Source organism: Rhinatrema bivittatum, chromosome 1 (genome assembly GCF_901001135.1).
Source record: "Rhinatrema bivittatum chromosome 1, aRhiBiv1.1, whole genome shotgun sequence".
Classification (NCBI taxonomy): domain Eukaryota; kingdom Metazoa; phylum Chordata; class Amphibia; order Gymnophiona; family Rhinatrematidae; genus Rhinatrema; species Rhinatrema bivittatum.
The window spans coordinates 131,626,412-131,698,500 of NC_042615.1; the positions used below are offsets into that span (position 1 = coordinate 131,626,412).

General features: G+C 42.6%; 1 protein-coding gene and 1 long non-coding RNA gene across 5 annotated transcripts; both read left to right on the forward strand.

The window, feature by feature from the left end:
• Positions 1–5,669: 5,669 nt before the first annotated feature.
• LOC115093288 (tigger transposable element-derived protein 1-like) lies at positions 5,670–7,484 on the forward strand. The gene has a single exon (XM_029604948.1). It carries the CDS (start codon positions 5,670–5,672, stop codon positions 7,482–7,484), a length of 1,815 nt encoding a protein of 604 aa, XP_029460808.1.
• Positions 7,485–16,063: 8,579 nt separating this feature from the next.
• Positions 16,064–38,983, forward strand: LOC115080084. 4 transcript variants are annotated; one of them, XR_003853514.1, is made up of 5 exons: positions 16,064–16,099; positions 16,268–16,394; positions 22,392–22,501; positions 35,704–35,820; positions 38,416–38,983. It is a non-coding gene; the product is annotated as an uncharacterized LOC115080084 (long non-coding RNA). The 4 variants fall into 4 exon arrangements; XR_003853513.1 differs by lacking the exon at positions 16,064–16,099 and adding an exon at positions 34,885–35,006 and having other exon boundaries at positions 16,108–16,394; XR_003853512.1 differs by lacking the exon at positions 16,064–16,099 and adding an exon at positions 34,889–35,006 and having other exon boundaries at positions 16,108–16,394.
• Positions 38,984–72,089: the final 33,106 nt, after the last annotated feature.

The following is a 72,089-nucleotide window of genomic DNA, read 5'->3' on the forward strand; positions in this document are numbered from 1 at the left end:
GATCCACAAAGTGCCAATACGTTCAACAGGCTCAGAAGTGTAGTTTCACCCAGATGTTCATGATAGGCAGGAGCTCGCAGTGCGGATAACGCCGTGGCTGGTGGGTGGAGTCGGAGTGCCGGACGTAGAAGTACTCACAGAGTGAAGGCATCTTCCTGATGGTAGAATGGTAGGACCGAAGGTCCATGGTGCAGGATATGAAGTAGATAGGCCCTTGAAGAGTGAGTACCCAATGGTCCAATATCCTGAAAATGAATATAGAGAAGAGACCCCCGAGGAGCAGTTGTCTTGGTTAGTGAGGACCCCGAAGGGAAGTTGGAAGCGAGAGACCCCCGAGGAGCAGGTGTCTAGAGCTTCTGCTGGAGCGAGGCCCTTAGCGTGAAAGTGGCGTCTAAGCGTGCAGCTTAGAGCAGTCAGAGTAGCGAAGCGAAGTCTTTGCTAACTCGAAGTGGTAGCAGAAGCGGAGGCTAGATATACCCGGAGGTACTGATGTCATGCGGTGGAGCCGCCCCCAAGGTTCCCGCCATGATGTGTATTTGAGCGTTGGAGATGTGCGCGCTCACGCCCTAGGAGGCCACGGGAGTGAGCATGTTGGATGGGGACGTCCATGCTGGTCTGGAAATGCCGAGGCCCTCGGCACCAGAGACAGCCATCTTGCCCAAAGAGAGAGAAAGGGGAGAAAAAGAGGTAAGGCAGAGCGGTCACAGCCGTCTGCGACCGACAGACGCAACGCAAGGCTTTCCACTGGCTAGCTTCAAAAATGGTATAGTTTTGACATGAAAGAACATTGTATTTAGCTGGATAACAAAGAGAAAAAGAATCCACCCATTGTTAAAACAGTGTCTCTAAATTGAAGAAAAGCTTTTCTCCTAGCCTGAGTTTGTTTACACACATCAGGAAAAAGTCCATACTTTATGACCCATGAAAGAATAATTACAATTACAGAAAAGTAACTTTAAAATTAGGTTCTTTTCCACTTCAGAGGAACATGTAATCAGTAAGTTGGCTCTTTCCTTGATCACTTCAGAAGACTGTCCCAGGAAATTGGTAATAAGGCTATTTGTAGGGGAGGAAGATTGTCTCCTCCCCCCTCCCCACCCCAAGCTCTTCCATACCCTTAAAGGGTAAATAATAAGCCTTAAGAAAAAGTGGGAGGGATTCTTCAGAAAGGCAGGACTTTTCATCAAATATTTCTTAATCAGCTCTGTAGGGGAGATAAGATGGGTCTTAGGAAAATTAAGAATGCACAAATTAAGTAAACAAGATCTATTCTGAACATTGATGGATCAAAGCATTGTCCTTTACAGCAACTATTTTAATGTCCTAAAAGAATGAATTCTGAGATTCCAAAGTCATATTTAATAGTATTAGATTTGACTACAGCTAATTGGCCTATGACCAAATCAACAGAAGTATTAACATCATCAAGTTTTCTACTTACAGTTTTCTCTAAAAATGTAATCTCTTTCTACACATCCTCAAGAGTAATGACAGCAGGATGTATCAAGCAAGGTCTCCAAGATCCAAGAATCTTCAGGATGCTGTTTGAGAGGGCACCAAATACTGACAACAATTTCCTACATCAGATATGGAACCAATACTGTTCCTCATTGTTGACAATAAAGGAGGAGGAAGACAATCATCAGGACTCAAGGTGGTTTCCATCTCTGGCTCACCCAGCACTGCTTCCATCCCAGGATCTGCAATGAGTGATATGCCCAATGGTAACTGCTCCATAGCCAAAACAAAACAAAACCCAAGAGGAATAGTTAACTGAGAAGGGCAAAGGGCTGGGCCTAAAGAACGAACCTGGTCTCTCCTTGACCATAATTCAAAATAAGAAAATGAAGCAGAGGCACTCTCTGAGAGTAAGATATAAAAACCCTTGAAAATTGAGAAGAAGAAAAAAAGTGGCATTTAGGGGTGCACCCCTTTGGCACATGGCTTTGGCTTGCTGGCAGCAGTATGCCACAGGGCAATGCTTCTAATGCCCAGTGTTGGCTCCTCCCATGGGCTTCGCTGACATTTGGGAGCCTTCGGTTTGACAGTGTTCCAGGAAGCGCTGGGGAAGAGAGTATGTTTCCCTCCTCCACACAAAGTGCAGGTGCCACTTCTTATGCCTGTAGTTGGCTCCTCCCACAAGCACTGCTCTCAGCTGGGGCCTCGGTTGGATGGTGTTTCAGAGAGTGCAGTGGAAATGGTAGGTTCCCCCTCCTCATCCGGCTATTCTTATAACACTGCAGCCTCACAAATGTTCTAAATATGCTCTCATCAGTCTGCTCGACAATTTTGTAAGAAACTCTTAGGAGAAAAGGTGAGTCTGAGCAGCTCCCTGTGTTTTAAATATGAGCAAAAAGGGAGGATAACATTTAAATAGCTCTGTGTGGCCCCATATACATACCAGTGTGACTATGCAGAGATCTAGTAAAGTATTTTAGAACATGTGCATATCAGGAATGCACAATTTATAAAATATTACTAGCAAATAAAGATGCCACAGAATATAAATTCAATATGTAAATCTAACAAAATAAAATGGTAAATTTAATGAAACAATCCAGTGGGAGCACTGAGAGGAGAGGATTTATTTATTTATTTAAACAGATTTATATACCGTTTTCCAGTAAAAAATACTGACCAAAGCGGTTTACAACAATAAATAACCTTACAATTAAAAGGTTAAAAAAATTTGTAATAAAATAAACTTAAAGAAGTAAATAGGTATGAATAAAAATACAGGATATTACATGATCAATAAAAATAATAATGACTAAAACAGAGATTGGCCAGTTTCCGTTAAAAATGAAAAGCAAGAATAAGTAAAAGTAATACTATATAAATCAAACATAATGGGCCAGATTTTCAAAAGCATTTACTCGAGCAAAACTGGTTTTTGCTCGAGTAAATACACTTTACTCAAGTAAGTGGGCTTTTCAAAATTGCTACAATATATGCCATTGAATTGTCCATAGGATTTACTCAAGTAAGTGCACTTTACTCGAGTAAATAGCTTTTGAAAATTGCTACGATAGTATGTCACATTTACATGCGTAACTCGAGTAAATACACTTTACTCAAGTAAGTGGGCTTTTCAAAATTGCTACAATATATGCCATTGAATTGTCCATAGGATTTACTCAAGTAAGTGCACTTTACTCGAGTAAATAGCTTTTGAAAATTGCTACGATAGTATGTCACATTTACATGCGTAACTCCTTTGAAAATGACCCAAATTAGTCTTATTTACTTCAACTAAGATATTTCTAAATCTTTAAAAGCTTCCTGAAAGAGGTAGGTTTTCAAAGCCTTCTTAAAGTCCTTTCGACTGCTTATTAACCTAAGCGGGTCTGGCAATGCATTCCACAGTATAGGGCCAGCAACCGAAAACGCTCTATTCCTAGTCATGCACAACGCCGCATTCTTTACTGAAGGGATTTCCAGCAAATTTTTCCCTGTAGATCTTAATTCTCGCTGTGGTTTGTATATGTGTAATGTGAAACACATCCAAGTAGAATCAGTATTATTCAGGAGAGAATGAATTAGCATAATGATTTTATAACGGATTCTTTGTTTGACAGGGAGCCAATGTAATTTATGTAAGACTGGTGAAATGTGTTGTTTTAGTGGGGTACCAGTAAGAAGTCTGGCTGCCGAGTTCAATATCAGTTGCAAAGGCTTAATAGTAGAGTCTGGCAGTCCCAGGTATAGACTGTTACAATAGTCTAGACCAGACAGAATCAGTGCTTGGAGCACAGAACGGTAATCATGAGAAAAAAGAAGGGAATGTAGTCGTTTGAGAACATGTAATTTAAAAAATGAGGTTTTTACCACTTTCGAAATGTGTTGTTTTAGAGATAAGTTAGCATCTACCCACACACCGAGGTTACGTGCAACCATGCTAGTGGCTGAAAAGAATCAGTAAGTACTACTTGGGGAAATTTTTAAAGCTTAAAAGTATTGGGGAGAAGTAAACATTTTGGGGTATATTATTTAGAGTGTGTCTATATTAAAAAGCTAATCAGAGGGCAGACAAAAAAACAGGAGTTTTGTATGTTTTGTATTAAATAGGTAGTCAGAAAGGCAGGCAAAAACCAACCAAGAGTTTTTTGTGTTTTGTCTTAAATAGGTACCGAGGATGTGTCTCCCAGGGCTACTGTCCAGGAGGGAAGGGTTAGGTCGGCCATCATAAATCGTGATTTGATTATTAGGAATGTGGACAGCAGGGTGGCTGGTAGGTGTGAGGATCGCCTGGTAACATGCCTTCCTAGTGTGAAGGTGGCAGACCTCTTGCATCACCTAGATAGGATTTTAGACAGTGCTGGGGTGGACCCGGGCTGTTGTGGTATATGTGGGCACCAACAACATAGGAAAATGTGGGAGGGATGTTCTGGAAGTCAAATTTAGGCTCTTAGGTAGAAAGCTGAAATCCAGAACCTCCAGGGTAGCATTCTCTGAAATGTTCCCTGTTCCACGTGCAGGTCCCCAGAGGCAGGAAGAACTCCGCAGTCTCAATGCATGGATGAGATGATGATGCAAGGAAGAGGGATTCAGTTTTATAAGGAGGTGGCAAACCTTTTGGAAAAGATGGAGTCTTTTCTGAAGGGATGGGCTCCAGCTTAACCAGGGTGGAACCAGGCTGCTTGCATTAACCTTTCAAAAGGAGATAGAGCAGCTTTTAAACTGGAACAAAGGGGAAAGCTGACAGACGCTTAGCAGCACAACATGGTTCCAAGGGAGGTATCTTCAGAGGATATTAATGAAGCATTAGATTTACAGCATCCCAACTGAAAGGTTCCAATATTAAGAAAAGTAGTTCAAGTGCCTATAATTAAAAACTCACCTGAGCTAAAAGATTCCAATTTATCCCTGTGAACTGAAAAGCAGAATGTAAATTCAAAGTAAAAACACATTTTGAAATGTTTGTATGCTAATGCCAGAGGTCTAAGAAGTAAGATGGGAGAATTAGAGTATATAGCAGTGAATGAAAACATAGACTTAATTGGCATCTCAGAGACATGGTGAAAAGAGGATAACCAATGTGTTATAATTTGTACCCCAGTATAGCACTATCGCAATGACAGAGAAGAACATCTTGGGGGTGGGGTGGCACTTTATGTCCAGGATGGCATAGAGTCCAACAGGACTCTATGCCATGCACAATTGAATCTTAATAGGTCGAAATCCCTTGCGTGTTGGGGAAAAGTATAGTGATAGCAGAATACTACTGTCCACCTGGCCAAAATAGTGAGATGGACATTTAAATGCTAAGAGAAATTAGGGAAGCTAAGAAAACTGGTAGTTCAGTAGTAATGGGAGATTTCAATTACCAAATGTAAGGAATATCTCTTAATCTATAAACCCACGATTAATATAACATCAAAATAGAGAACGTAGTTCTATATACAGTGATACCTCGGTTCTCGAACGCCTTGACTTTCGAACAAATCGGTATTCGACCAGGAGATTCGAGAAACTTTTGTCTTGGAATCCGAACAAATATTTGGAACTCGAACTTCCGAGATGAGCCGAGTTGAGCCGAATGGCGTTCATTCGGCCCAGCGCGCCTTGCTTGCGTCATCAGTGTGAGTGCAGAGAGAGAGTCACGCTTTGTGGAGAGAGTCACGCTTTGTGGAGAGAGTCACGCTTTACACTGAATTTAACCCTTAGACATGGGTCCAAAGAAAGCCAGAAGTGGTAATGCAGACAAAGGTAAGCGGAAAGCTGTGAGAACAACTATTGAGCTGAAGAAAGAAATCATTGCCAAATATGAACAGGGCACACGTGTTTCGGATCTGTCTGCTGAGTATGGCATGCCAAAATCAACCATCTCTACTTTCCTTAAGAATAAAGCTGTTATAAAGGCTGCCAATGTTGCCAAAGGTGTAACGCTGATAACTAAGCAAAGGCCTCAGATAATGGAGGAAATGGAGAAGCTGCTCCTTATTTTCATTAAAGAAAAAGAGTTAGCAGGTGACAGCATCAATGAGGTCGTTATTTGTGAGAAAGCACTACAAATATTCAGTGATCTGAACAAAGAAACACCTGGTACAAGTGGTGAAGGTGAAGGTGCTTTCACGTTTAAAGCCAGCAGAGGTTGGTTTGAGAATTTCAGACATAGAAGTGGCATACATCGCGTCACTAGGCATGGGGAAGCAGCTAGTGCAAACCAGGAGGCTGCTAATAACTTCATTAAAGAATTTAGTGACTATGTCAAGGCAGAAGGGTTTGTTCCTGAGCAGGTGTTCAACTGCGATGAGACCGGATTATTCTGGAAAAAAATGCCAGCCAACACCTACATAACCAAAGAGGAGAAAGCGCTACCAGGGCACAAGCCTATGAAAGATAGGCTTACTCTTTTGTTTTGTGCAAATGCAAGTGGTGATTGCAAGGTAAAACCCTTGCTTGTCTACCATTCAGACAATCCCAGGCCATTCAAAAGGCACAATGTAATGAAGAGTAAATTGGCTGTGATATGGCGGTCTAACACCAAAGCTTGGGTTACCAGACAATTCTTTACAGAGTGGGTGCGTGAAGTTTTTGCACCTCGAGTGAAGGAATACCTGGCAGAAAAAAAATTGCCTTTAAAATGTCTATTAGTGATGGACAATGCTCCTGCTCACCCCCCAGCTTTAGAGGAAGATCTAGTTGATGACTATAGCTTCATCAAAGTAAAATTCTTACCCCCCAATACAACCCCTATTCTGCAACCCATGGACCAACAGGTCATATCCAATTTCAAGAAATTGTACACAAAGGCCCTCTTCCGGAAGTGCTTTGAAGTGACAAATGACACACAGCTAACTCTGAGGGAATTTTGGAAAGAACACTTCAACATCCTAAATTGTGTAAACTTGATTGACACTGCTTGGAGTAATGTCACTCATCGCACATTGTATGCGGCATGGCGAAAACTATGGCCCGAAAGGGACAGTGAGGGTTTAGAAGCTGAGTCAGCTCCTGTCGTTGATGAAGATGTTGCTGTGGTTGATGATATTGTGGCCATAGGAAAGACCATGGGCCTTGACATTCAACAAGATGACATCAACGAACTTGTGGAAGGTCACGCTGCTGAGTTAACCACCGAGGAACTGATGCACCTACAACAACAGCAGCAGAAGGATATGGTGGAAGAAATTTCTTCTGAAGAAGAGGAGAGAGTGGAGGATATTTCTAGTGGCCTTATTCATGAAATGTGTGCAAAATGGACAGAAATCGCAAACTTTGTTGAACAACATCACCCTGATAAAGTGTTAGCAAATAGAGCAGTTAACATTTTTAATGACAATGTTATGTCCACTTTCCGCAAAATTTCTGAAAGGAGAAAAAAACAGCAAAAAATTGAAAAATTCTTCCGTAAAGAAATCAGACAAGCAACTGCAGAGAAAGATTCTGATTCTCCTCAGCAAAAGATACAGAGAACAGAAACACCCGAAGAGCAGTTACCCTCTGTTTTTATTGAAGAGGACTCCCCTTCAAGACAATAAAGGTTGGTATAGGTACAGTAAATGAAACACAATTTACTGTACTTTACAGTACATTTTATTTTATTTTTTTTAATACATACTGTACACTTTTATTTCTTGTTGAGACTCATGTTTTTCTACATACTGTATTATATACAAATTAGGCCTATTGGATTTCATTGCTTCGGTTCTCGAACAATTTGGTTCTCGACCGTCCTCCTGGAACGAATTATGTTCGAGAACCGAGGTATCACTGTATTTTAAACTCACAATGCTGTATGTTATTTCCAATAGGTTTAGAAAGATCACAATTAAATGAAGTTAGGGACCATCATACCACCCACTGTGCTTGCAAGTTAAAACTTGTGTTTTATGCACTTTGTTGGGTCACTTTTAATCATCAGTCCAAAAGTCCAGTGTTTAAATATTCAATTTTTAACTTTTTTTTCAAAAACTTATATACAAAAGAAGTACAGGAGAAATAACTTCCTTTAATGACTGTCGGGGTCAGTAGTCCGACACCCGCATTTCGCAATACCGCTGCTTCAGAGACGTGAATTTTACTGACTCTCCTGATCCAGCACTCCCCGTGCGTCTTACAGAATGGGATAACAGGCAAATCTTTCGTGCCGGTGCTTCTTTTAAGATCGCCAAATGTTACTGAGGGTGACTAGGTAGAAGTCCACTATAGTTTCGGACCCGACACCATTTCTCCGCTTGGCATTTTAGCGAAGCGATCTTAAAAGAAGCACCGGCGTGAAAGATTTGCCTGTAATCTCATTCTGTAAGACGCACGGGGAGTGCTGGATCAGGAGAGTCAGTAAAATTCACGTCTCTGAAGCAGCGGTATTGCAAAACGCGCGCGTCAGACCACTGACTCCGAAAGTCATTTAAGGGAAGTTATATCTCCTGTACTTATTTTGTATATAAGTTTTTGAAAAAAAAGTTAAAAATTGAATATTTAAACACTGGACTTTTGGACCGATGATTAAAAGTGACCCAACAAAGTGCATAAAACACAAGTTTTAACTTGCAAGCACAGTGGGTGTATGATGGTCCCTAACTTCATATAATTGTGATCTTTCTAAATCTATTGGAAATAACATACAGCATTCTGAGTTTAAAATATATAGAACCATGTTCTCTATTTTTGAGATTTCAATTACCCCAGTATTGACTGGGTAAGTGAAACATCAGGGCATGCTAGAGAGATAAAGTTCCTGGATGGAATAAATGACAGTTTTATTGAACAATTGTTTCCAGAACCAATGAGAGAGGAATTAATTTTAGATCAAATTCTCAGTGGAGCACAGGATTTGGTGACAGAGGTAACCATGGTGGGGCCACTTGGAAATAGGGATCATAATATGAAAAAATTTGAATTAATGACTGGAAGGCAGACAGTAAGTAATAGGGTTGTGCATTCGTTTGTGACGAAATAGGAAATAGAGAGGATATTTCCTATTTCGTCACATTTCGGCAGTGTGCCGAAACGATAGGAAAGCCCACGAAATTTAGTGGGTTATCTTATCGTATTTCGGGGGGGGGGGAGAAAGGGCACATTAAAAAAAACAAAACCCAAACCCTCCTCAACCTTTCAAATTTAATTAATTGCAACCACCCCCACCCTCCCAAGCCCCCAAGACTTGCCCAACCCCCCCCCCCCCCAGCCTTACTGAAAGTCCCTGGTGGTCCAGCGGGGTCCTGGGAATGATTCCCCCCACTCAGGTCATCAGCTGCCAGTAATCAAAATGGCGCCGAATCCCCTTTGCCCTTACCATGAGACAGGGGCTATCGGTGCCATTGCTCGGCCCCTGTCACATGGTAGGAGCAATGGATGGCCCGCGCTATTTTTTAAGATGGTGCCAGCCGTCCATTGCTCCGACCATGTGACAGAGGTCGGCCAATGGCACCAATAGCCCCTATCATATGGTAAGGGCAAAGGGCCATCGGCACCATTTTGATTACTGGCAGCCGACATCCCGAGAGTGGGAGATTGCTACCGGGACCACCGCTGGACCACCAGGACCTTTTGGTAAGTCTTGGGGAGTCGGTCGGGCAAGTCTTGGGGGGGGGGGGGGGGGGTTTGCAATTAATTACATTTGAAGGGTTGGGGTGAGTTTGGGTTGTTTTTTACAACCCCCTATCTTCCTCCTGGGTTTCGGGCTTTGTTTTGGGGGCAGACAAAATAGAATTGGTCTGAACCACGGGAAAATGAAATTTCCCGTGGCGGGCCAATAACAATGGCCGAACAAAAGGTTCGGCCGAATCACATGTCTAGTAAATAAATCCAAGGCTCTAACACTAAACTTTCAAAAGGGAGTCCTTGATAAAATGAGAATAGTTAGAAAATAACTGAATGGTGCAGCCACAAAGGTAAAAAGTGTGCAACAGGCATGGATATTGTTAAAAAAAATATCATCCTAAAAGCACAGTCCAGATGTATTCCATGCATTAAGAAAGGTGGAAGGAAGGAAAAAACGATTACTGGCATGGTTAACATGTGAGGTGAAAGAGGCTATTTTAGCCAAAAGATATTCATTCAAAAATTGGAAGAAGGATCCATCAGAAGAAAATGGGATAAAGCATAAGCATTGACAAGTTAAATGAAAGACATTGATAAGACAGGCTAAGAGAGAATTTGAAAAGAAGTTGGCCATAGAGGCAAAAACTCACAATATATCCTTTTTAAAATATATCCAAAGTAGAAAGCCTGCAAGGGAGTCTGTTGGACCACTGGATGATCAAGGGGTTAAAGAGGCACTTAGGGAAGATAAGGCCATCGTGGAAAGATTAAATGATTTCTTTGTTTCAGTGTTTACTGAAGAGGATGTTGGAGAGATATCCATTCCAGAGAAGGTTTTCATGGGTGATGATTCAGATCAACTGAACCAAATCATGGTTAACCTGGAAGATGTTGGAGGCATGATTAACAAATTGAAGAGTAGTAAATCACCTGGAGAGCATGGTTTACACCCCAGGGTTCTGAAAGGACTAAAAAATGAAATTTCAGACCTATTTCATTTCATTTGTAACCTATCATTAACATCATCCAATGTACCTGAAGATTGGAACACCTATATTTAAAAAGGGATCCAGGGTTGATCCAGGAAACTATAGCCTTGTAAGCCTGACTTCAGTGCTGGGAAACATTGTGAAAACTGTCATAAAGAATAAAATCACAAAACATTTAGGATGACATGGCTTTATGGGAAATAGACAACATGGATTTACCCCAGGTTAAGTCTTGTCTCACAAAACTCCTACATTTTTTTTGAAGGGGTAAATTAACTTGCAGACAAAGGTGAATTGGTAGATGTGGTTATTTGGATTTTCTGAAGGTGTTCGACAAAATCCCGCATAAGAGGTTTCTAAGAAAACTAAAAAGTCATGAAAGGACTTGAACAAGTTAAGGTAAATCAGTTATTTACTCTATCAGATAATAGAAGGACCAGGGGCCACTCCATGAAGTTAGCAAGTAGCTCATTTAAAACAAATCAAAGAAAATTATTTTTCACTGAGCACATAGTTAAGCTCTGAAATTGATTGCCAGAGGATGTGGTTACAACAATTAGTGTAACTGGGTTTTAAAAAGGTTTGGATAAGTTCATAGGGGAAAAATCTATAATCTGCTATTATGGTAATTAATAAGTAATAGTAGCTTGTGATCTATCTAATGTTTGGATACTTGCCAGGTTCTTGTTACCTTGGATACCATGGATACTGAGCTTGATGGACCCTTGGTCTGACCCATATCTTATGGTATTATGTAAGCTACTCCACACACAAGATGAGTGCTGAGATAGGGTTCCACAGTCCCAAAGATTCAAAACAATTTGTAAATCCAAATGTAATTTTATTAATTATAGCGGCAACTCCACTGTGTATATATAAACATGTTCTTAAGCAAGAGGGTCCCCCGACACGGACCCGTGTTTCGCCAGGGGCTGCATCGGGGGGGACGCACAAGAGGTTTAAACGTATTCTGTAAACAAAGAGTAAAAAACAGGACTGTGTGAAAAAATGCAACTGCCAATGCCGTATATAAAAACAAAAGTCGCATTCACTTACCAAGTTGAAGTGTGCAAAAACGCGTAACAGGGAGCGCGTTATATGTCATTAAACATGGAGCTTTAAACATGTCAAAGGGCGCCAAAAACATTCACACCGAACAGCGGTGGATTTACCGGTTGAACACCGTTGCCCCTGCAGGACTCAACAAAGAAATTGAATGGGTTTGTTTTATCTGACTGCTGATTGGATAAGAGTCCCGTGGTCCGATTGGTGGGTGTTTGGCCTCAGCTGATTGGTTTGTGAATGTTTTTGGCGCCCTTTGACATGTTTAAAGCTCCATGTTTAATGACATATAACGCGCTCCCTGTTACGCGTTTTTGCACACTTCAACTTGGTAAGTGAATGTGACTTTTGTTTTTATATACGGCATTGGCAGTTGCATTTTTTCACACAGTCCTGTTTTTTACTCTTTGTTTACAGAATACGTTTAAACCTCTTGTGCGTCCCCCCTGATGCAGCCCCTGGCGAAACATGGGTCCGTGTCGGGGGACCCTCTTGCTTAAGAACATGTTTATATATACACAGTGGAGTTGCCGCTATAATTAATAAAATTACATTTGGATTTACAAATTGTTTTGAATCTTTGGGACTGTGGAACCCTATCTCAGCACTCATCTTGTGTGTGGATTATAATTAGAGTGCTTGGCTGTGCTTGGTGGCTTGTAGACTTACATTCCTATTATGTAAGCTACTAACATGTATATTCTAATTTTATGTATGTAGCTCCTTTGAAACTTCACCCCAAATGGTCTAGTTTACTAAGAGGAGGAGGAATAGCCTAGTGGTTAGAGCAGTGGGCTACACACCCAGCCACCAGGGTTCAATCCCACTAGACAAGTTACTTTACCCTCCATTGCCTCAGATACAAAGCTTAGATTATACACCATCTGGGGATAGTGAAATACATGAATGTAAACTGATGTGATATGTCAGTATATAATAAGATTTTTACTCAGATCTCTTCTGGCTAATCAGATGAGGGCACTGCTTACTTTCCCTGCCCACTCTAGCATGAACTCCTTTACATTCTAATGATTCAGTGTAAATTTTGGGAGTTCAGTTCAACTATAGCCTTACAATAGAAACTCACATTTCAAAGATTGTGAAGTCCTGCTTTATGCATCTGCACTAGATTCACCAACTTTGGAACTATTTCAAGAAATACAACCTGGCTACCTTGATGCACATATTATTCACAGCTGCACTGACTATTTATTTAGATTTTTATATTCTGCTTTTTTTTTTTTTTGCACCTTTTCAGCACTTCAAAGTGGATTACATTCAGGTACTGTAGGTATTTCCCTATCCCCAGAGGGCTTACAATCTAAAGGCAGGATTCATCATTCCTCATCGATCCTGTGAAAAAGGGGGTGGGGATGAAGGGGGGGCAGCTCTGCAAAAGGCTGCAGCCATTCGCACAGCGACGGTGCGCTTTCGCCAGCCACAGTGGGGCCGGCTGCAGCTTTTCGCAGCGAATAGTGACAAGTAAAAGGTGTCGCTATTCGCCGTGCTACTGCCGGCGATAATGTTCCTCACATTATCATCGGCTGCGGTGCCACAGCCGACTCCTCCCCCTTCCCACCACAACTCCTCCCCTCCCCCTAATTTGCATTATATCGCATGCAAAAAGGCCCTAATGCACACGATAATGCTTTGAAAAATAACCCCCTTAGGGGGTCATTTTCGTAGCGTATCGCACGCGAAAAGTCCCTTTTCGTGCACGATAGCTAGCTCGGGGTGGAGTCGGCCCCAGAAGAGGAGGAGTCGGGACATCATTCGGGTGAACGCGGCGGAAAGATCATTGGCTGCGAAAAGATAAGAACCCTTTTTGCTGCACACCCAATATCACCACCTTTTACAATGGCACTATTGGGTGCAAAAGCCAGCAGCAATCACACCACAGAGGTGCAATCACTGCCAGCTTTCCCAGCCCCCCCCTTAGCACCAGGATTCATTATTCTCTGTGAGAATAGTGAATCCAGGCCTTAGTTTGTTCCTGAGGTAATGGAGGATAAAGCGACTTACCCAATGTCACAAGGAGTAACAGTGGGTCTTGAACGCTGGTTTATAGCACACTGCTCTAACCGCTAGGCTACTCCTCCACTGACTTCCATACGTCTCTAGTCAACATCATCTCACAATATAATCTCTAATGCCTCCAACTCATACAGCTGCTAGAATTTTTGTTGGGGCCAAAGCAACTGACCACATAAGGCCAATCTTTAGTCAGTTACACTGACTACCAATTGAAAATAGGATACAATTCAGAACTCTTTGCTTTGTCTTCATTTGTGTAAATGAATTGGTCACCGGCGAGTATTCTCCCTGCTTTTGTTCTTTCCAACTGGCCCTTTTATCCCCTACTCCTCTTGCTTCAGCCAGACTAACCTTTATTAGACTTTGTCATTCAGCTGTTTTGTCCCAAAATTCTGGAATAAAATACTGATATCCCTCTATCTTGAAACATCCTACCTCACATTCAGGAAAAGAGTCAAGGCCAGACCTTCCCCTATATTTCCCTAAAACTGTGACAAAATTGTGTTAAAAACATTGACAGAGACTCCCTATCTTTATGTGTTCTTCCTTAATATGATCTGCTTCATGTTCCCTATGTTGATTGCAATATGACCTCCTTCATGTTCCCTGTGTTGATTGCAAACTGTGACACTAATGTAAGAGAAATGTAATTATAAGTTTGATTGCACCCCACCTTGAGACTAGTTTGGAAAAAGAGAAATATCAATTGTGGGTCTATGGTATAAAAACCTAGTAAAACAAGGCCCAAAGTGAGCTATGGACAGCAGAAAATTTAGGGAAATAGAAGAGGCTAAAACTAACAATGAGAAAAGGCAATGAGAAGTTAATCTAGAAATTTACAAGAAAATCAGGAAAAAGAGTAAAGGGGTAGGATCTGGGAAACTGAAGAAGAAGGTATTCCACATGTGCAGTACTTAGCTGTACACTGCAGTGAAGCTCAGTCCAAATTGACTACTGAGAAGTGACCATAGTACTGAACTGCTTTCCAGTATTGTGTCTGTTTCTAAATATTTTGCATCCATTATTTTGTTATATTTTTTTGAAACAGACATGTATCTTTTCATATACTATGCTGCTCCACATTCAAAAGTCTCCTTTCCTAAGTCCATTCTTCAACTATATTTATAATTCTTATTCCAGTTTGATTACTGCATGGGAATCTGATGAAGATTAGTAAGCAACCTCTTCAAAATACTTACCATCATAATGCTGGAAATGACTAGAAAAAGGAGCTTGTGGAAACTTATTTTTTGAGCATTACCAAACTCCAGAATGAAAAACAAAAATGCAAATGATGTAACTACCAACTGAATTAGTTAAAAAAAATATTTACTTTGCTTCTTGTAAATTTAATATTTGTATACAGCATTTTCAAGTACATCATGTCATGGAGTTCAATGTTTTAATGAGATTTTAGATGATAATATTCTGTCAATGTGCCACATATATTTTCTAAATATCTCTGATTTAGTGTATACCTGCTTCATTAGATAGCTATGGAGAATATATAACAAGGACACAGAATGCACTGGGTGAATTAACTTGGAAAAGTTGAGGAAATGAAAACAATTTTAATCACTTACTCTGTGGGGTATTAAGTTCAGAGAGTAGTGTTAATTGGATTAGTTCTTTTTATGGTTAAACCATTGCAGAATTTCATTTTTCAATGAACCCTGTAGAGATTAGTTCATTACCAGGTGCTTGCTACAGGAGTAGTTATACTCTGTTTGTAGCACAGTTCCAGCTCCTTATTAAAGTCTGTTTTACCTTCTCTAAGAAAAATCAATTTAATATTAATTTCCATTGATTTACTCCTTAAAAACTGTGAATCCACTTGCTTAACTAATGCTTCATGCATGCCTTCCCTCAGAAAACTGATCAGAGACTATCATATTACTCATGTGCTGATGACATACAACTTCTGATCCCATTCAGCATAAATCAAAGCTCAAACATTAATAACTTCTACACATTGGCTACTGCACAACAAATTGAGCAAAAAAGAACGATATCCTATGAATCAGGAACAAAGAACTGAATAGCCTTCTCCCAAAATTAATCCTCAGCAGAATAATTTTCAGTTCCCAGCCAGATAGTAGAAAGATAGGGCAGCTTCCCAACATTGCTCAAGATCCTCAGGCAGGACTTGCCTGGTTCCTTCAAGTAGGCTACAAATCCAAACAGAGAAAATACTCCTGCACTGTCAGCTAACTCCCAACCCAAAAGTACTGCCACCACTCTCCCAGTAGAGAGCTGCTCTTATATCCTCACTAGAGGGACAGCCATCCCAGCACCCTCAAAAGGAGGGCTATACATGAATGGCGCCTCCCCTCAAGCTCCATCTCTCTATCCCTAGCTAAAGGAGTAAAACTAAGAACACTATTGGTGTCATTATATCTGGATGGGAAGCAGCTGAGGGAAATTACAGTTCTGATCCTGCTTCAGGTGATTGCCAAGTTCTGAAGGCTTGTTTTTTGTCAGGGTCCTTCCCAATTACAGGTGATGATGCTGGGTGAAGAGGCAAGGTAATGGAACCATCAAGGGCTCCCTGATAACTCACTGCTGTGAGCTTTAGTGGGGGTAGCATCACATACTTCTTTTGCCTACATGTCTTGTAGAAGGCAGGAGCCCAGGCAAAATCAGTCTTCTAGTAGGCAGATCTCCATTGGAATGTGGGTCTTTCATCATTTCAGTTGTGAGGATAGTCATGCAGGGAGCTTTGAGGAGGAAAACTGCACCATGCTGGGGAGAAAAATCAGTGTGAGCAGTGAGAAGGCTGGAGGTGTCGTGATGTAGCATCAGCCACCTGTAGTACTCCAGGTAAGTCTTCTTCAGTGTGAATTTTAACAGACTTTGCTCCCTATTACTTTCATAAACAGCACCATCTTTTGGGAGACAGAGACACATGATTGGAAGTTAATACAGAATGCTTCTGTAGCAAGGAGAGCCTACCAACACATCAATATGATAGTTTTTCTCTGCTGGAAGGTTTAATGTAATTATCAGCTCCTTGTCTCTCTATTGACTTATGTTTGTAGTTGGGAAGCTGACAGGATGTTTCCCTCTATAGAATATGCCAGTGTTTGTGTCTTGGCCACACTCACATCTCTGGTATTTAGAGGAACTAGGATGAAACTGCTGACTACTAATAGGGTTGGAAACTTGATTGAAATGAAATAGGCAATACCAATGATATTTCCTATTTGTTGCATTTTGTAGGTTAAAAAAAGTGAAAGAAAAAACACAAAATTTCATGTGTTTTTTTTTTTTTGTATTTTTTCAAAAGGTGCACTGTGTATTAATAATTTAAAAAAAAGTGTCCAGAACATGCCCCCAGACCTTCCTCTTTAGTAACCAATTCAACCCCAACCATACTAGCCCACCCTTGTGACCCTCTCTGGAATCCCCAAACCATCCATGGTGGTCTAGTGAGGGCCCATGACCAACTTCACAATCCCAGGCTGATGGCTGCCATTAGTCAAAATGGCACCAGCTGCCCTTTGCCCCTATCATGGCACCGGTAGTCCCTGTTACATGATAGGGCAAAGGGAGGCCAGCACAATTTTGACTAATGGCATCTCCCAGCCTGGTAATGGGAGGTTGCTCCTAGGACCCTGCTAGACCACCAGTTATGTTTTTGTGAGTCCAGGTGAGCTCGGGGGGTGGGGAGAGGCTGGCTAGGGTGGTTGGGGTTCAATTAGTTAATAAAAGGAACAGTTAGGCTGGATTCTGGACACTTTTTGTTTTCAGGAAAATGGAAAAAAAAAAGATCTGGGGGGGGACCCAAAATGGCTCACCCCCCTGAGAATGATATATAAAATACATCAGATTTTTTGGGGGGTACCACTCCTAATGATTAACAGCTTGGATGTGTTGTGCCAATTGAAGGAAAGACATTTCGGGAACTAAGTATTGAAGGCAGCCCCTAATTATCTGATGTTCAAAAGAGGAAGATGTAATGGTTAAGTACAGGAGAGAACTGCATGCCTAAGTACATGCCTGGAAGTGTGTGGGTATGAGAGTGAGCGCAGTAGGTGGTGATGAAATGGGCAAGAGTCAGGAATTAGAAGGTTTCTAGCATGAAAAAGAGAGAAAATTGTACAGTATTAAAATAAATATACAATTTATAATTTTCTAACAATATAAAAAATGTAAAACTTTTAAAACTATTTGCAATAAAATTAAATAGGTGGAAGGGGTGAGAAAAATATGTACAGAACTTAAAGGGTTCAGGAACCGCTGGAGGCAAGGCCCTAATTGGTTTAGGGGGCTAGGGGCTGGTGTGGTTGCATCATGCTCACCAGCTCAAGAGCCTGGGTGAGGTGATCTGCAACCTCCACCAGCCTCCCAATGTCAGCACACAGGCTGTAGACCTCCTCCCTCATCCTCAGTACAGCTTCTTCTCTAGCTGAGAGAGCTCAGAGCTCTGGGATAGGAGCAGATGCTCCAACCACAGAACCGGCCTCTGCAGCCATGGAATACTGCCTTGAAACTGGGGGAAGCTTCCCAGCAAGCTGCTCATCTCTGTCATCAAGAAGTGGCTGGGCAGCCATAGGATCTACACCTAGAGGTCATGGAGCCAAACAGGGAGAATGCCCTACAGAGAAGGAGAGATGAATGACCAGCTGCTCTGGTGGGGCTGCTGGACTGCTATAGGGTCCTCAGGTACTGCAGGTAGTGGCTGCTGCTCTCCTGCAGCAAGTGCATCTGCTGCTCCAGTAGAAGGAGATGGGTACTTTTCCTTCTCCATGATAGTGGTGTATGTGAAAAGAGCAAAACAATGTGCATCAAGTCATCAGCTGGTGTGCTCCAGGGTGTGATGTGCAGCATCATACAAACTGTTAGAAGGCATTCCATTTCTGGGAGAAATGGAGGCATTGGGAATTGCTTCTATCAGTAGGGTACCCATGTGTTATGGGGATGGCAAGGCCAAATACAGATTCCCAGAGATACAGTACATAGGCTTCTGTACAGCAGTACTTTACAGCATGGTACCTAGCTAGTGACAGCACCATTGGTAAAATGCTATGTGCTGAGTGTGTCTTAGATTCCAAGCTATCAATGATCATGATGCTGCCACAAGTCTATGGGTCCTTGTTTGATGGGAGTCTTTGACATCCTCTGGTAAGTATTTTAGGAGTAGGTTCTCATACCTTATTTAGTTCAATAGTTGACCTGTGAGTGTATGAAAAGTTGTGCTCTATGACAGTGCTGCCTATGACCCAAGGAATTTACAAAGAAAATGTTTGTGTGTTTCTTGCAGCTCTTGGCAGAGACAGGGTCTTATAGAGTGTCTGGGCAATAGTTGGGCCTGTGATGCAACCAGGAAATAGATATAAACCATGTTGACATCTCCCTGAGGAGCATTTAGATAACATACCTCTGGTCTCCTCCTGTCTGGCTACTCCTCTTCCCTTTGGCACAGCTCCCAGGTCCTCTTCTTAAGGTCATCATTCTAATCAGAAAAATAGAACTACAATGCCCTTAGTTCAATGTTGCTGGTTCTGTGACTTTCTAAATAGTTTGTTTTCATTATTTCTATTGAAGCCTTGATTCTTTTCCATGCCTTTTTATTCTCCCTTCATGCATCAATATACTGCCACCTGGCCAGAAATGATGCTTGACCAGGGACAATTCCATAGCTACCATGTTAACCAGTATCAAGAGGAAGATTGTAGGCCAGTCCTGGCTTTAGGACAACCTCATTTAGATGCATTATGAGCAGGGCTGGTGCAAGGGTATTAGGTACCCTAGGCGAACCTTCTGCCTTGCCACCCATCTCCCTCCAGGTCCAGGCCCCTGCCCTGACTTCCATGGCCCAAGCACAAAGTGAAAATTATGCAACAATAAAATGAAGAAATATAAAACATCAATAATAGTAAAACCATACTAGTAAAAGGAATATTTCAAAATAGCAGACAAATAGAGTGGCATCCAAAAATTAAAAACTCAAAAAAATAAAAAAAAATGTTCTAGATCCAAAACAAAAATTGAAAAACAGCACACACACAAAATATTAACACCCAATGATTAAAACTAACAAAGCTACCTGGGAACTTTTGATTTCCAGATGCCCTGAGATTGTCGTGGATTAGCTGATGGGGTGGGGAGTGAGGGTTGATGTGCATAAACTTTCTCCTTTCTCTTATATACACACACATAATTATACACATTTGACTTTTTGACACACAAACTCAACTCACAAGGATCTCCCAGACATGCACACTCTATTAGAACACATACACATGCTCTCTTACTCTCACACCCTCTCTCCCTGACATACATATGCCCTTATTCATATAGACAGGCCCCTTCTCTCACACCCACCCTTAGGTTCCTTTTCTTATTCACACACGTACCCTTACACAGGCTCCCTCCCTCTCACTAACACCATCTTTTCTCCTACACACAATCCGTCTCATCCACACACACATACACACATACACATAGACACACCCCCTAATACAAGCTCCCTCTCTCTCTTTTTTTCTCTCTCATACACCCCTTCATACAAACACGGCCTCTTGCACACAGGCTCCTTCTCTCTACCACATGCACACACAGAGGCACCGCTTGCGGCCTGCCGAGTCTGCTTCTCTTGGTTGCGAGTGGGATGGGCACCTTTTGTGGCCCGCCATGTCTCGTCTTTTGGCCGCTAGCAGGATGGGTGCAACTCACAGTTACTGAGAATTCTCTCAGCCACGAATGGTATGGGCTTTGCTCACGGGCTGCCGAGTCTCTACTCATCTCAGCTGCAAGCGAGGTGGGCTTCGCTTGCAGCCGTACATGGCTGCTCTTTGCTGCCCCCTACTGGTTGGCGCTCTAGGCAACTGCCTAGTTTCGCCTAGTGGATGCACTGGGCCTGATTGTGAGCCCTGCAGCACTGATTTCAATGAGTAGAATCAGGGACTACAGATAGCACACAGACAGCTTTGGGGTATAAGTTTAAAACCAGGACTGGACAAAAAGTCTCCTTCCTGGAACTGCATAACTTGCCAGCTCTGCAATAGAGACCAGTACTAAAACTAGAAACTTGTCTCTGCTGCTATACTTTCCTTTACTAGACTTATGACTATGTAATTATGTCCCTTCTTTTCCTACCCTTTTATTTTACTCTTTCAGTATAATTTGGCAACAAATGTACAGTTTTCAGGCCAGTAAAAGTTATATGAATAAGATTCTGAATCAATATATGCCAATTGACTTTTCTTCTACCAGAAGCCCACAAACCCCCAAAATGCCAATACCCCTAAACATCCCCAAACACCTCCCACTATCCCTTACCCCCAAACCTCTCACAAACCCCCAACATCCCCAACACTTCTCCTTACCCCTAAACCTGCTTTCCCTTCACCCACCTTCCCATTTCACACAATGTATTACCCCACAGGGGTAAGAGGCTCAATGATTAAATTCATTTTGGATGCCCTGATGCATATTGCCCAACCTCCCCAGATAGGAAACAGAAGGGTTTCCTGGCCACACCTGGTGGTAAAGTTGGATTGTCTTGCCAAGGGGCTATCTTAAATGAGCCATCCTCGGCAAACCCTTAAATGTGTACACTTCCCATATGCATGGATTTTGCTTGTACCTAAAACATGCACGTATATTGGGGGCCAGACATGCATATTTTATATTCTGTGTGGAATGATATGGGTGCTTTAAAAATACTATAGTAGATATCCATGCCCACATACTTGTGTATTTGGGGCCATGTAGAGATGTTTGAAAGTTATCCCTTATGATGAAAGCTGTGCCAGCCCATATCACAGGATCCTACAGTTAACCACATGGGAAGGACATTCAGTATAAAGGGTTAACATTCGTGCTCCTCTATAAATGAGGCTTCATGTTGATGAGGGTTGGTTCTTGATATGGGGTTGGAATTTGATGTTGGGGTTTTGTTTGATGAGGAACACCCAGATTGGAGGATTGGGGTATGGATTGGGGGATTAGTATCTGGTTTGGGGGGGGGAGGGAGGTGAGGGCCTTTATGAGAGGAGTTTAATCTTTTTGGGGTTTTGAAATCCCTTGAATTAAGTCCTTTTACTTTGGAAATTTAACATGCTGCTTGAAGGCTAAATATTTAACAATTATTCCAAGGCCATTGGTCTATTTTAGGCCTTAGAGAGCACATGCAAAATAGCACATGTCCATTAAAGTTAATTTGCATATGATGTTGCTTCATTTAAATGTGAATATGAACTATTTCAATGACTAAATCAAAGCAGAAAATAAATAAGAGAACAAATAAATAAATAAGATAGAATGCATGTTACGCTGTTAATACAATATACCCTAATTAGCCTGAGCACTGTTAATAGAGGGAGGGTAGTTTTCAAAATGATTTAAATGAATAAACAGGCATCTATCCAGGTAAGAATATGAACACTTTGAACTACATGCAAACTTCTACCTGTGAGAAAAATGGGCAGGATTAAGTCAGCATATGCAGAGTGCATGCAAGGAATTGAATTTGAAACCGCCATGCTTGCTTTCACTTGGCTATTTTTGCTTCTGCTTCAAAGCAAGTGTAAAATACATGGACACAAAGTTCCTGTTCCCCTCCACCCACATCATCCTGAATTTTCAAAAGGAAAAATCCTTGACATTTATGCACCTTGGGGAGTTTGCCTTTGAAATTTAGTTTGCGGGCCTGCAGGTAAATTGAAACTTGCCTCAGTAGCATTTTGGGAAAAAGAAATAAAAAAAAAACAAAAAAGCCCCAGCCTAGTCCAAGTTCTTTGTGCTCAGAAACACAAAACATTCATACCTCAATCTGGAATCCATTGACCCTGACCTTTAATTTCTATTTAGATCCATTGAAGTAAATCTACAGTAATTGAACCCCAGCAATCCAGGGTGATGCAGCAGATTTTCAGCAGGTTGCATGACAGCACACTGTGATTCCATTAATTCCAATGAAGGTAATTGCGGGTCGCGCCGACATCCCATGGCAAGTCCACGGGACTCCACAGATTGCTAGAACTCTTGAAAGGTTAGCACTGTATATTCAGTGATGCACTTTACTGAAACACAATTTTGCCTTTGAGATTTTACCAATTGTTTAATGTTTAGCTGGATGAATGAATGTACCTGAATGTAATCTGCTTTGAAATGTCTAAGTGGAATATAAGTAAAACCTTTTTATTAGATAGATAATTTCAGCCACTTCAAAGCAGATTGCCTTTAGGTACTTCCCTATCCCCAGAGGGATCATAATCTAAGTTGGTACCTGAGGCAAAGGAGAGTTAAGTAACTTGCCAAAGGTCACAAGGAGCAGGAAGTAGGATTTTAACCTTTTCTTTGTAGCCCACTGCTCTAACCACTAGGTTACTCCTTCACTCCAGTTCAGTAGAAATTAACAATTTTATTCCAAAAATCTAATGTTTTTTCAGTTTTTCATTTTACTCCATTTTTTGTCTCATGTTTTGTAATCTACCTTGTGTCTTCCATAGGAAAATGCAAATTATCAACTGGAAATAAATACATTTACTTGTGGAGTGATTTTTTTTAAAACTGCATTTTAGTACATTTACCCATAAACCAGACAGGTATTTTACATTGAGTCATTTCCACAGCTAACAGACGGCCTTACCTACAGAATGCCTTTGAAAATTACCCTCTATTTTTTTGTCCTGGCAGCTTTTTTCGTCTTCCTCTGGCTGAGTCAGCCTCTATTGGGCTATTGCACCCTGAGCCTTCATTTACAGCTACCTGGTGTTTTTCTCCTATTTATTCCCCTATCTTAACTCAGCTCAACCATCACAGTAAACGTCCTGGGCCAGGGCCTACAAATTGCTGCTCCCACTAGCGTGGAAGGTCATCGGTGTGAAAATACAAGAAGACATAATTTTTCCCATTTATACAATCCAACTTTCCCATTAGTCCCTCAGCTGGCAAAACATACATTTCTCTTATACCAACCATTCAATATTCTTTTGTTGCAATACTTTCATTTAATCACACAAACTGGGAGTTGTACAACAATTTAATAAGGTACAAAATGTTTCTACTCTCAAAAGCTTACAGTCTAAGAAAGCAATAAGTAAATTGCTTGCATTGGTGCAAATACCACTACCCAATGATATTGCTTTAATTAGTGCCTCAAAGGCAAAATAGTCAAGGTATTTGTTTACTTTTTGTGCTGCAAAGCATTTAAAGGAAAACTATGTGCTTTGAATTGAAAATGCAAGTTATGCATGTTATTTTCCTACCCTAACTTAAACACACCTTGGGAACACCTCCTTGCAAAATGAGTAAAGTCTTAATTGCACTGAGGGTGCGCAGAATGTCAATTTACACAGGTGAAAAGTGTCTTATGTAGGAAAATCAGCATTCAAACATGCCCTTTAAGTGGAGAATCCAGCTGATAGACAAAGAGGTCAATTTTCAAAAGACATTTAAATGGATAACTTAAAGTTATCCATCTAAATGCCAAGTTTTGGTATATTCAGCTCCTTATCCAGCTAGATTTTAGCTGGATACATCATTATCCAGCTAAAATCTAGCCAGATAAAAAAAAGAGGATTTCTGGGGCAGTATCTAGGGGGAGCTACTTAACTATCTTAGGCCTGGATTCACCATTCTTTTGCAGCCTTTGCACCACTGCGGTACGCTGACTGCCGGCTTTCGCGCCGAATAGCGACACCATAAAAGGTGTAGTTCTTTTGCACGCTACTGGCGACGATAACATGTCTTACCTTTATCGCCACCAGCGAAGACATTGCGGAGTCCTCCCCAATGCCGACCCGACTCCTCCCTCTTGCCACCCCGACTCTGCCCTGACGCCACTCCTAGCAAGTTATCGCATGCGAAAAGGGACTTTTCACGTGTGATAGTGGCTTATCGCACGCAATAAGCCTTAGAAAATGACCCCCTGAACCAGATAAGTAGTGATATTCAAATTTATCTGCCTATCTTTAGACCTGCTAATGTGTGGGGTGGGGACAATATTTACATGTGTAAGTAGTTTTTTATAGCATGGAAGGTCATTACTAGTCAATTTAATGTTAATATTTCATCGTGGCTGACGGAGAAGCTGGTCAGCAGCGATAAAATATTTATACCTATTTTAAATGCAGGTCCCAAGGTGTTGCACCCCTTCCCGTGGGGCCCGTGGACAGGGCCTTACCTCTGCCATCCCGCAGCTCGACCGCCATCTTGCCGGCACGGCAGGAGCTGTGCCGGGCCTTCACCTCACAGCCTGGAGGCCGCCATCGTGCCGCTGCCACTCCCCCGTGGCTGGGCCCAGAGGCCGCTGCAGCCTCCTCCTTCAGCAGTGCACCGCCATCCATTGGGGCCTGCCCTGAGGCCCAGCTTTCCCCTGCTTGTCTGTGGTGGGGATACTGCTGTCCAGGGTCCTGGACATCCTGTTTCCTGCCCCTCCTAGGGGGCAGGCCCGTGGCTCTCTTCCCTTCTTAAAGGGGTAAAGAGGTGTGGTTCTTTAGGAAGCTCCTCCCAGGAAGTTGCCCCCTCAGCACTATAAAAAGGCTTTGCTTCATTCCTTCATTGTCTTTGCATCTATCCAGATGCTCCTGAAGATGTCTCTTCAGCCTGATGTCTGTTCCAAGTCCTGAGGTCCGTGTTTCCAGATCCTGATGTCTGTCCCATGTCTTGATGTTTGTTCCGTGTTCTGATGTCCGTGACTCTGAAACCTGATGTCTGTTCCATGTCCAGATGTCTATGCTCCGTGACTCCATTCCCGAGGGACATCAGTGACTCCATTCCAATTATGTCCAAGTTCCTTGATGTTCCAAGTCTCCTTGTGTCTCAAGTTCCATCTTGTTTCTGGTCCTAATGCTCCAGGTCCTGTAGGACTTGTGCCTTCAGAGATTCCCTGCTTTTAGTCTGAGTTGCCAAGCTCCAAGGTTTTATCTTGTCTTCCTAGTCCTGACTCCGGATGATCCGAGGGGGTCGCTGCAACCCTGTGCTAAGAGACTTCTTGAGCCTGTCCCGTTCTCCTTGTGGTCTGCTACCAGCCATCCGGCTGTGTAGGGCGTGATGGAGACAGTGTGGTCCGTGACCAGCCCCACGAGCTGTTTAGGGTACCTGAGGGTCTTGCTCATCCCTCCTTCTCTCCTGTCATCTCCTCAGTTCCAAGTCCTTGTCTTCATCTCTCGTCTCCTCAGTTCCAAGTTTCCAAGTCTTCCAAGCTCCATCCAGCTCTGCTCCTGTGCCGCCCATTCCTGCACACACACCTCACCATGGGTGTGACTCATGTCCCGACCTGAGCCACCCTGTGGCCCAAGGGCTCCGCTCTCCTATGAGCCAAGTGATGCGTGCCGAGCCCACACCATTGGCTTCCGAAGGCTGCGCTAGCAACACAAGGCTCCCTCTGCACATTTAAAGTGGCAGAAAAATAAAGAAAAACCTTGCAGCCAAATGTGGAAGTTGAATGGGGGTCAGGATTCCAGCCTGGGGCCACCAGTTGAGGCGACTCCAATACCCCCAAAATGTTTAAAAAAAAAAAAAAGAAATGTACAGCAACAGCACCAGCCCTCCTTCCCTACTCCCCAAAGCACAAAATAAAATGTGGCCATGGCCTCTGATAAAAACACTTCTCGCCCCTCCTTCCCTCTGAAGTCAAAACATATCATCCCCTATCCCCCCAACCCCTGGCCCAGAATCAAAACATACCATCCCCAACCCTCCACCCTCCTGCACTCCAAAGACAAAACCTACCATGCCCCCCCTGACCCCCCCTAAGTTGCTACATTCAAACCCCCTACCCTCACAAAGTGCAGGTCTCCCCCCCCCCCCCCCCCAACACCTTAACTTGGATCCTGAATTGAAACTGGGTGCACCTTGCATTTTACAAAATGATACTAACTTGAACTTGCCCCAAACATTTGACTTGGTTAAGGTACAGGGATCAGGACCAGGCCTACCCCCCCAGCCCCTCTGAGGCACAACATACAATTCTCTACTCCCACCACTCCAAAGGCAATACATACACTCCTCCCACCCCTCTGGTACCACTGAAGGCAAGACCAGTCTCCCCAACCACCAGACCTTACCCCAGGCACATGGCTGAGGCATGGTCAGGTAGGCTCCATTTTGGAAAACGATGCCAGTTAGGCCAGGTGCGAGAGTAAACATGGCCCAATACAGGATCCAAATTAAGGTACAGTGGTTATGGAGGGTGGTGGTGGGGTCCTGAATATTTTTTTGAGGGGGTGGGAGTTTGAATGTGGGGACTTTGGGGGGCTAGGGTTGGGGAAATTGCTCATGCTATGGGGGCAGTGGTTGGGGGGATGCTATTTTGTACTTTTGGGGGAGACCAGAGGTGGGAAATTAGTCTTGCCTTCAGGAACAGGGGTTGGGGAATTAATGTTTTGGTTTTGGGGGGCCAGGGGGTGAGGGAGATTGCTCTTGCCTTGGGGACCAGAGAGTGGGTTTTTTATGTTTTGCTTTTGGGGCAGCTGGGGGTGTAGGGATTTGTCTTGCCTTCAGACGGGGCAGGCAGGTAGAGGGATTGTATGTTTGGCCTTTGGGGGAGCAGAGGGTGGGGGGATTGTATGTTTTGCTCTTGGGGTTGGTAGGATTAGTTTTGCCTTCATAGGGGCTAAGGGGTGGGAGGATTGGTGTCAGGGGCTAGGGGCACATTTTATTCTATGCTTTAGGCAGGGGAAAAGGGGGCTAGGGCTATAATCATGCTATTTTTTTTATGTTTTAAACATTTTTGGGGTGTCAGAGCCACCTCAACTGGCAGCCCCGGGTTGAAATGGGGGTAGGCACTGACTCCTGTTCAACCTCTCTGGCCACAAAGTTTTTTTTTTTGGGGGGGGGGGGGCAGAGGCCCTTTAAAGTAATGGGAGCAAGCATGCCACCATCTTCTTAAAAGGCTGCTCACGGCATTCTTTTCTGCCATGCTGTTTATCCGTGACAGAAAAGTACGCGCCATACAGTCGCAATGCTTTTTTTGGTGGCGGGGCCTTACTATCACAGCGACACCCCCATGCATATGCTGGCTTGTGCCAAAGAACACGGCCATTTTATAACATATGCACGTATATGTGCACATGGTATAAAATAGACTCAACCATCATGCATGTGTGCACATTTTACATGGATGCGCACATGTGCATGCAAATGCTGCTTCTACTGCATAAGTGGGGGGATTTTAATAGACATGGGCCAGCACAATTACCAGTTTCCCCAGTTCGTTCCCAGTTTGCACAGGTAAGGAATAGGACTTCCTAACCCCCCTAGTTAAATAGCCTCCCTTTTTCCCTTTTAGCACCAACCCTTAAAACCCTACTGACTAACCTAGATATTTTTATTTTATTGCTTTCACGTCATCCATAGCAGTAGTAAAGTTTCATGGCTGGGGACCCCGGCACACGCTTGTGCGTGTAAATAATTATGTACACATTTTATGTTAAATACCCAGAACACCTATGTCCCGCCCAGATGATGCACATTGGGGTAGATTTTAAAAAAATGCGCGTTCGCGTACTTTTGTTGGTGCACCAGTCGCAAACAAAAGTACACTGGATTTTAGCAGATACGCGCGTAGCCACGCGTATCTGCTAAAATCCAGGATCGGCGCGTGCAAGGCTGCCGATTTTGGGCTCGCGTAAATCCGGGCAGATTTACGCGAGCAGGGCTTTTAAAATCCGCCCCATTCTGCGCCCCTTTTTTGTTACCTCTTTTTTTTTATGCACATACCTGGAAATATGCATGTACACGGGCGGCTTTTAAAATCTGCTCGACGGTCATACTCGCGCATCTTCCGGTTTTGGAACGCACTGAGCTTTTAAAATTCAACCATAAATGAGCATAATAACAAATAGCCAATTCTATTTGCAATTAAATCACTGGTGGAGCAGCAAATACTGGGAATTGTCCCTGCCCTTGAAGACACTTTCAAGCAAAGAAGAGGGTAAGAGGGTCCACATGAGGTTGTAGGAGGGCCAGAAATAATTCAAAAATCAATTGACAGTGGCATCCTTATTTGGTTTTAATGATACAAATGAAATTTTAAGTATTTAGCTTTTTTATTTAATTCTGAAAATTAAAATATAACAAAATGCACATCTCTACTGTTTAATTGCTAATGAGCTGCTATGCATGATTTTTCAGCTGGTTAATGATTTAGATATTTTGCAAATGACATTATGAATGCAAAATTATGCTTGTAAAAATATCCATTTGAGTGCAAAATATTTTGCCAGCATGATTATGCGTGCAGTTTTCCACTTTTATGTGCAGAATCATGTTTGTGAAGCTGTTCACAGCCTGTTACATTGGATATTAAGTAGCAACATGCAAATGGATAATATAAATGTTTTCATATTTTAATGTAAAGATATACAAATGAGAAAAGACTATATAAAGAAAAATATTTGTAAGTCTGAGGGGGAAAAAAGCAATATTGTACTGCTAAAGTATCACAAAAATGCATGATGTGGGTGCCCACATATAATTTACTGCATGGGCACGATAGAAATGCATTTGCAAGTCAATTATGACTTCACGTGAGAAAGGAATGCTAGATAGAATGAACTAAGACCTAAATACTGAACAGTGCTCACCACCTGCCATATTTGTCTTGGGTCAGCTACTTTTTGACAGAGCAATCTGTTATGCAAGAATTTTAGATCTTGACTTGTAGTCCAATTAGTCGGTCAGAACTTTAACAAATTATTCTTTACACAATCTCTTTCATCCTTACTAATATGGTAAATGCTTGAGTCTGAAGCCACTTCTTTTTTGTTAATAAGTGATTAGCATGAATTATGAGATGCTGAATTTTAGAATTTTATTTTCAGGTTTACCAATGGCCTTTCATATACCATCTATATCAAGCTGAACAGCCATATTATTTGTGGGTGGCATTTGATAGAGATGAAGCAGGACCTGGAATCATATTCCATACTTCTATTACTGAAATAGATTGTTGTAATGTCATATTGCATGCACTAAACCACACTCTGCCACAAACTTTAATTGAATAAAATGAATTCATAAAACGTAACTCTCAGTTTCAAATGAGAACATTCTGTGTTTAAGTTTCTTCTTTGCAAAATTTACTATTTTGATTTGGAAAATGCATTCATCATATGAAAACTTATGTATCACATACTTATTATAAATGTAAATATTTGAAATGAATGAAGGCTCTGCATTTCAAGTCAATCTAATCCCATGTTTTAGAAGTTTAAGCCATAGTTAAAACTGTATGTTCCCAGTAGATGATAGTTTTTTTTTTTATTTAGACATTTTATATACCGTCGTTCTATGTAATTGAACATGGAGGAATGAATAAAATCCAAATAAAGTAAACCTTGATAAACAAAGCAAATTTTAACCAACTATTGACTAGGAAGTAGGTTTTTTTTTAATTTATTACAATAAGCATTGTTCTTCTTATCCATTTATTTCAATTAGATTATAACAAAATGTAAACAATAAATAGGAAATTTCTCCGTATTAACAAGCTACAGCACACAGCTGATGGAAAACATTTTGCATTTTCTTTGTTACCATCATAACCATGGAACACAAATACTGCAAAACATATACCTGTTTAAAATTATACCACATTTTACTGTTCAGCACCATATTAGATATAATTTGTAACAGCATTCAGTCCTTGTGAGAAATTACAAATGCATGTTATATGACACACTTATTTTTAAATGGGAGCAAGCATAATCTTTCAGTATCACTCCTTGAATTTGCTGTATTGACACTTGAACACAAACATTTAGAAGTCTTAGGCCTGGATTTTCTAAGGTCACAGACCTTAGAGATTCCAGCGGTAACGGGGGGTGGGAGGGCAAAGCGGGGGCACCTGCGATAGCCCGCAGCGATCACACCTCCACGGTGTGATCCCTTTTCAAGGCAGGGATCCAGGAAGCAACAGTCCAAAGAAGCTAAGTTCAAGACAAGGCCCAGATCCAGAAGCCCGGACAGGCTGAAGCAGGCTAGAGATCAGGAACACGTTAAGTCCAGGCTTGTAAATAGGCAAGAGCCTACGAAATTCCAAGTAGTCAGCTGGAGGCAAAGTCAGGATGAAGTTGGAGTCAGGGCAGGCAGCTGGAGGCAAGGTCTGGTACATGCTGAAGTCAGAGCAGGCGGCTGAAGACAACGTCAGGTACAGGCAAGGGTCAAAGCCAGAGAATCTGTCCAAGGCGTGATCAGGAACAAGCGAGGGTCAAAGCCAGGAATCCGTCCAAAGGGTAATGAAGAACAAAGGTCTGGAACAGGAAACTGAACTGGAACAGGAATGCAGGACTGGAACAGATCAGGTACAGGAGCAGGAACAGGAACAAGAAAAACTAAGCACATGACTGTAAGCATGGAGACCTGTTGCCAAGGCAAAGACCAGATGGCGGTGCCTGCCTTAAATAGCAAGACCCAGAGATGTTATAATCCAGGGCCACGGGAAGGTTTCCCACCATGGCTCCTTTAAAGTCGGGGAAGGCACACATGTGCCTAAGGCAGACAAACTGGAACTATGTGGTGGCAGTGTCTCCCCTTGGCCATGTGGGGAGACCCGACTGGAAACGGAGGAGGCCACAGAGCTGCCGGAGGAACCTGGGAGTATGGCAGGAGCACGTAGGTAACTGCCTACCACTGCCAAAGAGGAAGGTCTGGGACCCGGGCATCGGGGGTGAGTAGGGCCGGTCGCGGGCCTGCTGCGGCCGGGATATGCAACAGATAGAGGTCAAGTTCCTAATGGGAGATTTGAGTGGTAGAGCCAGATGAGTTTATTTTTGGATTGGAAATGTGGATCTAATTAGTGGTCAGATCAAGAGATAAGATCCAGAGCTATTGTGCTGGGGTCTAGGTTATGGAGTGAAAGATCAAATCAAGAGAGTGACCATACTAGTGCATGAGAACCTTGACTAATTGGATGAGGCCATGTTCATCCATGTTACATTGGAAGTTGGTGGTTACATCTTGGAGGCATCTCTGTATGGTAGTTAGTCTCCTAATATTATGAATTTGTGAGATGTAGTAGCAAAGCTTCATAAGAATTCAGAGAGTTTAAGAAAGGAGTCATATTGATTTTCTGGTGGCTGTTAGATAAGAAAATGTTTTGATCCTTAGTTGACTTGAAATTTCAGTATTAAATTTACCTATTTGCTGAATAGCAACCAAATCTAGGCTAAAGGGTAACCCAAGATAATAGCAACTCCTACAGTCCATGAGTTGGGATAGTAATATATTTGATAGTCAGTTGGGCAGAGTTGAGTGAAGGTGACAGTCATCTTCTCCTGTTTAGGTTTCAGTGAGACATAGGAAGTGGAGTTTGAATTCTTCATTAATGCCAATGATATGGTAAGATCTGCTATTTGTTGAGTGAACATTGAGAAATCTAAGTTGTAAGGAAAGCGGAGCAGATGGTTTGGTGCAGTATTTATGTTGTAGAGTGATAGGAAAAAATTGTCTTGAATGAAATTTTTCAGGTGGTTGGGGAGTTCTCCTGTCCCAGATCAACTGTATAGGTAGAGTGACTTTACTTTATGGTGGCATGTTTTAAACTTTCTTAGTGCTGATAAGTTGTGTTCTGCCTCTTTCACTTAGTTTTTCCTCTTGGTATAAGATGAGTATTTTTTTTTTTTCAGTTGGTTCACATTCAGACTGCATGAGAGGGTGCTTAGACAGGATTTATCACATGGAGAACATTTAAAAATAATTAAATGGTTCATCTAGCTCCAGAGTTAAGTGTAATCAAATTTAAAGTTCAAATATGCGGGGGGTGACCCCTATAGAAGTATATGCATATAGAAGTTTAGAATGGTTTTCTAATTAGAAGACATGGTGATGATTCCTTCAGTTAAAGATGGTAACGCTCTAGTTGGATTAGTTTATAGGGAGCTGAACATAATTCAGAGCATTAGTATGATGGAATAGTTACTTAGTTTTTGAGTACAGCATGGATAATGATGCTCCCTTAGTTGTGCATGAAGAAACACACAAAAAAACAAAGGGAATCCTGGTGTTTTTGAGACACTTGGATGATAATTTGGATTGATCAACCCATTTAATTCAGAGGCTTGGGAGCATCAGGATCTGCATTAACATCCCTATGCTTTGGGGGAATATTAGCTATAGCTCCTGAATTGTAGCTTACTTTCATGAAAATAATGTGGCTTGGGATTTTTAAGGCAAGACATGTTATTTTAATAACATAAATATTCCTAGTGATGAGCTACTTTGCATGCATTTGCATGGAAAACATCTCTTTACCATTCTAGCTTTATTGGTGGTAAAATAACATACACTATTCAAAATACCATGCATTTTTGCTACTGTAAGATTTACAGATCAATAAATGCCTAATGCGGCTTCGCAAATCACCAACTTAGATTGCAAACCCTGTTGGGAGTGCCAGAGATTAATGATGTAGATGGATAACTTGCATGTTTGGCTAAATGGATTTGAATATCGGCCTCTGAATTCTTATGCAGTTCTCTTCCATTTTCTTGGATAAGCATGGAATAATTAAGAACCTGTATAACATAAACTTTCAAACTTAGAAGTGAACAACATCAAATTAGACTTCTTTTTAACTAGATACAAATAATTTAAAAATGTTAATGTATATCTGAAAATGCATCTAATGTTACTATATTTTTGATATTAGAAAAATTAAAAATGGAACCATTTTCATTCAGAAATAATTGAAAATCATGTAGTCTAGAAATATTCTTAATTTGAACATATCAGACATGCATCTAAGCAGGATTTTAATATTCAATAACAAATGCAAGATGATTATCCCTATTGTAATGATTTTTCAGTGTTTAAAAATAATTCAACTAAAATATATATTCATTAGTCTTCATTTCAATGGATCCATTTGATTGCTGTTTGTTACTGACTGATTTGCTTGATTTTTCTTTTCAGAAATATGACATCTTTGTCTTTTTTCATGAAAAAAAGTTTTACATATATTTTATTCTGGAATTTGGGTCAGATTTTTTATTTAACTATTTTGATTTAGCTCATACCATTTTTTGGGTAGCTCAAAGCAAGTTACATTTCAGATACATCAGATATTTCCCTGTCCCTAACAGGGCTTACAGTCAAAATTTGTATCTGAGGCAATGGAGAGTGAAGTGACTTGCCTAAGGTCACACAGAGCATCAACAGGATATGAGCCCTGGATTCCTTGAGTTTTAGGTCTAACCATTAGGCTACATATATTACAGTATTAGATCCAGAACATTGATTACACATGTGCCATAATTCTTTCTATCAGGTTCATAAAATGTATATCTTCCTTCATAGCTTGAAGAAAAGTTTGAATGAACTACATCAGAGCAATAGCAACAGAGAAAGGAATGCAATTCAATTGCACAAACATATCTTTGTCACTCTTTGGTACTTTAATGCTAAATCTAGCCTTAGGAGGCTGTCGGAGCTTCAAGCGAAGACAAACTACATGTAAGATTGGGAGAGATGTTTCATGTGGTAATAGAAGAGGAAGCAGGCAGATAGGGCTGACCAGTCCCTGAATATGAATTAGCTCATTATCCTTTTCAAAAGAATAGAAGCAGTTCACTCATCACATACATTTGAAAAGTTAATATTTCATACAGTGACAGATGATTCAAAGAATGATGGGATGCTCCAGTAATTTTTCCATTCTGATACAATATAGAATATCTTGTTTAATTGTCCCAGTCGTACGAGAAGGATGTACAGATCCCAGAATACATTAGATGAAGGGAGGTAAAACCAGAACAAGCCAAAAATATACACATCCTCTACAGCAATTTTTGGTTGGTTAGGTAGGAAAAACTAAACTTACACCTCTCTTTCTTACACAGCTTTTACTATCTGCAGAAATAATTTCCATGAAAAAAAAACCTTTGAGGTAGATATTCAGTTAGCTGGCTAGTGCTGATTTAGCTGGCTAAATGCAAATGGATAAAAAAGAGCTAGAATTTTAAAATATCAAAAACTTGTCCTAATAATTTTAAATATCCAGCTGTAGCTGGCTAGAACTATAGATAGTTAACCTTGAACCCAAATATTGCCACTTAGCCCCACAACTGAGTTATCCATTTATGGGTCAAATATTGCCACTTAACTGGATAACTGAGATATCTGCCTATGGCCCGAATATCACAACTTAGCCAGATAGCTAAGTTATCCATCTATAGGTTGAATTCCTACTATTTAGCTGGACAACTTAGTTATCCAACTATAGATTGAATATTTCCACTTAGCTGGATAAATTTGTTGTTATGCGATACAGCCCTAATAGGAAAACATGCCCTATATTGGATATGTTTTCAAATTCCAAAATGGCTGCCTGCAGTCAAAAACCCAATTTCTTTTGGAGGAAGAAAAGGAACTTTGATCTTGGCTAGTGCTGCCTGAAGAGGAAATATATCCACAAGACTCAGAGAGGGAACATCATGGCCAGGACAACTGCCTGACTAAAATAAGAAGGACCTTCAATAGGTAAGAATCAAATATATCCATGGGTACTTGTGTCAGTTGTAGGGGATCTGAACTACAGAGCTTATAATCAGTTGTTATGCACCCCAATGGGCTTACTAACTTTAGAGATGCGACTGGGAGTGGATTTATGTTAGTAACTTTGGCACCAGGGAAAAGCATTAAGGTTTTGATGGGGCACTGAGTAATCACAGTGTAGTCATGGCCTTGCTTAACATGGGTATCTGGGATCAAGTGTATCCTGTGGTAGATTGGTGCTGAGGTGTATTTTTGACTTTCATATGACACAGCTCCTACTTGCAGATTAGCATAGGCCTCTGGAGTGTGCCAGAGGTAAGTCTTGGCCTGAAGATCAGATGTGATGGTAAGAGGGGGTAGAAAATAATATTACTTTATGAGCATGTAGAAATACAAAACACTCCTACCTTCTGATCAGTAGCAATCCAGGAGACTTACAATGCTAATGCTCATCGTAACCAGGGGTAACTTAGAGGAGGGGTGAAGAGTCATCTACTACATGGTGAAGGAGAACAATATGAAAGTTGGTTGAACACGTAAACTGCATTGAATTGTGGTATATTCAGCTTAACCTTAACTTAACTAAGCAGTTTATATACATAGGTAGTTGGAAAATGTTTATAGTGTCTAATGGTGATGGCCTATTTCTAAATGTTTATATACCATACTGTTTTTCTTCCAGGCAAACCTCAACCCCAAGGGACATAGAGGAGCTGAAAGTCAAATTCAGGCAGCTCTGGAGGAGGGAGCCCAGTTTGATTCACTGCAGAGGGAAAGTGTTCTCATGTTCTGTCGCCCTGTGAGTATATTCCTAATTTTAGTAATATGAAGCCATTGTGTGTCATTTAAATGCCTTGTTCTCTAGCACCCTGAGACAATTAACATGGGGATACTAGTTTGCTGGAAAACTATACCAGTCATTCCCCTTTACTAAGGATTTACATATATATGACTTCAAAATGATTTATCACTCAGGAAAGAAAATATTTGTGATGCAGAACAGCAATAATTACATGGGAATGTACAAATGTAAACTGAAAAGGGAAATAAAGTTCTAACAAACTGCTCTGGCTCCACTCATATAAAGCTTTACGTTTTTCCACTTACTTGTCAAAACCTTAATTATTATCTTTGACACTGTCTATGGTCATCAAGCTTATTCCACAAAATTTTGTAATCCAATCTCCATAGCTTTATCTGCTTTCTTATAGTTAGCCCTCTCAATACTCCTCTCTCTGTGATAGTAGCTATGATTAGTAGGATAGTGGCTGCATTAAAACATCCAGCAGATTTTGACATTTTTCCATTATGCATCACATATTATTTCAAATTACTAAATGGGGCAGGGCTAAGAAAATCTCAGATTTTGCTGTATTCTGACCAACTAATGCTCACAATTTTAGCCTTGTTAGTGAATGAAACAGTGTATACTACAATCTTAAGAGCTTTCTTCTGCGCGTGCGTACACACACACACATACATACATATACACACACATCCACACAGTGTGATCAAGCATGTACTGATTTACAGTGATGTAACAATCCCAGACTGGTCTTGGACTAAACACTAGAGATGTGCATTTATTTTAAACGAAATAGATAATGGCAGTGAAATTGTCTATTTCATCTCTTTTTGGAAGCACCATGAAATAAAAAATAAAATGATGAAATTTCATAAAAAATTGTATTTTGTGTTAGAGTGCACTATGAAGATGTTAGCAATCAGTTAAAAAGTGTCAATTGGGAGGAGCAGTTTGTTAGCTAGAGTTATGGTTAGGCATTCCCATAGTTACTTGTTGTGTTGCCAAGGTTGCAAGGTGGTATTTGTGGAGGGATGGCCAATGCCTGGTAACAAAACATAAGCAAACAATTGATATAATAAATATTTAATACCATCATGTTTCTAGTCAGCAAATGCAAAAGCATGTATTGCAAATCCATGTGTTGAATGTTTTAATCCCTTTGTATTTTAGGAAAGGTGCCCTGACATTTGGTACATGCATACTTTTAATTCCCCTGGTGTCTGTCTTTCGGTGAGGGGGTGGTAACTGGTGAGAGGGGAAGTGACTGAGATGAATTTATAGGGTGGTGAATGGGAGAGAGTCTAGTTGGGCTGGTGACTGGTGAGAGAGAGGCAGCCTAGTATGTTGGGGTGACTGGTAAAAAGGGGAGTTACTGAGGTGGCTATATGGGGTAACAAGTGGGAGAGAGACTGATGTGAGTGGTGAGATGGGGTGAATGGAGTGACAGATATGAAAGAGAATGGTTGGGGTGGTGACTGAGAGAGAGGCAGCCTGGTGTGTGTGTGTGTGTGTGTGGAGTGACTGGGGTGGCTATATGGGATGACAGATAAGTTGGGCTGGTGACTTGTGAGAGAGAGTCAGCCTGGTATGTGGGGGGGGGGGGGGCAACTAGCAAGAGGGAGAGTAACTGGGGTGATAATGGGAGTGACAGATGAGAAAGAGACTTCTTGGGGTAGTGACTGGTGAGAGAAAGATAGCCTGTTGTGTATGGAGTGGGACTAGTGAGAGGAGAAGAGACTGGGGTGACTGTATGGGGTGACGTGTGAGAAAGAGAAGCAGCCTGGTGTCTGTGTGTGTGGGGGGTGATTGGAGTAACTGTATGGGGTGACAGGTTACCCCCCCCACACACACACACACACACACACACACAGACACCAGGCTGCTTCTCTCTCTCCAGTAACCACCCCAACCAGACTCTCTCCCACCTTTCACCCCGTACATTCACCCATCACTTCCCCTCTCACCAGTCATCCCTCCCAAACACACAGACTCACACCAGGGGAATTCAAAGTATGTATAATCCCAAAATGCCAGGGCCCCTTTCCTAAAATACAAAAGGATTGGTGAAATAAATATGCATTTGCGTTACATGCTTTTGCTGACTAGAACTTGATGCTATTAAATGACATCACTTGTTTGTTTAAACTTGTTACCCCCACAAACACCATCTTGCAATCATAGCAACACAAACAAGTACCGGTAACTAAGGAGGCAGCCAATGGAATGCAGAACCAAACCTCTAGCTAACGAATTCCTCTCAAATTGACACTTTTTATCTGATTGGTAACATTTTCATTTAGTGTGTACTAAGTCCCGTAAGTGCATACTAACTCCAAAAGTAGGAAAACATGAAATAAATACCTTCCGAACCATTTAAAAAATGAAATCTAACAGGTAACGACCCGAAACAAAAACAATACGAGAAAAAATCTGTGCACATCCTTACTAGGCACACATGGAGGGGTCCTATTTGTGCTGATCATTCAATGTGGGCAGATTAAAAGATCTGAGCTTCAATGGTTGTGCTGTTTAAAATCTATTTAAGGTTCAAGATTACGTTCTCATTTATAAATGTTTCTCCTCTTTCAGAAAGTACATCCTCTGATCCTTCAGCTTCTGGGTCATTGCAGGAGCAAGACCAAGAGGGATTGAGACAGCAAAACCCTAAAGAGGAGAGTGGTGATCTGGAACATGAGGAAGAGATGGAGGAAGAGGTAGCGCCCAGATGAGTGAGAAGGAGGAAGAGCCCAGTGAAAGTGCTGAATGGCAGCAGGAGGAGGCATACTCCCCCCCCCCCCCTTCCCTTCAGCCAGAGAAGAGACCAACTTCCCAAAATGGCACAGCCAGGAAGCTTGCAGGGAATGCTACAGCTGGCACTTTAAGAACCGCAGCAGATGCATCGGGCTCAAAGTGGGTTAGTGTAAGACGTTCAGGGCTGGAGAGCTAGGCACAGAGACCTTACCTGGGAGCTAGGGCTGTGAGGGCAGAGTTACGGGTCATCAGCTGCTCATTACCGAAGCTGGTGGACTGTAACTGTTTCATCAGAAGCCATGCCACAATGTTGGGATTAAGAAAACTTTTCAAGAAATTTTATAACTTTTGTAGTAATGTTTATACATTTGTATATTGTTATTGTTAATACACATTTTTTTTAATATTTTACTGAATATCTTGTCTTGAATCTTTATTTACCTAACTGTACTTCTATATAATGTAATGATTGTTTAACACTTTGTCGCACATACATTAAGCACTGATGCAGTTGTCTATCAGTCACAGTCCATTTTCCTCCTCTGGAGTCATTGTGCAAGGATTAAGACATTACAGGAGAGAGTTGTAGAGCCCACTGGCAGATGAGTTGAAGTAAACTGCTTACCTAGGAATATGGGAGAACACGGCATGAGGACTTTGTAAAGAATGCACACCTCTTAATAAGTCATGTTCAGGCCACATCTGTACTTCTCATGTGATCTTTGGTGCACCATTATCCACATTAGTATCATAAAATCTCCAGGAAATGGGAGAAGCTACTGGAGGAATGAGACTTGGAAAGAAATAATAGGCAAGGCTTATATACCAGATGGCAAGAGCTACTACAAACCAAAATCAATCAGAGAGTTGAGGGTAGAAAGCATAAGGGATATAAAAATCTGGAAGGGAAGGGTCCAATGCCAAGATGATTAAAAAATACCTGGAAGTATAGAACATAGCAAAACTACACCCAGACCATGATCACTCCTGCCAATGCATGATCATATAATGCAGTAGTGCTACACAATAGGCACTTTTCTTGTGATGTCGACTGGAACTCAAATTCTTCACAGTCTAGCCCATTAACCCGAGATGTTCAACAAGGTTCTGTATTATCACCCACACTTTTTTTTTATTTATATCTGTCTCCATTAGCCTCCTAATTCAGAGTCTTGGATTTAGGCTCATTTCTGTGCAGATGACATCCACATAATTGCCAGCATTGATCCTAAATCTTAAATTTTTCTATCTGAATTTAACGAATGTTTAAATAAGATCACTGACTGACTGCAGTTATCTAAATTGAAAGTCACTTCAGGAAAATCTGAAGCTATGTGGTTTGCCAGGACATATATCCCAAGATCCTTCCTTCCCCCAGGGCCAGTTCAGGAGTATTTGCATTCCTAGGCAAACCTTTGGTAATGCACTCTCCCAACATAGTTATTGGCACAGCTGATCATATTCATGCTAATACATGGGCTCTGCTCTTAGCATCTCACAGCAGCAAGAGACATGAGTGGTGGCTCTCAAATGTGTAGGAGCTCCTTTCTGAGAACATGTGTAATCATGCATGCCTCTTCTGCTTAGCTATAGCACGAGATCGGAGTGTTGTAATAATGGGTAGCATACAGGTTATAGACACAACACCTCCTAAGTTTCCCTTTCTTCAGTCTCCTTTGAATCCTTCCAGCCTCTGTTCTATCCCCAAGCTGCTTGAGATGGGGAGAGCATGCACTGAGCACTGCTTATGACTTACTATTAGCGGTAAGAGTAGGAGCAGTGAAGGGGCTCTGTTAGCCATATGTGGCTGCCCACCCCACACACCATCTCCCTTATCCTGCATTTGAATATAGAGGGAGCTAGCCTATCACAATGGGTTTGTATGTGTCTTCACCACCTCTCTCCCTTTGCTTTAAAACTTAGAAGAGAGACTGATAGGGCTTTCAATGCCTTCCTAGCTCTTCTTTTGGTCATATGAATCCTCTCTATATGTGCACTTCCTGCTACTTGGAAGCTGGTGTGCTACAAACAAATGTTGTTAATGTAGGTGTGCCTTGGGCATGCAAAGGTTGGGAAACTTTGCACTGGACCAGCAGGTTTGGTTGTTTGAGTAAGAGGAGGTCTGGGAGGGGGCTGGGGTGGCAGGCTCCACTGGACCAGCAGGGATGGTATTTTGAGTAAGGGGGGAATCCAGGGGGTGGGGTGGGTGGGCTAGGGTAGGATTGTTTCTTGGGGATAACTGGCTCTTCTATCCAGCTAAGTAGCACCTAAGGTTTTGAATGTCAAGTCGACCCCTTTGCTTTTAGTATTCAAAAGCCTTTATGAAGGAATAAGTGGTTGGAAGGGAAAAGGTTCATGAGTATGGGTGAAGGGAAGGGCAAGTAGCAAGGCTGCGCATGAGAAGGGAGAAAGGAAGGAAAGTGAAAGCAGGTGAGATGGTAAGAGCATTAGAAAAACAGTCTACTTTCGTATGCACATTAGCCCTGTAGATAACCAGACAGTGAATAGCAAATTTTCTCTCATGCATATTCATTGTGCATGTGTAGGCATGTGCAAGTTATAAAATCGGGGGTCGGTGCACGCAAGGGGGTGCACAATTGTGCATCTTGCATACGCCGAGCCGCGCTACCTTCCCTCGTTCCCTCCCAAGGTCGCTCCGAAATCAGAGCGGCCTGGAAGGGAACTTTGTTTCACCCTAACCTAACCTTCCCACCCCTTCCCCTAACCTTTCCCCCCCCCCCCCCCAGCCCTACTCTAACCCCCTCAAAATTGTTATCTAACCTTTTGCGCCTGGAGGCAGGAGCAGGTTGCCTGCCGGCACGCGATCCTCCGACAGAGCAGCAATGGCCCCTGGCCCCGCCTCCACCCTGCCCCGGATCACCATTTTTTGCAAGCCCTGGGACTTACACGCATCCCGGGATTTTATGTGTGTCTCCGGGCCTATTTAAAATAGGCCCAGCATGCGTAACACCCCCACGCACGTAAATCCTCTGGATTTACGCGCATAGGGCTTTTAAAATCCGGCCCACAGTTCACTGAAGAGATGTAAGCTTCTTAACTTCCTAGTCTGCTATGTTATCTGATTCTGCTGGGCCCTGGTTTCCTAAAGGTCACAGCAGAACCCCAGACAGCTCATTATTGACCCACTATCTAATTCGGACCTCCCACATTCTTAAGAAAGGAGAAGAAGTCCTTTCTACCACCACTGCACTACTGAGTCTGCCCCAATACACCAAACACTAAAGGTGAAATTTGCCCTTCCCATTCTGGCTCTGCCTGACAGAAGTGAAACCAGAGGTCAAAGCTAATCCTTAATAGGGAAAGAAATCTACAGATAGGAATTTGTCTACCTGTACCCACTATCTCATCTCTGCTACAGTCTATGGCAATATCTAATTACTGAAATGTAAAATATTTTGGAAGCAAATTTTATAGGTACCTTCAAAGCAAATTTAAATACATATGTAACCTCTGGGCAAGTACTCTATCACAGGATCCCAATGACTGGGTCATTCATTAAAATGCATTACTGCAAATTTTTGGAAGGGGTAGAATTGGAAGAGAGAGAGAGAGAGAGGGAGACAGACTATCTACAAATGCATTATATTAATCAAATATATCTCAATAGGAGTGGAGGGCCATCTAATAGCTCGAGGTGAGCTGGTGGTGGTGGTTTAGGGTTTAGGGGCCAGTTTCTCATGTAGAGTGAGATGTATGAACAGCACAGTACACAGTACTGTGTTGTCCGTTCGTCTCATTCTATATGAGAAACTGGCCCCTAAACCCTAAACAACTACCAACACCTCACCTTGAGCTATTAGATGGCCCTACTATTGAGATATAAATACTGGATTAATAGAAAGGGTTTCTAGTCTCTCTCACATAATACGTTTACTACAATGTGGCAAATCTAACCCCCCCCCCCTTTTTTTTTTTCTTTTCTTACATGGGTGTTAACACCCATGATAAGTAATGTATTGATATCAATGCATATTGACGAATCTAGGGCAGTGGTTCCCAACCACCCACAGCCAGTTGGATTTTCAGGATATCCACAATGAATATGCATGAGAGAAAAAGTGCATGTTATGGAGGCAGTGCATGCAAATTTTCTCTCATGCATATTCATTGTGGATATCCTGAAAACCTGACTGGCTGGGGGGGTCCCCAGGACAGGGTTGGGAACCACTGATCTAGGGATAAGTTTGTTAACTGTCTTTTCCTGATGTTAAGCTTCTCTGAAGTTAAAAATTCCCTGTTGGGGGGTGGGAGGAGAATATCTCCATGGCCCTGAGCATTGTTCCATAATTAATGTAACATTAAAGTCTTGTACATAGCAGTAATAATCACGCTGAAGCAACAGATGGTTTCCTACTTAACTTTTATGCATTAATGATGTAAATTTGAAAAAAATATTCATCTACAAGTTCTTAAATTTTTCAGGGCATTTACAGCTTCTGTTCTTGTAATAAATATTTGACTTTATACTTTCACATCATTTATTCAGTTATGGATATTAATTGATTCTCTTTTCCTGACCCTTTCTAATTTATGAGGTAGTTTTAGAGCATCCTCTCAGAATTTGGTGGATAGGATGATTACTCCCAATTTAGATATCATAAATTCCCATATCTCACATCTTTGTCCATTTGTTCATAATAATGGTTTTACCCCAGGGCTGAAGTAAGTTTTGCAATAGAAGAAAAGTAAAGAAAGGTAGGGGGGAAAGGGCAGGTAGGAGAAGGGAAGGTGGGGTGGGGAGGTAGGGAACGGAGGAAGACAGCGCAGCTCGGCGCAGGCTCAGCATGCACAAGGTGCACAATTGTGCACCCCCCTTGCACACACCAACCCCCGATTTTATAACATGCGCACACATTATAAAATCACGTGTCCATGTGTGTTCACCAGATAGCGAGCGCACATGGACGCGCTCACGCAGGTTTAAAAATCTACCCTTAGGATGTATAGTACTTTGTTGCACACTTCATTTGAGTTGCCTCTTTTATTGTGACATATTGTGCATCCATTAGAGCACTAACAGATGCAGCGACAGAAAAAAAAATATATTGGAAATAACCAGACAAGAAAGGCTGAAATCTGCTGTAATTAGTTGGTATTGCTCATTACAGAATAACCCAGATACCTAAGCCAGAAGGCAAAAATTATTAGAAATCTAGTTTTATTTGAATATCATTTGTCATACAGAGGCAATTATCATCCCCTCCCCCCATAGCTTCCCATGGACCTGCAAAACAATTTTCAAAGGGAAACTCCATTTCGCATTGAGGACTGTGCATATAAAACGTACCTCCAGAATTTACAAGTGCAAACTCCCCACTGGGAATTACGCATGGACCAGCCCCCTGCTGAAAATGGTATGAAAGAGTCTGACCGCTAGGTGCTGCCATTGTGTGATGTGCGAGATTCCCTCTCCACCTTCCATCTGTGGACAACATGCACACCATGGGTCGGATTTTAAAAGCCTTATGCATGCTGGGCCTAACTCCTGGGGGCTTTACTAAAGGGGCGGGGAAGGGATGGGACCAGAGGCCTCCGAAACAGCAGTCATTTGCTGTTGTGTTGAAGGATCACGTGCCAGCAGGCTGCCGGCGCTCGTAACTTGCGCCTGCCTCCGGGCAGGTAAGACAAAGGTCGGGGGGAGGAGGGGTTAGAGTAGGGCTGGGGGGGGGGGGAAAGGTTAGGAGAAGGGGTGGGAAGGTCAGGCTAGGGGGAGGGAACAGGGGAAGGCAGCATGGCTCGGCGCGTGCAAGGTGCATAATTTCGCACCCCCTTGCGCGCGCCGACCCCCAATTTTATAACATGTACACCCGCGTGCATCTTTTAAAATCTACCTCTGTATGCGTTCAACAAATTGAAGGAAGGGGGAGTGGAGGAATATTCAAAGCTGCCTTCTCCATGAGTAAGCATGGAGAATCTCTTTGAAAATTGCCCCAATAATCATTTCTGTCCCCTTCTTCTTGTTTTTGTATTTGAAGGCTAGCAGTAGCTGTGCTGTGATCTGCTTGATTTTAATATTTTGGTGTGTTTAAGAAGAAACTATTTACTGAGCATCTCTTCCCCTCAAGGCAGTTGTGTAGTACAAACATTTGGTTTGTTTTTAAATGCCTGTTTTTTTTTTCCATTAGCATGAATGTCTTATTGAAAATAATTATATTTACATGAATACTGATCATGCATGAAAAAGCAAATGTTCACAAGGTAATTTTTGGCGGGATTACAGTAGGATAGACTATATTGTAATAAATTCAGATTCTAATATTTAATATTTCTTAGGTCTTAAATTCGGTCATTACAAATATGCTGCTAGAATTATAAAACTGCAGAACAGAATTTTATTATTTTAAATATTATGTTATCTTTATATAAAATAGTTTATAGATTAAATTAAACTTACAGGTAGATTTTAAATGTGTTGCCCATGCTAAAAAAAAGCCCCATACACGTTTGTGGGCCACGCACAAGCAACACAAATTTTAAGAAGCATAAACTCAATGTTTGACTTCATCCTGGGGCCTCTATTAGGGATGTGCAGAGGGACGCCATACGTTGCATTCGTGATTCGGATTCGTCGGGGTGCAGATACGTTGCATTCGGCTGTATGGTGCATTAATACGGCGATTTCTATTCGTGTCCCAGCTAAAATTAAAATTAACTACAACCCCCCACCCTCCTGACCCCCCCCCCCAAGACTTACCAAAACTCCCTTGTGGTCCAGCGGGGAGTACGGGAGCCATCTCCTGCACTCTCACACCCTCGGTGTAGGTTTCATCATGGCGCCGATAGCCTTTGTCACAGGGGCTACCGGTGCCATTGGTCAGCCCCTGTCACATGGTCATCGGCGCCATCTTGTGCTCCTACCATGTGACAGGGGCTGACCAATGGCACCGGTAGCCCCTGTGACATAGTATGGGCAAAGGCTATCGGCACCATTTTGAGTACTGGCATCGGACGGCCGGAGTGCAGGAGGTCACTCTGGGACCCCCGTTGGACCCCCAGGGACTTTTGGCCAGCTTGGGAGGGCCTCCTGACCCCCACAAGACTTGCCAAAAGTCCAGCGGGGGTCCAGGAGCAACCTCCTGCACGCTGAATGTCCGATGCCAGTACTCAAAATGGTGCCGATCACCTTTGCCCTCACTATGTCACAGGTACCGACAGTCGGCCCCTGTGAAATAGTGAGGGCAAAGGCGATCTGCTGCCAGAATGGCGTCTCTGGTCCCATCCTCGCCCCACCCCACTGGACCACCAGGGAGTTTTGTTAAGTCTTGGGGGGGTTCAGGAGGGTGGGGGCTTTGTTTAAATTTTTATTTAGGTGGCCGTATAATTCGGCGAAGATTTGTGTATTCGTGGGGAATCACAATACGTTTCTTATGTTTCGCTTCCCCACGAATACTACGAATAGTGCAATATACGTTGCGGATCGCCAATACGGCGAAAACGAATGCACGCCCCTAGCCTCTATAAGCCTTCTGTGCCCTGTCATCTTATCCCATAGTAAAAGAAGCCTCCCTCAGACCAGAATCCCTTGCTAGGCTGCTTCTTAAGGAGAATCTGGCCCAATAACTGTGGCCGATCCTTGAAGGAGTTCTCGAGAACATAAGAACATAAGAAATTGCCAGACTGGGTCAGACCAAGGGTCTATCAAGCCCAGCATCCTGTTTACAACAGGAGCATGGGATCTACTTATTATTTCCAACAGGAGCATGGGATCTACTTAGTATTTGGGTACCTACCAAGTACCCAAATACTAAGTAGATCCCATGCTACTGCTGCCAGTAATTGCGGCATGCACAAGTTGCACTAATGTGAACCCCCTTGCGTGCGCCGACGCCCAATTTTATAACATGCACACACATGTTATAAAATTGCACATACTTTTTAAAAATTTACCCCAAGTCAACTTGATTAAGAGCAGTTAATGAACTTCTCCTCCAAAAACGTATCCAAAACTTTTTTGAACCCAGCTACACTACCATATCCTCTGGCAACAATTTCCAGAGCTTAATTGTATGTTGAGTGAAAAAGAATTTTCTCTGATTAGTTTTAAATGTACTATTTGGTAACTTCATGGAGTGCCCCCTAGTCCTTCTATTATTCGAAAGAGTAAATAACCGATTCACATCTGCCTGTTCTAGACCTCTCATGATTTTAAAGACCTCTATCATATCCCCTCCCCCCCCCCCAGCCATCTCTTCTCCAAGCTGAACAGCCATAAGCTCTTTAGCCTTTCCTTATAGGGGAGCTCATCCATCCCCTTTATTGTTTTGGTCACCCTTCTCTGTAACTTCTCCAGCAACTATTTTTTTTTTTTTTTTTTAGATGTGGTGACCAGAATTGTACACAGTACTGAAGGTGCGGTCTCACAATGGCGCGATATAGAAACATTATTTCATTTTCCATTTTATTCACCATTCCCTTCCTAGCATTCTGTTTGCTTTTTTGACTGCCACAGCACACTGAGCCAATGATTTCAATGTATTATCCACTATGGTGCTTAGATCTTTTCCTGAGTGGAACCTCCTAATATGGAACCTAACATGTAACCACAGCATGGGTTATTTTTCCTGTATGCAACGCATTTCACTTGTCCACATTAAATTTCATCTGCCATTTGGATGCCAAATCTTCCAGTCTCACAAGGTCTTCCTGCAATTTATCACAATCTGCAAGTGATTTATGTACTCTAAATAATTTTATGTCATCTGCAAATTTGATCACCTCACTCATATCTCTTTCCAGATCATTTATAAATATATTGAAAAATACAGGTCCGAGTACAGATCCCTGAGGCAATCCACTGTTTACCCTTTTCCACTGAGAATAGTGACCATTTAATTCTACTTTATTTCTTGCCTTTTAACCAGTCTGTAATCCACAAAAGGACATTGCTTCCTTTCCCATCACATTCTAGTTTTCTGAGATGCCTCTCATGTGTCAAACGCCTTCTGAAAATCCAAATACACTACATCTACCAGTTCACCTTTATTCACATGTTTATTAACCCCTTCAAACAAATGAAGGCAAAATTTCCCATGGCTAAATCCATTTATTTATTATTTATTTATTTAAAAAATTGTCTATACTACATATACATGGGTGGAGGCCTAGGCAGTTTACAGGTATAAAAACATACATAAATCATAATAAATAAAAATGAAAGAACAAACTTTAAAAAATATAGACAATATCATAATAAAAATGGAAACAAATTATTGATTGATTGTTTCAATGTTTAAATGTTAAAATCCATGTTGACTGTTTTCCATTAAACCATGTCTTTCTATATGGTCTGTGATTTTGATCTCTAGAATAGTTTCCACTATTTTTCCTGGCACTGAAGTCAGGCTCACTGGTCTATAGTTTCCCAGATTGCCCCTTGAGCTGTTTTTAAATATTGGGGTTACACTGCCCAGTGGCCACCCTCCAGTCTTCAGGTATAATGGATGTTTTGGTTTTTTTTGTTTTTACTTTTTTATTTATAGCATTTTTATATAAACAAAGCATACAACTTTGTATGGAAATTACAGGACGCATATAATCAAAACTAAAGATCACATATAGGAAAACAAAATAATATAAATATTTTCATCCTGGTCATTGGAAAGAAACAGGGAAAAAGGGGCGGAGAATAAGAAGGATAAAAGAGAATCAGAAATGGCAAGGCTTTAGCTAGAAATCATCCCCGAAAAAAAAAAAATACAGGATATTTAGACTCTGGAGAAAGAGAGGAGGAAACCAAAACTTTCCTGGCATTTAGAAGACATAAGTTGTTCTGGGGAAAACACCCCAAAAAAGTCAGAACAATACTTGACAAAACATTTACAGGGGTAATGCAATGTGAAGGTATCCCCAATGTCTCTTTCCTTAAAGCCAGAATCCCTCTTCTTTCTTGGGTAATTCTGCTAATATCCGGAAAAATTCTGATCTTATAGCCATGAAATTCTGCATGCAGATTCCAAAAATAGGAAGACATCACAAGATAAACATAAGAGTCAGCTATAAAGGAAACAACAAGAGTAGCAGATTTGATACTCTTTAAAGTACATGTCTTGAGAAACTTCAACAAATCAGATAAATTACCAGGAGTGGTCTTGGCAGAATTAGGAGAGCGAGATGAAGCGAGGAAAGAAATTTTGTTTATAGAAGGAAATTTATCTTGTGGAATTTTAATACATCAAGAAAATATCTTTTTAATGAAATCAAAGGTAGCTCTCCCACAAATTTAGGAAAATTTAAAAAGCAAAGATTAAGTCTACGTGAAGGGTTTTCTGGAAGCTCAATATGATGAGACATTGCTCCATGTTCCTGGATAGAGGTGGTATGAACAGCTTGGATTTTCCCCAAGTCCCATGAAATAGAGTCAAATTGTACTTCAATATCATAGATATGGGACTCGTGGTTAGAAACTTGAGGTGCTAGTTTGGAGAAAACAGAGTCAATCTTAGAAGCAGAAACACAAAGGATTTTATCAAAGTGTTCCATACTATCCCAGAGTCTAAAGTCACTACTGCTGTTTTTTTTTAGCTTGGAGATTAAATCACCCAGAGAAAAATCAACTGAAGAGCCAGAGGCAGCCAAATTTGAAAGGGAACCAGGATAAGATACAGAAGAAATCAGGGTAACATCTCTGCTAGGAGTCATTGATGGGTTGATTAAGCTCATGCTGGCCTGAAAGGTAGGGTCCTTCAGCGAAACAGACTCCTTAGCCCCCTCCTGTGCGGACGCACTAGAAACTAGGGATGTGAATCGTTTTAGGACGATTAAAATTATCGTCCGATAATTTTAATATCGTCTTAAACCGTTATGGAACACAGTACAATACAGATTCTAACGATTTATCGTTATAAATCGTTAGAATCGTGAGCCGGCACACTAAAACCCCCTAAAACCCCACCCCTGCCCCTTTAAATTAAATCCCCCACCCTCCCGAACCCCCCCCCCAATAACTTAAATAACCTGCGGGTCCAGCGGCGGTCCGGAACGGCAGCGGTCCGGAACGGGCTCCTGCTCCTGAATCTTGTCGTCTTCAGCCGGCGCCATTTTCCAAATTGGCGCCGAAAAATGGCGGCGGCCATAGACGAAAAAGATTGGACGGCAGGAGGTCCTTCCGGACCCCCGCTGGACTTTGGCAAGTCTCGTGGGGGTCAGGAGGCCCCCCGCAAGCTGGCCAAAAGTTCCTGGAGGTCCAGCGGGGGTCAGGGAGCGATTTCCCGCCGCGAATCGTTTTCGTACGGAAAATGGCGCCGGCAGGAGATCGACTGCAGGAGGTCGTTCAGCGAGGGTTCCGGCGCCTCGCTGAACGACCTCCTGCAGTCGATCTCCTGCCGGCGCCATTTTCCGTACGAAAACGATTCGCGGCGGGAAATCGCTCCCTGACCCCCGCTGGACCTCCAGGAACTTTTGGCCAGCTTGTGGGGGGCCTCCTGACCCCCACGAGACTTGCCAAAAGTCCAGCGGGGGTCCGGAAGGACCTCCTGCCGTCCAATCTTTTTCGTCTATGGCCGCCGCCATTTTTCGGCGCCATTTGGCTGAAGACGACAAGATTCAGGAGCAGGAGCCCGTTCCGGACCGCTGCCGTTCCGGACCGCCGCTGGACCCGCAGGTTATTTAAGTTATTTGGGGGGGGGGGTTCGGGAGGGTGGGGGATTTAATTTAAAGGGTCGGGGTGGGTTTTAGGGGGTTTTAATGTGCCGGTTTTTCGATTTTTTGATTTTTAACGATTTTTAACGATTTTTCACGATATTTTACCCCCCCAAACGGCAACAATACGATTCCCTCCCCCTCCCAGCCGAAATCGATCGTTAAGACGATCGAGGACACGATTCACATCCCTACTAGAAACGTTATTGACCGACACTGCCGCTGTTTCCTTGGGGATACTGATGCACCACCCCGGCAGTAGGTCCTGAGCCCGAGGGTTAGAGAATACCTCATCTCCTGGCAGTTGCTCCGCTCCCTCAGATGAAACTGCAATGGGAAATTTCTCAGGACATCCGGGCATGGCGGAGACAAAGGAGGTAATAAACTGCTGACCAGAAGGTTAAGAGGTTTCGGAGGGGAAAACCCTCAACTTTCCTTTACACTTAGGAGTGATGGTTATAGAAACCAAAAGAGCAACAGGAGGTCAGCGTCCACTGTCTCAGCTCAAGCAGCCATTTGCCACAATGAATTTTTTAATGATAGGTTACAAATTTTAACTATTAGATCTGAAATTTCATTTTTTAGTTCCTTTAGAACCCTGGATGCTTTCTATACACTCCCTCACATACCCTCCCCCTCTGCTCAGCCTTGTTAGGGTGAGTACCTGCCTTTACTAGGGATACTTCTTTAGACAGGAAGTGTACATTGGTGTTTTCTTTACCTACTTTATTTTGGATCATGTAATTGAAAGGTTGGAAGGCCAGAAACCATCCCAAGACTCTAGCATTGGATTTCTTGTTCCACTTCATCCAGATTAGAGGTTGATGATCCATCATGAGCATAAACCACTGCCCTAGTGGGTAATATCAAAAAGCATCCACAGACGATTTGACTGCTAGGTCTTCTCTTTCAATTGTTGAGTATCGCCTTTCACAAAGCATTCATTTCTGACTGATGAATGTGATTGGATGTTCTTGGCTATCCTTTTCTTGGAACAACACTGCTCCTAAGCCAATCTGTGAGGCATCTGTCTGCACTGTATAGGGTTTGGCAAAATCTGGACTTATCAGAACAGGCTCTAAGCACATAGCCTCCTTTAAATTTTGATTTAAATTTTAAATTTAAATTTTGATCTCAGAACACAAGAAAACTTAAACTTTTAAAAAAAGAGCTAAAAACATGGATGTTTACCAAAGCCTACCAACTCACCTAATGTCTCTAAAACACCAATCCCCTCCTATCAACACTAGGAAACTAGTGGACTCATTACAAGTTGTTATTACAACACAGAACCGAAACATGTATAGATTAACCAACATACTAAGTTTATAAAATTATATTGTCTATATTTACAACTTTACGAACCTTTTTTGAAAACTCTGTTAATCATCTATACTTTGTAAACCATTGTGATGGCGAAACCGAACAACGGTATATAAAACTCGATAAATAAATAAATAAATAATAAATAAATAAATAAATCCTTGAAGGCCTCTTCAGCCTCTGTAGATCACCAGAGCTTCCTTGGATCTTTTTTCTACAGAAGTCAAGTAAAAGGTCCGTCTTTCTCTAAGATCTTAGATATGAATGTTGTATTACAAATGTGAGGTCTAGGAAGGCCCTCACCTTTGTTTTTAGTAATGGAACTGGTACCCGAGTGATCACCTCTGACCTCTGGGTCAGAGGGTAGACTTTCCTCTTCCCTAGGGCATAGATGAGTTTATGGACTTCTTGCTCCCCTAGCAGGCACTTTTTAGGGTTGGCTGTTAGTCCACATTTGGTAAACTTGTTAGAACCACCTGGAGTTGGCTTAGGGGTGTCTTTCAACTTGAGCTATGCAACACAATGTCATCAAGGGAAGCAGTCGCATAGCATTGGTGTGGTTGTAACCGGTAGTTGACCAAGTGCTGGAATGTCACTGGAACCCTGTGTATTCTAAAAGGCAGAATGATGAACTGTAAGAGATCATTTGGGTTAAAGAACACTCTTTTCTTTCACAACTAGAGTGAGGGGAACTTGCCAATACCCTTTCATGAGATCTTTCATGGAAATGATCTGAACCAACCCCAAGATGCTCAATGAGTTTGTCCACTTATGGGAACAGATAAGCATCATGTTTTTGAGACCTCATTGACCTTTTTGAAGTCTCTACAAAACCAATGCTCCCATCTGGCTTTGGCATTAGTTGATAGGTATGGACCAGTCAGCATTAGATTCCTCTATTACTCAAAGCATTTCCTTTACTTCTGCCTCAATCACATGGTACGTGGCTTCAGGAATCTGGTACAGCTGTTGTCAAACTACAAATCTAGGAGGTATAGAAATGTCAAATTGAACAAGATGGGTCCATTCTGGTAAGTTTAAAGAAACAACATTGTTTTTGTCTACTACCTGTTCTTGGTCTGCTTTCTCTACAGCATAGAATTGACCCCCCGAAGAAACTTGGAGTGACTTGAACTTCAGGATGGCCACTGGGCCAAACTCCGCTTCTTTTACCAGACCACATGTCAGTGTAACCCACTTCTTCAGGAAGTTTGTGAGGGAAAATCTGAGTCTTTTCATTTATTTGGTTGAGTTACTTTGTAGTTTATGGTTCCTGTTTTCTCTATCACTTTGTAGAGCCTTGCCAATGAGATAATAGTTTCCTTTCAGAAGACATGAGAAGGACAAGGACCTGGTTACCTGGCTGAACTACTAATTTTTCAGTGGAGCAGTTGCACTCTCAGAATTGGATAGCCTTGGCCTTCTTCAGGCATAAGCACACAGCCTCTCCAGCTTTCTGCAGCTCTTCCTGAGTCTGTATAACATAATCCATCAGGTTCTGACTGGAGGTTGACTCATCTTTCTCCTTTGGTTTTCTTTCATATAGTAATTCAGAAGGGGAAAACCCTGTTCAGTTCTGGGGTACCTCCCAAATTGCAAACAGCACCTGTGGTAAGATTAATTAACAGTTCTTACCATCTTCAGCAATACGTTTCCTGCTTGAGGGTTTTGTTGACATGCTCAATGAGGCCAGCATTTTGAGCATGATAAACTGTGGTCCATAGAGTTTTTACTCCAAGAAGTTACAGAGCTGTTTCATTACATTGGAATCAAATGGAATTCCTCAATCAGTTAATATTTCCTTGGGCAGGCCAAACCCAGAAGAGACTTCCATTAAGGTGGTCACTATCATTTGGCTCTTCATGTTTCTCAAGAGTGTGGACTCTAGAGATCTCCAGGCATAATCAAGGAGCACTAAGATATACTTATTCCCTCAGGTAAATTTTTCCAGAGGATTTACTAGACTCATGGCCACTTTTTTTTAAAGGAGTCTCAATAGTGGACATTGGCACCAGGGGAGCTGCCTGTACTGCTGTTGACAGGTTAGGTAGGACTGCCAATAGATCTGCACCAGTCAGTACACTCTAGGTCTACACAACTGGGTCAATATGATTTCTCAGGTTTTTTCCTCCCCAAGGCAGCGCCCTAGGAGATGGCTGCAGATTAGTTGTAGGGTCTGCCGCTGAATACCCTGGTTACATTAGTTAGATAGGTGTATTTGGCTGACTTATCTAGCCACTCAGTGGCTGAATATGGACCCCAAAAGATTTTGGCAAAAGCTCATACTCCTCACCCTGGGGCCTCCTTAAACTTTCTGGGCTCTGACTTCTTTTTCCATGGTGAAAGGAGCCTCTCTCGGAAGAAAATCCATTGCTAGGCTGCTTCTTAGGGAGGGCCAGGCTAGATAGCTGTGACTGGTCCTAGAAGGTGTTCTGGTGAAGCTTTGTATACACTAGGGGGCAGATTTTAAAAGCCCTGCTCGCATAAATCCGCCCGGATTTACACGAGCAGGGCCTTGCGCGCCGGTGCGCCTATGTTCCATAGGCCTACCGGCGCGCACAGAGCCCCGGGACTCGCGTAAGTCCCGGGGTTTTTCGAGGGGGGCGTGTCGGGGGCGTGTCGGGGGGGCGTATCGGACCGGCGCGGCGTTTTGAGGGCGGGATGCGGCGTTTCTGGGGCGGGTCCGGGGGCGTGGTTTTGGCCCGGGGCGGTCCGGGGGCATGGCCGCGCCCTCCGGAACCTCCCCCAGGTCGCGTCTCGGCGCGCTAGCGGCCCACTGGGATTTACTTCTCCCTCCGGGAGGCGTAAATCCCCCGACAAAGGTAGGGAGGGGGTCTAGATAGGGCCGGGGGGGGGGTGGGTTAGATAGAGGAAGGGAGGGGAAGGTGAGGGGAGGGCGAAAGCGAGTTCCCTCCGAGGCCGTTCCAATTTCGGAGCGGCCTCGGAGGGAACGGCGGCAGGCTGCGCGGCTCGGCGCGCGCCGGCTACACGAAATCGGCAGCCTTGCGCACGCCGATCCAGGATTTTAGCGGATACGTGCGGCTACGCGCGTATCTACTAAAATCCAGCGTACTTTTGTTGGCGCCTGATGCGCCAACAAAAGTACGCGAAGGCACGCTTTTTAAAAATCTACCCCTAGGGATGTGAATCGTGTGCCCGATCGTCTTAACAATCGGGTTCAGCTGGAGGGAGAAAAAAATCTGATCGGTGGAGATGTGAATCGGAATCGGTTCCAATTCACATCAATAATTTTTTTTTAGTGAGGCTCGACCCTTTAAAATTGATCCTTTACCTTCCCCCACTCTCCCGGACCCCTCCCAAAACTTTTTACGAGTACCTGGTGGTCCAATGGGGCACGATGACTAATCTCCCGCTCTCGGGCCTTTGGCGCCATTTTGTCTGCCACTCAAAATGGCGCCGATGGCCCGATAAAAAAAAACAAACCACCCAAACCTTTAAAAATGACCCCTTAGCTTCCCCCACCCTCCCGATCCCCCCAAAACATTTTAAAATTACCTGGTGGTTACCTGCCACTCATAAAGATGGCACCGATGGCCCTTTGCCCTTACCATATGACAGGGTATCCGTGCCATTGGCCTGCCCCTGTCACATGGTAGGAGCACTGGATGGCCGCGCCATCTTGTGCTCCTACCATGTGACAGGGGCTGACCAATGGCACCGGTAGCCCCTGTGACATTGTAAGGGCAAAGGCTATCGGCGCCATTTTGAATACTGGCAGCCGACGGTCCAAGTGCAGGAGGCTGCTCCCAGACCCCCGCTGGACTTTTGGCAAGTCTTGTGGGGGTCAGGAGGGTCCCACAAGACGTGCCAAAAGCCCCTGGGGGTCCGGGAGCGATCTCCTGCACTTGGGCTCAAGGCTCAATCCATGTTTGAGCATGAAAATAAAATTGCTACTAAAGAATAAGATATTTGACACAAGTTATATTTTATGGAAATAGACAAAATGAGTGCCAGTTTTTCTAACAAAAAGACTTTGGATACTTCAAATCCCCCTAGAATTAGGGCATTACATTTTAAAGCAGTATATTCCAAATATTTTCTCAAGATAAAAGTGAGATTATAGGTAAGAAATGTTTGGGATAAAAAAGATCTCACTCATTCCTGAAAACATCATTTTACATGATTTCAGAAAATCCTTTTGATGTAATGACATTGTTTATTGACAGTTTAACTGAGGAAAGGAGAAGTAGGTCATAAATTGCTAACAGTTTTCACATCAGCTATGAATAACCTTAGTCTCAGCTCTTCCTTTTTCTATAAATAGTGATTACACAATACAGCATTCCCCATGTTTTATTTTATGAAAACAGACAAAACAAAGGCTACAGCAATGATTTCTGCCTCCAGAAAGAATTTGTATCCATATTTTCCCTTGACCTGTATCATTATTAAAGCTAGGGTGAAGGATTCAAGATGATTGACCAGCAGTATGCAGCGTGAAATGCTCCTCTCCCCGTTGGAGTAGATTTCCCTTCCTATAATTCATTTTTCCTATTGTTAATGGGTCGTAAAAGGAAGGCAATGCAAAGACCTTTCCTGTGGTCTTATCTGATAGATGCACATTGTCTATTGTATGTCACTGCTGACATCTCAGCCACTGGAGAATATGGGAAAAGATGTTGAGCTCTGGTCTCTCCCTGGCTCCAAAGCATCTTTGACCCCAGCTGCCAGTATGCACTGAATGATGGACCCTGCTGACAACTGGCTGAGTCACCAACCAATAACATTTAAGTGACTGTACTGGGGTCAGGGAACATAGAGATCCATGCTGCGGCAGCTACATTCAGCCATGCTAATGTGGGAGTGCTCAAAAGAATGTGAAACCAAGCTGAGATATTTGGGGATGAGGCAGTTCCATCAGCTATAGCTCCAGCTTCATTTTCTTTATTATTGTTTCCTAAATTACCCATTTTAGGAAGAATGTTGATTTAGAAAAATGTGTTCAGTTCTTAGAATTTGTGTCTATAAATCTGGAACAGAAATTTGCTGATATACAAACTGAGGTAAATCAAGTGAAGCTTGTTCAAAAGAATGTAAGTAAAGGAAAATTTGGAGAACATGATTACGAGTAAGAATCACAACCAACACCCAACATTACACAATGTGTATTCCAGTGAACCTCTACTGGTATACTTTTTATGCCATATCACATAGCCATCAAATCTTGTAGGACCCTTATTCACAGAGGGGCGGATTTTAAGAGCCCTGCTCGCCTAAATCCGCCCAAAACCGGGTGGATTTAGGCGAGCAGGGCCTACCGGCGCGCGCAGAGCCCCGGGACTCGCGTAAGTCCTGGGGTTTTCGGAGGGGGCGTGTCAGGGGGCGGGCCCGAACCGTGCGGCGTTTTCGGGGCGTGTCGGGAGTGGAACGGGGGCGGGTCTGGGGGCGTGGCTACGGCCCGGGGCGGCCCGGGGGCGGAACGGGGGCGGGTCCGGGGGCGTGGCTATGGCCCGGGGCGGCCCGGGGGCGTGGCCGCGCCCTCCAGACCCGCCCCCAGATCGCATCCCTGCCCGCTGGCGCGCGGGGATTTACTTCTCCCTCCGGGAGGCGTAAATCCCCCAACAAAGGTAAGAGGGGGGTTTAGACAGGGCCGGGCGGGTGGGTTAGGTAGGGGAAGGGAGGGGAAGGTGAGGGGAGGGAACGGGGGTAGGCTGCGCGGCTCGGCGCATGCCGGCTATACGAAATCGATAGCCTTGCGCGCGCCGATCACGGATTTCAGCGGATCTACTGAAATCCAGCGTACTTTTGTTTGCGCCTGGAGCGCCAACAAAAGTACGCCTATTCGCGGTTTTTGAAAATCTACCCCAGAGTCAGTATCATAATGAAACTCTTGTTTGGTATAGGGTCACTTTACTTTAATTCAATCAATTATGTTTTGTTCATTTTTTATATCTTTTTTTGTTAAAGTAAAACAAGTCTCTCAACGTGCTGACGAACTGCAAATTGTATAAACCATGGGAACAATATTTTGTTTATGAAGCAAAAATGCAAATGTCAAGTCCCAATCAAATATATTTCAAAAAAGAATACTCATCTCAAAATAAAAAAATATATACCAGTTCAACCATTTATTATTTTTTCTATTACGAGTAAGAATCTACATTTCATTAATTTTCCAAAATTGCCACTGGTATCTCCTAAGGAGATGTTTAAAAGGTATTTGATAGAGGTTCTGAAGGTTCCTGAGCAAGCTATACCTCAAGTTTCTAAAATATATTGGGTCAGATTTTATAACATGGGTGCGCACGCTACCCAGCGTGTGCACATGTACACCCAATTTTATAACATGCGCGTGCAGGCGCACGCATGTTATAAAATCTGGGGTTGGCTCGCGCAAGAGGGTGCACAATTGTGCACCTTGCAGCCACCGAGCCTGCTCTCAGCCATGCTTCCTTCCCCAGGAGCGGCCTCTGAGGGAACTTTCCTACCTCACCACCCCACCTTCCCTTCCCTTCCCCTTCCTCTCCAGCCCTTTCCCCCCTACCTTTGATGCCTTCTTTTTTTTGTTTTAAAACTTACTTCAGCCCTGGGGCTGAAGTAAGCTGCGCACACCGGCTGACTGCCGGCGCGTGATCTCTGGCTCAGCAGCCGTACGGAGGCCTCTGGCTATGCCCCTGCCCCGCCCCTGGACTACCCCACCCCCGGACCACCGGTTTTGTAAAGCCCCGGGACTTACACGCGTCCCGGGGCTTTACGCGTGTAACCCTTTTAAAATCCGACCCATTATCTACCTCCTTTCAAGAAAAAAGAAGGGCATGAACCTGGATTTCAAGAATTGGCTTCCAATATGGCTACCGAGAATAATTTAGATATTTTTACAATTTTGGAGATGTCTGAAAGTGTTTTGGCTAGACCATCCACACTAGCTTTAGAACCAGATAGAGATTGACTTTTGAGACTTTTCTTTGGACATCAGACTGAGTCTTTTTTTACAGCTTTAGGTTAATGTATTTTCAGATGTTACTAGGCAGACTCAGAGGAGGCATAGATAATTCTTATTGATGAGACAGTGGGTTCAAAAACTGGGCATGGATTTTTTTTCTTCACTTCTTAGGCAATTATGGATGTTTCTTAATTTGTTTTCACCCAGTCAGGTTTCATTAGTAATAAGCTAGAACAATCAGAAATGCTTATATCATCTTCAATTGCTTCAACTTAGTAATGTCTGCTTGATAAAATTCTGTTTATGTATAAAGTTATGAAGTTGGCTGCTGGTTAGTTTCTTTTTTTTATTTTTTTTTATAAGTGGTACTTGGGGTTGTGGTATTGAATCCCTCATCTTTGAGGACTTCAAATTGAATTGAAATTTGATTTAACTTCTTTTTTATATTTCTTAATATTATTGCTCTTTTCAATTTTATGTCTAAATTCTCAAGATTTTGTCTTGAATGTAATGAAAAGCATAAATTAAAAAAAGGTAGGTTGGATCTGGTAAAATTCTTGCAGAGATTTCATTTTAAAATTTCTATGAATTGTTTACCTCCCATACTTTCCTGCAAAGTATGAAGAACAAAAAAAAAAAAAAGTCCTCACAGCAATAGCATGGCTTTCTAATCATGCTTGGAGTTTTATCAAATCTATATAGATTAGTCTTATTCATTAAAAAAAAAAAAAAAAAAAAAAAAATATATATATATATATATATATATATATATATATATATATTACACCGTTCAGAAACTTCATTCAGGTACTGTTTGTATTTCCCTGTCCCTAGAGGACTCATAATCTAAACATCTTTTCCATAGATACAGAGAGGTCCTTTTGCAAAAGCATTTAGCTGACTAAATTAATATTTGTGGGCATATATCTGGGTAAATTCTAGCTGGCTAATATGTTAAAGGGCTAGAATTAAGAAAGATAAATTATCTCACTCTACTATTCATACCACTATAAGCGGTGGGTACTTTTAACTCAGTGTGGGGTTTGGGGGGTGGGGTAGGTTTGGGAGCAGTTTTATATACACAGTAGGAGGTAAAAATACCATGTTGACATCACTGAAGATTTTCTGTTATTTAAATCAATGAAATGTACAAGAGGAGTTGATTTAAATAATGTACTCTTTACCTAGCTTATTGCACTCTCTACCTACCTTGTTTGAATCTCTCTCTCTCTCTCTCTCTAAACAGCATGTGCAATAAAAACCTTTTCCCAGTGGGGGGGAGGGAGCTAGAGCCATGGAGTAGAATGGTCGCATGATTCCAGAACTCCTCAACCCTGCGTCCAACAAACAGCCTGCAACCTGTTAACTTTTGGAGAAATCGGGCACTGTACACGCTAAAAGGCAGCCATATACTGCACGATGGCCCAAAAGAAAAAAGGAATAGATTTTCGCCAATTTTCGTACTCCAAAGGGGCATCGGGAGAAATGGGGCCTGCAGACTCGGGAGATTCTGATAGCGAGGCGCGGCCCGATGCTGTTACTGACCCCGGCGAGGGAGAGACGTGTTTGTCGGAGGCACCAACCCGGAGCGAATTTCGACAATGGTTCGGGGACCTCCGCAGAGACATGAAAGCCAACAAGAAGGAGATGATGGCCATGATGGCGGATCTCAAAGAGGAGATGGCGGATATTGGAAGAAGGGTGGACGACATGGATGGTCGGCTGGATGCCCAGGCTATGAAACTAGAAGCCGTAAAACTCCAGGGCCAGCACCTCTCCCAAGTTCTGGCGGATTTGCAATACAAACTGGAGGACTTAGAAAACCGCAGCCGTCGCAATAACTTGCGTTTCCGCGGTATTCCTGAGACTAAGGAATTTGCCGACTGCGTGGACACTATTAAAAAAATTGGCCTCTTTTTCATGCAGAAAGCACCTGACTCCGATATCATGGACATCGACATAGAAAGGGCCCATAGGTCCTTAGGACCGAAGGTCGGGGATAAGCCGAGAGACATTGTGGTCTGCTTTACGCGATTCCCGGTTAAAGAAAAAATATGGCGAGCGGCAAGACAGCAACGTTCGTGGGAGTGGCAGAATCAAACCATTGCGGTATTTGCTGACCTCTCGCCTATCACGCTTAAAAAACGGATGGAATTTCGAGACATTACCTCCTTATTGAGAAAAGAAGGTCTCCGGTATCGATGGCTCTACCCGATAGACCTGGCTATAACCATCAAAGGGCAAACTACAAAAGCGCTGACGGTAGAAGCAGCGGCGGCCATCTTGAAGGAGGCCAGCCACGTGGTACAGCTTCCCCCGGCTCCGAAAAGAAACTCCTCTCTACTGCCTCCCGAAACGCCGAAATGGCAACGAGTGACCAAGGGTGGTCGAAGACTTCGTAGACAAGACTCGGACTCTCAGCGCCATGGACTAGTTAGCGACGGATGATCAGCTGCGAGGCAAAGCGGCGGTTCGCTCATTACCAGAGGGAGCGGTGATCAGCGGTGTCTACGAGGAGCAGTTTCTTACAGGCCTCCCACAGCTTTAAATTGTTTTGGGCTTTGGGAACTGTTGAAAGGGGGTTATCACAGAGTTGCAGGTGTTTAAAGTATTAACTGTTAATTTCGCTGTTTCGGGGGGGTGGGATGCGTACTCTGATGGGTCTACCGAGCCCATCTGCTTCGGCAGACCTGTCGAGTTTCGCCGGCAGAACACTGAAGGGGGGGAGGGGGGGATTTCAGGATGGGGATTGTTGTTTATTATGCTTTTGTAGGGGTCACTGTAGACAATCATCATGGTCAGTGATTTTAAGTTTGTTAAGTTTATTGTTTCCTATTTTATCTGTACAAGGAAGGGGATCCTTGGAGAGTGGGTGCGCATGGCGGAGGAGGGGTCCGCAGGGGAGCAGACAGGGGTACGATCATGTACATTTTCGATGGCTTTAACTACCATCCGATCCTTGAATGTCAAGGGTCTTAACACTCCGAGGAAGCGTCAGCTGTTAAGGGAGGATATATCTCATTCAGGGGCTGAAGTCATTTTTCTGCAGGAGACACACTTGACCAAAACCTATGACAAATTGCTTCCATGGTCAATGTTTCCTCACTGCTTCAGTGCCTCAGCCTCGAAAGCTCATAAATATGCTGGAGTTAGCATACTCTTCCATACAAATTTTCCAGGTCAGGTTCTACAAACTCAGGCTGATAATGAGGGGCGTTTTATATTTGTGCAAATCATATTAGGCCAGGAAGTGTACAATCTTTTAAATATTTATGCTCCTAATGCCTATCTTGGTGCTTTTCTAGATCGGCTGAGTAAACTGATGGCCCAGGTAGAGAGGGGTATATGGATAATAGCTGGCAATTTCAACATGACCCTGCAGCAGAGACTGGACAACTCATCAGGGGGAGGTCTGGGGTCCAAAAAAGAAAGGCAATCCCTTAAATCCTTTATTTCTAAACGGGGTCTGTTAGATATATGGCGGGATCGTAACCCACGAGAAAAATTACACTTTCTACTCCAACCCTCATAATTCCTATTCCAGGATAATTTCTTCCTGGTTGACAAAGCATGCTCCTGTGCCGTCAAGGGCCACACAATCAGCCAGATTACGTGGTCGGACCACACTCCGGTGAGTCTGATGATGGCTGTGGCAAAAGACGAAGGTGGAAGGAGATACTGGAAGTTAAATGACTCCTTGTTAGATGATGAGACCTTTTGCCAACAGATAAGGGATGACATTGAAACATATCAAAAAAACAATGCAGATGCTAGGGTTAATCCCCCTTTGTATTGGGATTGTCTAAAAGCTGTCCTTAGAGGTAAATTTATCTCCCAGGGGGCTTATTTGAAGAAAGTTAAGGTATCCCTTAAACAAAAATTAGAGGAGGAGATAGCCCAGTTAGAGGCTATCCATAAGAAGAGCCCCACACCCTCAGTCTTACACCAATTACATCAGGCCCGCTCTAAATATTGCAAGCTTTCCTTAGCAGAGATACCCCACAAATTGAATATTCTTAAGCAACAATATTTCGAATGGGGGGACAAGGCGGGCAGATTGCTTGCGAGGAAGTTAAAATACCGAATTGCTCAATCACAGATTACTAGCATACGTGGGGAGGATGGGTCTTTGTTAGTATCAGCTACAGCCATACATGAAAGATTTCAAAGATTCTATGGGACGCTTTATGCGTGGGAGGACTCTTTTAGGGAAGAGAAGATACACTTTTCTGACCCAGATCACTCTCCCCAGAGTTTCTGAGTCCGAACGCCTTTCTCTTGACTCCGAGATTGCTCTGTGTGAGGTCCTCCAGGTCATTAAAGACCTCAAGGTTAACAAAGCTCCCGGGCTAGATGGGTTCACTGCCCACTTTTATAAAAAATTTTCTCCGGAAATAGCTCCGGTTCTCGTGGAGCTGTTTAACTCCCTGTGAAATGGCAGCTCTTTACTACCCGGGTCTAACACCGCTGGGATCACTATATTGGCGAAGCCTGGCAGGGACCCAGTAGAGTGTGGATCCTATCGTCCTATATCTCTCATAAATTTGGATTTGAAAATATTGGCGAAAGTACTGGCAAATTTGGTACTAGCTCATTTAATTCATCCAGACCAGACAGGCTTTATACCGGGCAGAATGGCGGCCAACAATGTTCGGAAGATCCTAGATCTAATATGGTGGGCAGGGAGGTTAAATATCCCTACCCTCCTGATATCTATTGACGCGGGAAAAGCCTTTGACATGGTTCACTGGTCTTATCTGTTTCACACAATGAGGCGAATGAACTTTGGGCCGTTTTTTCTTAGTTGGATACATGCATTATATGAGTCCCCACAGGCTTGTGTCAAGGTGAACGGAGCATACTCTGAGCCTTTCAGGATCGGGAGAGGGACTAGACAAGGCTGCCCTCTGTCTCCATTACTATTTGCCTTGTTTCTAGAACCTCTCGCCATTAAAATTAGATCTGCGACACAAATTAAGGGCATAGAAGTGGGGGGCATAGATTACCGGATGTCTCTGTTCGCAGACGATGTTCTGTTCACATTGACCAACCCACTTCGCTCTTTAGAGCAGGTGGTTTCAACTTTAGCTGAATTCAGTTCGGTTTCTGGTTTCAAGCTCAACTTGGAAAAATCAGAGGTATTAAACATTTCACTATCGGCCGATCAAATCAAGATGCTTAAGACCCAATTCCCTTTTAAATGGGCCCCTCATCGGATAAAATATTTGGGGATACTTATTAGTAACAAATTGGAGGACCTCTTTCGCCTTAATTATACACCTCTTACAGCAAAAATCTTCAAGGAGTTAGATAGTTGGACAAGGCATCAGCTGTCTTGGATGGGCCGTATAGCCGCAGTTAAAATGTCTGTCCTCCCAAGGTTTCTGTATCTTTTCCAGACTCTCCCAATCTTGATCTCTACCACCATGCTTAAATGCTGGCAGAAAAAAATATTCGATTACATTTGGAAGCATAAACCTCCAAAGGTGGCGAGGGCCACATTATATAGGCATAGACTACAGGGTGGGCTGGGTGTGCCTAATCTAGCGTACTACTACGCAGCTGCACAACTTCGAGCAATCATAGATTGGCATAAGGAAGGGGAGCGAAAGCGGTGGGCAGATATAGAACAGGAGATATTGAGACCGTGCCGCTGTGGGCAGTGACATGGCAGCCACGGATTACGTGGATCCCAGGGGGCCAGGTAACGCCAGCTCTCCATACCACTTTACAGGTGTGGCGGAATTGGAGGTGCAAGATTGGAGGCCCCAGACAGTACTTCATGAGTTCCTCCTTATTTCACAACACGACCTTTTCCCCTGGGTGGACTACTAATAGTTATAAGGGATGGAAAGACCAGCATCTCCAAACTTTTGGGAAATTGTGGGAAGCGGGGAGCATCTTATCCTTCCAAACCCTGCAAGATCGTTATCATTTAGGGGATTGCGAGGTATTTCAGTACTTGCGCCTTAGACATTTCTTGAACACCAGCTCCGTCCGTCAGGACCTATCCTTGGGGATGACGCAATTTGAGCACTGGTGTAACGGGGCTGATAAGATTTGTAAAATCATTTCAATACTCTATGACTTTCTAAACACTGATATCGCCTACGTCCCCAACTTTGTAAAGGCCTGGTAGAAGGATTTAGGTTCTCCGCTTGATAAAGACACATGGGACCTTATTTTTATGACTACTAAAGTAGTTCTATTTCTGCATCACTGGCTGAAAATGGATATAAGGTCTTGTTGAGGTGGTATTGTATTCCCTACAAGTTATGGAAAGCCAAACTCTGGTCGTCGGCAGACTGCTGGAGAGGATGCGGGGAGGAAGAAACTTTTCTCCACATGTGGTGGGAATGCCCTAAGCTTCAGCAATTCTGGGAGGTGGTGTCCAATCTGTTTACACAAATTTTTGGGCAGCCTTACACTTTATCGCCTGCACAGGCGCTACTCAGTGTTCCGGTTACAGATAGCCGGTATACTTGGCTGTTGATTCATCAAATTCTGATTGCGGCCCGGTGTGTAATAGCGGCACACTGGAAACAGAGTGATGCTCCTACCTTACCGGTGCTCCTTAAAAAGCTGGACACTATGCAAGTCCTGTATAAATTAACAGCACAAAAACATCGTAGCCAATCTAAATTTTTGAATATTTGGCAACCTTATTTGAATTGGCAAAATAGCGGTTGTCCACTTTCCAATGAGAAGGTTTAGCAACCATGATCATGCTCTCTTTGAATGTACAGTTTGATCTCTTTCTAGGTTGATAGGTTGATGGATAAAGCTCATGGCCATTTTATTTGAAGATGATTCCTTGTAAGTCTAGCAGTGTACCTCCCGACATGTAATATATATCAAACCATGTGTATAACGTATGTTAACGGTTGCTAATTAATGGTGTTGTATTCTATGTTACATGGTTAATAAACTATAATTGACAAAAAAAAAACCTTTTCCCAGTAACATACTCTGTGGTACATTGATTAGCGCATGAAGTGAAAAATAGTGCAGTGCAATAAATGTATTGCAACTTGTGGAAATTACCTATGCATTGGGGGCAGGGAAATTAGCCTAACCATGCCTCCTTTTTATATCATGGGCACTATTTCTGCTTTAAATATAGCATTTAGATAAATCTAGGGGTAAATTAAATACTAATCACTAACCACTATTCAGTTAGGCAGATGACTTATCCAGCTAAGGCCTAGATTTTTCAATCTGCAATAAATATTACCTTGTGATAGGAAAAGGGGCATTTTTTATGGTAATAGTCTTTTTATCAGAATCTGTGTTATCTTAGTGCTTCACATAGGTATTACCACAAAGTGCATTAACTTTTCACACTTTGTGGTAATACCTACATAATTGTATTTTCCTCCCTGCAAAGTGTTTGTGTGAGAGAGAGAGACTATCTATAATGGGTATGTAGTAGTTAGTTATTTAAGTTACTATAGGAGGTCCATCTAGTAACTCGAGGTGAGGTTTGGGTAATAGTGTAGGGGTTAGGGACCACTTTTACATGCAGAATGAGATGTACAAACAGAACAGTACACTCTTGTGAAGATCTGATGTCCTTCGAGTGAGGAAACTCACACAGTGATGATAATTGTACAATGTTCTACGGTTAGCTGTATAACTTGTCCTGGATATTAGGTGAGCTGAAGGTCCCACTGAATATCCTTAATTAAACTAATCCAGCTAACTATAGCTGGATAACTTTAAAAATAACCAGATGTTTTTTTGAGTATCATCAAATAGTTGTCAGGTTATTTGGTTTCATGTGGCCGGATAATTTTAACCTCTACTGGTTATATTGAAAACAATATAGCCAGTTGAGTGCAGCAGCTGTTTTTAAAAAAAATTGTGGGCTTAGTGGACCTATCATTGCACCCTCCCTAGCATACCCATGCTCCAAATGCAGGGCCCTGCTGGGTTAAGCCTGCAGGCACCTCCCCCCCCCCAACACACACACACACATACATACATACACACACACACACACACACAAACACACAAACCCCTGCAAACTCATCAAATATAACATTTTAAGGACAGGTGTGGCCTCCCCCTCCCCCTGTTCAGTCCTGGTTCCCGCCAAATGTTAAACAAATTGTGGCCTCCAGGGTACTCCCTCCTTGCTGTCTTCTACCCCCCCCTCCCCAACACACACAACCCCAGCCCTCTCACTCTTCCAATGCCTTAAAGTTTAAGGCCTAGATTTTCTAAGACACCGCGGCATCGTGAATCGCGTGATACAGGGGGAGTGAAGCGGGGGGCAGGCCTGCGAAAGCCGGCAGTGATCGCACCTCTGCGGTGCGATCGCTGCCGGCTTTCGCACCCAATAGCGTCATCATAAAAGGTGGTGCTATTGGGCGCGAAATAGGCAGTGAAAAGGCTCCTTACCTTTTCGCCGTCCACACTGTCTTCGCGGCGTCCGCCCCGGTGCCGCCCCGACTCCTCCTGTTCTGGTCTTGGCACCGCCCCTTATTCGTGATTGCACATGCGATCGCTTTGAAAAATGACCCCCTAAGTTCTTCAGCCTGGATAGTGGTAGTAGTCTACCATGACCTGGGCCCAGCGCTACTAGGGTTGCTAGGGGAACCACACTGAAAGTGTAAGTTTCCAGCATAGCTCTCCTAGCAATATTAAAAGCACTACTCTGGAAGCCTACATACATTTTAACAATACCATGCTTAGTATAAGTGGTACTGCTATTGCAAACATCCTTCATCCTTATGGTTTACTATGCATGTGTGCTTACTTATTTATAGTGAGATAGCATTTAAGTTTCATGCAATATTATTTTATGTTAAATGACCAAACATTTACTACCTTTCATCTTATTATTCCTTTGCTGTTGATTGTATCTTAAAAAATAATATTACAAGAGCAACAGTTCTTTTGGAAGGCTCATACAGTATGTTTGTGACTATTATTTTTACATATTCATGCTTTGTACTTTGGTATGTTAAGAAGAAAACCATAAGCATTGAGTACCATTTACCTATAATAATAAATAGTTTCTTTTAAGTAGCCACAGTTCTGACATTATTCTAATTAACAGCAACATTATAGTATTCCAGAGAATTTAAATCTTATTACAAAGGGATTGCTAACTAATGAGGTTGGTTATTTAAAAAGAATACTAATCAAGTCTTTTCCCAACTTTATTGCAATAGATGTATTTAAAGTTCAGTTTTGGCAATGGGCTGTTACTGACTGAGGTAGAGAATATATCTTTCTGGTGGCCTGAACTTGTCCCCTGATCTGTGATATATCATTTTGACATATGCCTCTTTTCTTTATAACTTGCCTTGAAACCACAGTTGATATAAGTTCTGGAGCACTTTAAAATGCATACTATTATTCGCTATGATATATATAATAACCTTCTTCAAAATGATCTGACAGGCTTCCAAAATATGCCAGGATTTGGTGAGTTTGGTATGATTTATGAGGGATTAATTGGCCTTCAGTACTTGTGAGCTGTAATACTGTCACAATGGTTGTAGATCTGTCATTTTGATCTACAAGGTAATCAGGTCCTGTAGTATACTCTCCATGCATTTTAATAGCTTAGTAAATCAAAGTAAAGATATAATACAGAATGGCTTAGGTCTGATTTTTAGTATGGATCATGGCAAATCTTTATTTCTTTCTTGAGTCTGAAGCTAATTATGTGAGAGCCCACTAAAGCTCAAGGTAGCATCCAGTGGGATTACTGTCATGATTACCTTTTAGAGTGAGAACGAAAAAGTAAAAATAAATGTAGTTAGCTTTGAAACTTTAAGATTTAGGAAGGCAATGGGAAAGCTATAAACTTCAGAATGAAAAAATATCATACAAATGTTTTTTTGTTGAAAATCAGAATAATATAATGTATTTATTTTTATCAGAATTGTTCTAATTAAAACAACTTTATATTTACCAGAAAAATCACTTCTTAATTCCATAGAACTGATTCAGGCATAGAAATGTTATCATCTTGTGATAGGAAAACCACTGTTGAAAGAAAGTATGGACATTGTGGGACTTATTAAAAATGAGCATTTGTTTTAAAAGGCATCAAAAAGTTCAATTCCAAAGAAAGTACAAAAGTTATAGATACCCTCTGGGTGCAAGTGGCAAACCATACTATAATCAATAGCAAATATATTTATTAAAGCATAGCAAAAATGACATTTCAGTCCTCGAAACAGACCCTTTACCAAGGTTTATTTTGTTAAAACTGATTATTCTTATACTTTATGGAGTTTCTTTTGAGTAACAACCTTTAACCTCCTCCTTGTTTCACTTTGAACCACCATCACCCTCTCAAAGATCTTTTGGAACTCTGGAAATCTGTAAACCCACCTAACATCCAAGACCAGTTTGAGGGTGCCGTCTTTCTTAAAACTGGTGATTGTTTAGCTTTAATATTTCCACTGAAAACCATTAAAGAATATGGGCTACCTTTGGTGAGAATATGCACTGACGTTTTCTGATTGACCAACACCTTGGGAATGAGTTTTACCTTATTTATTTATTTGTTTGTTTGTTTTTATATACTGTGTTCAATTTTACATATCACATTGGTTTACAGAGAACTGAGTTGTGCGGGACACTAAGTGGTTCCTCTTGTCAATTACAAAGGAGTAGATATTATATATTACAAGGGAATGTCTAGAACTGGTAAACGGTTAAATAATAAATAGTGGTATGTATTTAGCGTGTCTTGTCGGTATACAGCGAGCTGGATATCTATAACAGATAAGCTGTTGAGCGGGCAATTGTAGGAGTAGGTATTACAGGTAAATAACTATTATTGATGAGCAATTAGACAGGGATTCAGGAGGTGGCAAGCAGTGGTAGATGTTGATTAGGGTGGAAGCGGAAGGTTTTCCCATAGCATGGGGGGGGGGGGGGGATAAGGGTCAGGTTTGGGATTCAGTCACATTATCATTGCAAAGGCTTTATGAAAGAACCAGGTTTTGAGATTTTTCTTGAAAGATTGTGTCGATGGATATGTTCTTAGTTGTACTGGGAGTTTATTCCACAGGGTGGGGCCAGTGAGTGATAGCATTTGTTCCCTTGCTGATAGTCTGTGTGCCGCTTTCGGTAATGGTGTTTGAGGAGCGAAGATTTCTTTGGGGAGTATGTAAGTGAAGGGTAGTAGACAGCCAGTTGGATTTGTTGTTGTGGAGGGCTTTATGTATGAAGGTTAGTGCCTTGTATTAGATTCTCTGTAGAATGGGCAGCCAGTGTAATTCTTTGAGGATGAAAGTGATGTGATCTGATCTTCTGCTATTTGTGAGAGCTCTGGCAGCGGCGTTTTGTAGTAGTTGGATAGGTTTAATGGTGGATGCAGAGAGACCTAGTAGTAGTGAGTTGCAATAATCGAGTTTAGAAAACAGAAGGCCCTGTAGGACTGTTCAAAAGTCCTGTGGGTATAAGAGTGGTTTAATTTTTCTGAGTATCTGGAGTTTGTAGAATCCGTCTCTTAGCATGGTGTTAATGTGTTTTTTGAAATTGTTGGCTATCAAGGATAATGCCTAGGTTTTTTACTGAGGTGAGTGTTTGGGTTTTTAGTTGGTGTGTGGTGGGGTCGGTGAAGGGAGGAGGGGTGAGTTTGTTGGATATGTATAGGATTTCTGTTTTGTCATGTTTGAAAGTGAGGGAAAGTTGAGAGAGGTGTTTTATTGTAGTTAGATGGGATTTCCATAGATTTAGGGTGTGTTCAATCGAGTCTTTAATTGGGAGTAGAACTTGAACATCGTCGGCATATACATAGTGTAACAATCCTATTTCATTTAGGAGTTTGCACAGGGGGGGTCATGTAGATGTTGAACAGTATGGATGAGAGGGAAGAGCCTTGCAGAACATCGTGGGGACTGGGGATCTGTTTGGATTTGGTGTCATTGATCTTGACTTTGTAGGACCTGTTGGATAGGTATGAGTTGAACCAGCTGAGTATTTTGCAATGTTGACTTACCATGTAGACCTTATCTACAGAACTGATCAGTCTCTCTATATCAACGTTGATTATAATCTCTTCACGGGTAGTTTTCCCTGTGAAAATTAACTAGTAGGTATATGGATATTAAAGTATCTGTGAAACTCACACCCTCGCATGTTACTTGAAATTGTTACCACTGGGAGAAATTTTATAACTGCCTATATTATGGATATCTTATACCTAAGGATGAAAGTATGTGCATATTTTCCTTTTGAAAATGATTCCAGGCAAACTACCCACACACACAGATCCTTGCTAGCTTGTGTGGTTAGTTTTTCTGGAGAAAACAACTATGTGCATACTTTTGAAACTAATAAAAGAAAAGGAGTGGTATATACATAAACAGAGGAAAAATCATCACCAATACTAATGAAACCAATAAGAACATAAGAACATAAGAAATTGCCATGCTGGGTCAGACCAAGGGTCAATCAAGCCCAGCATCCTGTTTCCAACAGAGGCCAAACCAGGCCACAAGAACCTGGCAATTACCCAAACACTAAGAAGTAGGGATGTGCAGAGCAAAATTTTATGTTCATATTTTTTATGTCCGAAAGGGGGTCCCACTTGCGGCCAATATGGACATAAAAAAAATCCAATGAGTTGGGTATATGTACATATGTGCAAAAAAAAAAATTAAACCCCCTCACCCTCCTTAATCCCCCCCCCAGACTTACCACAACTCCCTGGTGATCGAGCGAGGAGTGAGGACGTCATTTCTGCAATCCTTGGCGAGAAGCATGTGACGTCGGTGGCACGAGCCGTCCGGTGTGAACGAGCCGGGAATCACGTGGCGCCGCGTCACTCAGACGCGACGTCACGTGATTCCCGGCAAGTTCGCGCCGGATGGCTCGTTCGGCGCGAACAAGCCGGGAATCACGTGACGCCGACGTCACGTGATTCCCGGCAAGTTCGCGCCGGACGGCTCGTTCGGCCCAAAAAGAACTTTTGGCCAGCTTGGGGGGGCCTCCTGACCCCCTCAAGCTGGCCAAAAGTTCTTTTTGGGCCGAACGAGCCGTCCGGCGCGAACTTGCCGGGAATCACGTGACGTCGGCGTCACGTGATTCCCGGCTTGTTCGCGCCGAACGAGCCATCCGGCGCGAACTTGCCGGGAATCACGTGACGTCGCGTCTGAGTGACGCGGCGCCACGTGATTCCCGGCTCGTTCACACCGGACGGCTCGTTCGGCCCAAAAAGAACTTTTGGCCAGCTTGGGGGGGTCAGGAGGCCCCCCCAAGCTGGCCAAAAGTTCTTTTTGGGCCGAACGAGCCGTCCGGCGCGAACGAGCCGGGAATCACGTGACGCCGGCGTCACTCGACGTGCCGCCGACGTCACATGCTTCTCGCCAAGGATTGCAGAAATGGCGTCCTCACTCCTCGCTCCATCACCAGGGAGTTGTGGTAAGTCGGGGGGGGGGGGGATTAAGGAGGGTGAGGGGGTTTATATTTTTATTTTGGCTCAACAATCGCGATTTCCCACATATCGAACATATCTATGTTCGATATGTGGGAAATCCGATCGTTTATGTCGAATCAATTTTTTAAGTAAAAAAAAAATATGAGTTGCGTTTTACTAATGCGGTCAATCCGAATGCACACCCCTACTAAGAAGATCCCATGCTACTGATGCAAT

Coding starts and splice junctions, on each gene's coding strand:
- LOC115093288 (XM_029604948.1), top strand. CDS start 5,670: ATGGGTCCAAAGAAAGCCAGAAGTGGTAATGCAGACAAAGGTAAGCGG.